Source organism: Callorhinus ursinus, unplaced genomic scaffold (assembly GCF_003265705.2).
Source record: "Callorhinus ursinus isolate GAN/ISIS: 27379988/994484 unplaced genomic scaffold, GSC_fseal_2.0 scaffold1, whole genome shotgun sequence".
NCBI lineage: Eukaryota > Metazoa > Chordata > Mammalia > Carnivora > Otariidae > Callorhinus > Callorhinus ursinus.
Window position 1 is genome coordinate 27,621,973 of NW_027397063.1, and position 72,089 is coordinate 27,694,061.

At 33.4% G+C, this 72,089-nt stretch overlaps 1 long non-coding RNA gene across 1 annotated transcript; it reads left to right on the forward strand.

Moving 5' to 3' along the window:
• Window positions 1-6,485: 6,485 nt before the first annotated feature.
• LOC141373747 (uncharacterized) lies at window positions 6,486-33,795 on the forward strand. The gene is made up of 2 exons (XR_012380067.1): window positions 6,486-6,654; window positions 33,522-33,795. It is a non-coding gene; the product is annotated as an uncharacterized lncRNA (long non-coding RNA).
• Window positions 33,796-72,089: the final 38,294 nt, after the last annotated feature.

The window sequence follows — 72,089 nt, forward strand, 5'->3', positions numbered from 1 at the left end:
GTTCCTTTTGTTATGTCTCTGTATTACTTTCCCTTTAGTTCTTTTTCTTCATGCCTCACTGGCCTTTTTGATCTTCACCAAATACAGGCAGGTAAACTCCTACCTACCTCAGGGCTTTTGCCCTTGCTTGCACAGCCCACTGATACATGGGAGTTTAAAAGAAACTCCCTACTTCCTTAAGGTCTTTACCTATGAGTTTTACAAAAATTAGATTCCTTTGCATGCATGATATTACTCATCTCTGCTTGATATATTTCTTGATTGTCATGAATACTCAACCCTCTAGATATTTACTTGTGTGTCTTCTGTTTATTTTGCTGTAATGTAAACTCCATTAGGGTAGGATTTTTTGCCTATTTATTACTGTAACAATTATTTATTATTGCCTATTTTATACTGTACTGGGTACAAAGTACAAGCTTAGTAAATATTTAATATATAAATAAATGAATGAATGGGTTAAGTGACACGTGGCATGAAGTACAAGGATAGATTTTTAGGAAAAAATATTATTAAGTTTGAGCTACTTGTGAAACATGCAAATAAAGATGTTTAGTACATACCTGCAAATATGTAGACTTAATAGAGACTTTAAATTTAAGTAAGGTATTCATTTAATAAAATACTCAATTTTAAAGTCTCAAACTTGCAAGGAGTATAGAAGTAAATAAACATAGGCAGACCATGCCTTTATCAAACTTATATTAAGACTTTCTTTCTGTGGATAATAAAGTCTTTGTAATAAATGTGATTACCTGGTAGGCAGGATGTGTAATGCAATAATAGCTAAATATCAAAACATATCCATGGGAAATAAAAAACTTTTAGGAGAGGGGAACATGATATTAAAAGTGAGAAAAATTACAGACAAAGAAAAAATTGTAAAAATTAAACTCTCTGTAGTGAAAGAGAAGATTTAAAGAAGAGTGTATCTAACAGTGTCAAATACTGCAGAGGGATTAAGTAGGATGAGAACAAAACCCAGGGATTGGATTTATTGATGTGGAATTCATTAGTAATTGTAGCAAAATCTCTTTCTATGTAGTCATAGAGATATGGACCAAATTTAATGCACTGGGGAATGAGGTAGAAATAGAGACATTGACATTAACTGTTTTAGTCACTGAGTTTTATCATGAAAGTAAAGAAATAGGGCATGATATTGTGGGTAAGATAATTTCAAAGGAAGTATTTTTATCTTTTTTTCTTTACTTTTTTTGTTTATTTTTTTTTTAACATGGGAAAGACTAATATGTGGATTGACTGAGAAAAAAAAAAACACACTGAGGAGGGAGAAAGTGAACAGGCAGGGAGAATAGCACTGGAAGCCAAAAAGGTCATGAACAATATGACAAAGCCTTAAAGAACATCAATCTTCCTCAGAATTAGGAGGAATATCAGGATAACTAATCCTAAAGGAGAGGAAAATTTGTAGGTCAGGAACATGTGTATATTGGAAAGATTGCTTCAAAAATAATCCTTTATCAAAAAAGAATTGAAATGGTATATTTGTGATATGTCCAGTCATTTTATTTTGGGTTATATTTGTGAATACTATTTCCTTTGAATACTTTCTGGACTCTAAAAAGTAGTTGTCACAATATTAATGAAAACAGCCTTTGCTATTTGGGGGGATACAGATTAGACTTCTCTAATTTTATATATTATTCTAAAAGTCTCAATAGAAAGTTATCATCCTCAGTTTTACAATGTTACCACAGAGCAAGTCAATATAAGTTGTATGATGTTACTGCAGAGCAGGTATTGAAAATTACTGCAGTGATGAGAAATTTTGAATAAATGTGTTAACACAAGCAGGATGTGGTGAGAATCAGAGAAGGGCTTCATGGCGATCCTGCGAATCTGGCCCAAATCATGGAAGTTCTAATCAAGGGAATAGGATAGGGCATGCATTTAAAAGAACAGAATGGAAATGGTGACATTTTCAGGTAGACAGAAGTAGAATAGACTAAATTTCTGGATTTTGTTGGGCAGAGGACAGGGATCTGTCTCTAGGATCTCTGGATATAAATACTTTTTGGAAACGACAGTCCTGATTATAAAGAATCAGACTTAAGATACTAAATGTGCACTTTAGTTGTGATTTTATAAGAATATATTGTTCTGAGGAAACACATAATACAAACTGTTATGGCTGAATTTTGTCCCAACACCCAAATTCATTTGTTGAAGCCCTAAATTCCAATATCTCAGAATAGTGGTTTATAATGATACGGACATTAAAGAGTTGGTTAAGTTATAATGAAGACTTTAAAGTATGTTCTAAGCCAATTTGATGGTATCTTTATAAAAAAAGAAAAGAAAATTTGTACACACAAAGTGATTCCAGGGATTTAAGTGTACAAAGGGAAGACCATGTGAAGACATAGAAGATGGCCATCTACAAGTTTAGGACAGAGGTCTCAGAAGCAATCAAACCTGCCAATATCTTTATATTGGACTTCTGGCCTTCTGAATTGTAGGAAAATAAATGTCTGCTGTTTAAGGAACCCAGTCTGTGCTGTTTTCTATGTCAGCCCTAGCAAACTAAAATACAAAACGTCTCCTTAAATTTTCGATGAATACTACAAATCCTTCTGTTTGATAATATTGGTAATGATAAAGCAATAGTAGTTACAAGAATGGTAAGAGTTGTACAGTTAATAAAATCTAACATTTGTCAAGATATTACACTAAAACCTTACATGAACTACTGTTATACTCATTTTATGGACAAAGATTAAATAATTTCCCCAACATCACAAAAAGTAGTGGCAGAACCTGCAACTGTCATCTATAAATTGATTTCCAAGAATCTCACATTTTTTGAAACAGGAGCAGCATAGAGGTAGCTTATTAATAACATACAATATTTTGGAAAAGAGAGAAACTGACAGAAAATTGACATATTGGGGAGAATAAGATGTGAATCAAATAAAAGAACTTTTAAGGGCCATTATACAACATATATGTTCTAACTGAAAAATAAAATAATCTGACAGCTTTTCAGTCTATATCCCCTGGAGAAGATACAGATTAGATGCAAAGTTAGATTCAACCAAAATTCTACTTGTCAACCCAGTAATAATGACATGAGGAAAAAGCCAAGGGAACCAAGTGTATAAACAAAGGATTTTATAATTACTGATCGTGAAATTTAAACTGGAGAACTGTAGACACAGAGGAGGTGAGAAACATTGAAAAAGTGGGACAGTAAGTGCCTTGATGGTCACAGTGAAGTATAAGGATTTTCAGGACATTAATATAAGGAATGAGCTGGAATGATAGAAGGTGGTAGGTTAGGGAGTTGGGTGTATAAAGTTACAATTATAGAGGGCTTGTTATGATAAGTACTGACAATTTATGGGTTACATATCTGCAAGTAAGGGACTGAAAAAGGTGGGAGTCCAAGACCTTTAGAAGAAAGGAATTGGAGGTACTGAAAGGCTAGACCTTAGAAGTGTCATACACATGTGTATTGTACTACATCACACCAAGAATTAAGACAGGAGTACTAGTGGAAAGAATAGAATTATCTAGGAGTGAAAAATCCCAAAAAAGGGGAAATATGCAAGGATGAATGGGTGACTGCAGCAAGAGTTAGTGGGTAATATGATCTAATTATAGGAGATTCAAAGCTAATTTTGTGTGTTTTGAGGGGAATTAGTGTTCCCAGGGGAGTCAGGTTTTTATTAGAGAAAGAAGGTAAAAACAAAAGAAACATATGGAGAAAAATTAAAAATTTATGGGTTTTTGTGGATAATGAGTCATAAATTCCAGTGTATAATACAACTGGGGGGAAGTTATACAAGGGGAAATGATGAGAAAAGAATAGGGTCATATAGTTTATGAGATGGTGGTTGACTTGGACTTGGTGTTCTTGGTGTGGCTGCCATTATCAGGCATAAAAGGGATAATGATACTGATTCCAGTTGACTCAAGACAGAGTATAGCAAAGGTCTAAATAAGAAAGGATTTGAAGGCATGGGTTTTAGTTGATACTGAGAGACAATGACCAGACTTTATATAAAAGCAGAATTCTAACCACCTGCAGTAAACTCCCCAGGATACCAACTCCTCTATCTACAATAAACATCCCAGGAAGCCAGCATAGGAACTTAGACTGTTATCTCAAATAACAATCCAGGAAACCAAACAATAACCCCTGAAATGAATAGCCTCAAATGGCTAGGATATGATTAATAACTGGCAGATTTTCCAATTTTTGTCCCACTTCTACCAAATAAATCAAATATGCACCTAAAACCAAATCACATGGGATGCCCTTCTAGTTTGCCTTCCTACAACTTTTTCATGTCAACCATCTCCAATCAGGGCCATACACAAAGCCTTCCCTTTTTTCTACTATAAAGCTTTCCTATTCTGCCTACTTTTGAGGCTTTGCCAAAACAACTGACTCTTTTGCTCTAGCCTTTGCTTATTCAAAACTAACTATGAGGGTAGAAGCATTAGGGGTGTCATGATCTTAATCTCTGGTCTAGTATAATGTTGAAACATTTTGAGGTCAAGATCTTACTCCATGTGTATGTGCACCATCTTATTCCTGGTTGATGCACTTCAGAATTTTCAGGAAGCTGAATATACTCCCATTTTAGTTGTTTGTTTGTTTGTTTTCCCCCTAAATCTCTGTGCTAACTTCTTTTTATTTTATTTTATTATGTTATGTTAATCACCAGACATTACATCATTAGTTTTTGATGTAGTGTTCCATGATTCATTGGTTGCGTATAACACCCAGTCTGTGCTAACTTCTTATGCTAATTTAAGTCCTTGCTCCAGACATCTCAGGGTAGCCTCTAACTACAAAATTTTATACTGCCATCTATCTCTTGCCCACTTTTCCATTAATTATTCCCTATCTATCTCTTGTATTACTTCTTATGTTAATTTGTGTTGCACCCTTTCCAAGCCAGATGCAACATCTTCAAGGATAGAAGGCATTTTTTTCCTTGAATGAATGAATGAATTTCCTTGGAATGAATAAATTCCAAGGGCCTAGATCGTGCCTGGCAAAAGACACTTGATAAATATTGTTTGAATCAATAAAACAATGATAACATTTATGCAGAGAAATTTTCTCATGATCAAAACCTTCCCAAGCATGAACTCTATCATAATTTTCAGGACCCACTTTGTTGAAATCCAAAACATTAAAGATTTGCTTCTTCATAAACTAGGTTTAGGTAATGTCTCCAATAACTAAGGACTAACACTGAGTTAATTTTTAAATACATAAATATAATCTAAAATCTTATCTGAATAAATGTGATCATTAAATCTACTTCAGCAATTCCTTAGGTTTTACATCTCTGAAATTCACAGTAATAAAATGGCATCTCTCCAACTTCCCCATACAGAATGGGAAAACCACTGTTCTTAACTAGTTTTTTTTTTTCCTGTTTATGTCAACACCCTCTCCTTCTATGATTAACATTTTTATTAATGGTTCACTTACCTCTAATTTTGGTTAAGTTATTTACAAATGTGCTGTCTCTTGCCTTAGCAAGATCCTTAAGATACTTAAGTAAATTTAAAGCTTCTGACAGCAAAATTTTCAAGAATTTTTTTTTGCCTAAAAATCGATACATAGTCTTAAACAGGCAGATAGTATAGATTGTTTTTATTTTTTTAATTTTGTAACTATTTTTTCAAAACAGTGTGCTAAAGTATAATGATAATTATTAATGAGCTGAATTGTATCTCCCCAAAATTTTCATGTAGAAGCCCTAAGCCCCAATACCTTACAATGTGATTATATTTAGAGATAAGGCATTTAAAGAGATAATTTATGATAAATGAGATTGTATGGGTAGGTTCTAGTAAAATGTGACTATATCTATAAGAAGAGGAATTTTGGATACATGAAGAGACACCAGCAGTTCACAGGCACAGAGTACAATCCATGTGAGGGTACATCAAGAAGGCAGTCATCTACAAATCAAGGAGAGTGGTCTTAAAAAAATCAATCCTGCCAACACTGGTCTTGGACTTCTAGTTTCCAGAATTGAGAAAACAGATTTTTGTTGTTTAAGCCCCCAGTCTGTAATATTTTGTTATGGCAGATCTAGCAAATTAATAGTTTTATTTTTTCACCTCAATGGTAGTCAATTGCCAAAGTAAATTATCAAAAAAGCAAGTGAAAATTTCTAGTGATAATTATTTCTAATTCATTGCTTCTCTTTTATTAATAGCATGACACCACCAATATTCACACAGTACCATCAACATCTGCTATTGCTGCCATTTTTGTAACATAACTATAAGCCAAATGCTGTTTTTAATATACTTTATTTGGCTGTTGTGAACTGAATTGTGTCTTCCCAAAATTCATATATTGAAGAACTAACTTCAATGTGACTATTTGGAGACAGGGTCTCTAAGGAGGTAATTAATGTTAAATGAAGTCGTAATGGTGGGGTTCTAGTCAATAGGACTGATACCCTTACAAGAAATGAAAGGACACCAGAGTGCAAGTGTGCTGGCTTGCTCACTCCCCTCTCCCTATGTGTGTACACAAAAAAAAAGGTCATGTGAGGACACAATGAGAAGGCACTGTCTGCAAGATGAGGAGACAGAACTACCAGATATCAACGCTGCTGGCACTCTGAACTTGCATTTCCAGCATTCAGAAATGTGAGAATTTAAACTTGATGTTCAAACCAACCAGTCTGTGCTATTTTGTTTGACAGCTCAGGTTGACAAAACAGATTATGGTATCATAAATGGCTTGCTGCTGTAATAATTATTCAAAATGTAGCAGGGGCTTTGTAATTGTGTGATGGGTTGAGACTGGAAGAGTTTTGAGATGCATGCTAGAAAAGTCTAGATAGCCTTGAAGGGACTGTTGGTAGAAAATATGGGTGTTAAATATGATTCTACTGAAGGTTTAGAAAGAAAAGAGCAGAGTGTAGAAAATGTATCATCTTAGAGGATACATATATCATAATGAACAAAATGGCATAGAAATAGGAACATTAAATGTGCTTCTGATCTCAGACAAAATGAGGAACATATTGGAAACTGGAGGAAAGATAATTCTTGCTATAAAGTGGCAAAAAACCTGGCTGAATTGTGTTCTAGTGCTTTGTGGAAGGTAGAATTTAAGAGTTACTACCTTGGATATTTAGCAGAGGAGATTTCTAAGCAACATATTCAAAATATGACTTGATTTCTCCTTACTATTTAGAGTAAAATGCAACAAAAGAAAGAAAACTTGAATGAATTGTCAAGCAAAAAGTAATCAGAAATGAAGATGTGTAAAATTCTCAGCTTATCCATACTGCTAAAAACAAGAACACATGCTCTGGGGAGAATACAAAGTGTATGGCTGAACAGTAACCCCATAAAAAAAATCCATAAATTTAATCAGCTATCTTGGCTGAAGCCAGGAAAAGAGATGGGGTTATATTAGCAGAAATATTACCTGCTTAGACTAAAGTGAATAAAAGTGGGATAAAATGAAGGAGGCAGTCAGATTTCTGGAATCCTGCAAGATGAGTCAATAGAGCTATGTGGCCAAGAACACATTATTCTTAAAGAAAATGGAAGAATGACCTTAAAAAGCAGTACCAAGGGCTGGGGAACAAGGCAATCTCTTCTTTAGTTTTAGAAAATGTGAACACCTTGTTTTCAGAATAGGCTGCCACAGCCCAGGGCCTGAGGAATAGGTTGACTATTCAGAGATGTTTCAGTAACAGTGCAACCCCAGTGGGAGGAAAGTGGGGTCACCAATAAGGTAGGTCCTTATAACAGAGCATCAAGGCAAGGAGGATTATTTTCAAACTTTAAATTTTGATGGAATCTGACCTGCTAAGTTGTTTACTTGCTTGGGGCCAGCAACTCCTTTCCTCTATCTAATTTCTCCATTTTGGGGTGGAAATATCCTACACTTGATTCAGATGACACTTAGATGAGATTTTGGATTTGGAGTTGATACTGGAATGGGTTAAGACCTTAGGGCTGTTGGGATGGAGGGATGTATTATTCACGAAGAAGAATGTGAATTTGGGGGTTCCAGAGGATGGAATGTTATGAACTAAATTGTGTCCCCACAAAATTCATATGTTGAAATTCCAACACCATTACCTCAGAATGTAACTATATTCAGAGATAAGATCTTTAAAGAGGTTATTAAGTTAAAATGAAGCCATTAGAGTAGTGTCCTAATCTAAAATGACCAATGTCCTTAGAAGAGAATAAACACCAGAGATATGTATACACAGAGGAATGACCATTTGAAGAGGCAGAAGAGTATGATAAACTGAAAGCCAAGGAGAGAGGCCTCAGAGAACGCCAACTCTGCCAAGAGCTTGACCTCAGGCTTCCAGTCTCCAGAACTATCAGAACATAAATTTATGTTTTTTAAGCCACCCAGCTTGTGGTATTTTGTTATAGCAACCTTGGAAAATGAATATCATTAACATCAAAATTGAGTTGTAGTAGAATGACTTGGGATGAAAATGGAACAGATGCAAAAAGAGGCATACATAGTTTTAAACAAGTAAAGATAATACATAATATTAATATACAATTTAAAAATCTGCTAAACACTTTTACACCCAGACTGTTTTTGGCAAATTATTTAAATTCTCAATTAAGATGCATTCTGTGTCTTTCTTAGAAAACAAATTTATCCTTCAGAGGTTAAGCCATTTTAACAATTATAAAATAATAAGCAAATTATTGGAAATAAAAAGCAAAAAAAACCCACATTTTTCCTACTTATATTTTTCCAACATATTCTTACTCCTATTTGTACTTTTTAATTTTAAAATATTTACACAGGGCAATTTATTTTTAGTGAATATTTTCATAGTAATAGTATCCTTGAAAAAAAATAAGATAATTCATAACATTGCAATTAGTAATACATTAATCATCCTATAAAGGTAATCTGATATATGTATGTGTAGCCACTGGCTACTAAACGAGGTTCCCAGGCCCATCTTACCAAAGGGGTTAGCAAGAACACCTGGAACCTGTATAACCCAGTAACACTGAAGCTGAGAAACATGCAGGCAGTGCTGATGGTCCCAGAGCACAGTCAGTACCAGGCCTGATGGTTCCCCTACAATGCCCAGACAAAGGAGTTAATTAATAACCTACATACTGCTTAGTGTAGCACCCAGCTACAGGAGGTACCTGGAGAGGGCCTTCCCATACTACCCAGGCAGGGAGGCTGAGTCACAGCCCTCTTTACTTCTGTGTGTGGCTCCTGGTCTATTTGGCCAGAAAAGCTGTAGAAATGCCTGGACACTGGGGCACCTGGGTGGCTCAGTCAGTTGTGTCTGCCCTCGGCTCAGGTCATGATCCCAGGGTTCTGGGGTGGAGACCTGTATTGGGCTCCCTGCTCAGTGGGGAGCCTGCTTCTCCCTCTTCCTCTCCTGCTCCCCCTGTTTGTGTTCACTTGCTCGCTCTCTCTCTCCATCAAATAAATAAATAAAATATTAAAAAAAGAAAGAAAGAAAGAAAGAAATTCCTGGATATTGTGTAAGCTCAAGCAGATAAGTGTGAAAAACAGAGCTGATAGATAGCAAAGCAAAGCCAGAGACCCTGTCCAGCCAGGGAACTTGTGGCATTGGTCAGCTTGAGTCAAGACCACAAAGAAACTTATCTGTTTTGCAGCTGATTCTTCCACTGAGCTCGGGCAGGAAAAATAATTCATAGCTCTATTCATTGATGAATATAGTCTTCAGCCCACTTAACTTGGGAATGTTACCAGGCCACACAGGAAATTGTGATGGTTTAGAGCCAATAGACCTGTTTACAGTGGCACTTGAACAGCACAGCATAGCTTGTGGCTTTTCCCATGTGCAGAGAAAACTGGGACTTCACCTGGAAAGAAAATTTTGTGCAACCTCTTGCCTGATTTGGGTCACCAAACTGAGCTGCACAGGCCCTGAGTCTCATCATTCTGTCCCTCCAGGGAACCTAATTGATAGCTTAGCTATCTAGCTTTGCTATACTCACCTACTGCTGAGTATAGTACCCAGTCCCAGCTGTCTAGTGCCTGGGCCAGAGAACCCAGGCAACTGTGGAGCCCAACCTATGGTCTCATTTGGATAGGGAATCAAACCAACAGTCCCATCCAAGTGTTTTCAGCCAGCAGCACAACCTCAACTTCTAATATCAGAGATTGGGCAGTTGCCTTGCCCAAAAATAGATCTTAATAATAAACTCCACCTATCCTACCTTACCAGCAGACACACACAGAAATCCAAACAGTTAACTGGTGAAGAATTGTATCTTCCTAAGCAAACCTGTAAAGATACAATTCTTCATGAACAATGAATACATGAATTCATGAACAGTGAATACGATTCTTCATGAACAATGAATCCACAAAAGAAACAGAAAACAATGAACAAAATGGCAAAAATAAGTCCTCACCTAACAATAATTAGTTTAAATGTAAATAGATTAAATTACTTAATCTAAAAACATAGAATAACTGAATAGATTTTTTTTAATCCAATGATATGCTACCAACTTTCATCTTAAAGATACACACAGACTGAGAGTAAAGGGATGAAAAAAGATCATTCAAGCATACGGTGGTAACAACAACAACAACAACAACACAAAAGCAGAGCTAGCTATACTTACATCAAGTGAAATAGACATTAAACTCAAAATGGTAAAAAGGAAAAAAAAAAGATTATATAATGATAAAAAGGTCAGTCATATTAGTTTGCAACATCCTTGAAAACTTCCAGGTATAATCTGAAACAGGCCCCCATATATGGAGGGGAGGGACAGACCAAAAAAAAAGATTGGTAGGTGGAAATTTTAGTAAGGAAGGAAACTTACATATGAGGCTTGTCTTGGGTGGCCACAAGACAAGTAGATTTCTACATATTACCACCAGATCTTAAAAGATTATATAATGGCCTTAACTGGGTTCTGTCATATATACCATGCCAATAGCCTCAACCTTCTACATCAAGGCTACATCCTTGGGATGGCTTCTGGAAATGGGGAAGGCAAGGTGAATGTACACTCCAAGGATAATAGGGAGGGTGGGGACTCTCCAATTACCCAGGTAAGGCTCATGGGTCAACCAGTAGTCATGTTTTCTCAATGACCTCCCCCAACAAATATATCAAAAAGTTATAAAAATTATAAATATTTATATGCCCCACATCAGAGCACCTAAATACATGAAGTAAAAACTAACAGAGCTAAAATAAGAAAATAATAGCAATACGATAATAGTTAATATCCCACTATCAGCAACTGACACATCATCCCAGACAAGGAATCAATAAGAGCAGATTTGAACAACACTATAGACCAAATAGAACTACCAGACATAAACAGAACATTCTATCCAACAATAGAATACACATTCTTCTCAAGCATACATGGAACATTTTTTGTTTTTAAAGCTAGACCGTATGTTAGGCTACAAAACAAGTCTTAGCAAAGTCAAGAGGGTTTAAATCATATCACAATTGTATAAAACTAGAAATCACTAAAAGGAAGAAAACTTGAAAATTCAGGAATATGTGGAAATTTCCTGAATAATCGAAGGATCAAAGAAATTAAAGGGGAATGACAACAGAACATACCAAAACTTATGGGATGTCACAAAAGCAATTCTAAGAGGAAAGTCTTAGCAACAAACATCTACATTAAGAAGAAAGATTCCAAATGAACAACCTAATTCAATGCTTTAAGAAACTTGAAAAATAACAAACTTAGCCCATTAGCAGGAGGAAGGATATAATTATGATTAGAGCAAAAGTAAATAAAGAACAGGAAAACAATAGTTACCGAAGAGTTGGTTCTTGGAAAAGATAAACAAAACTGACAAAACTTTAGCTAGACTAACAAAGAAAAAAAAAAAAAAGAAAAAAAATTTCAACTAATTATAAGTGAAAAACGGAACATATTATATGAACAACTATAAGCCAACAAACTGAAAGACCTAGAAGAGAAACATTCTTAGAAACATAGAATCTACCAAAATTTAATCAGGATGAAATTAAAAAGCTGAGCACAGTAATTGTTAGTAAAGAGATTCAATTAATAATCAAAAATCTCCCCATAAAATAAAGTTCAGGACCAGATGCCTTCACTGGTGAATTTTGCCAAATATTTAAAGGAGAATTCATACCAATCCTTCTTAAACTATTCTAAAAAATTTGAAGAGGAGGAAACACTCCTAAAATCATTTTATGAAGTCAGCATTACCCTAATACTAAATCAGAAAATGACACTACTAGAAAACTGCAGAACAATATCACTAATGACTCTAGATGCAAAAACTTCCAATAAAATACTAGCAAACCAAATTCAACAGGATATTACAAAGATCATTCACCATGATCAAACTGGATTTATTTCAAGGATGCAAGGGTGATTCAACATACACCAATCAATCAACATGAAACATCACATTAACTGAATAAAAGAAAAAAAAAAGATCATCTTGAGAGAGTCAGAAAAAGGAACTGACATAATGCAATATCTGTTCATGATAAAAACTCCTGAAAAATTGACTAATTTTTAATAGAGGAAACATTCCTCAGTAAAGGCTAAATACAATAATCCATCAGCTAAAATTGTATTCAATGGTAAAACATTTAAAGCTTTTCCTCTAATGTCTGAAATAAGACAAGGGTCCCCATTCTTACCACTTCAAGATAGTACTGGAAGTCCTAGCTAGGAAGACAGGCAAGAAAAATAAAGGCATCAGAATTGGAAGGAAAAAAGTAAAAATGTCTCTATTTTCAGAGAGGACATAGTCTTACAAAAATAGAAAATCCTAAAGACTCCACCAAAAAACTGTTAGATTTAATCAACATATTCAGGATAGTTTCATGATACAAAATTAACACAAAAATCAGTAGTGTTTTTATATACTACAACAGATTATTACAAAAAGAAATAAAACTATCCTGTTTACAATATCATCAAAACACTAAATTATTTAGTAATAAATTTAACTAAGGAGGTGAAAGATCTCCACTCTGAAAACTATAAGATATTGATGAAAGAAATCTAAGAAGACACAAATAAATGGAAAGCTATCCTGTGTCCATGGTATGAAAGGATTAACATTGTTAAAATATCCATACTACCAAAGCCATCCAGAGACTCAATGCAATCCCTATGAAGATTCCAAAGGCATTTTCTTTTTGCAGAAGTATAAAAACAATCCTAAAATTTATAGAAACACAAAAGACCCTGAATAGCCAAAGAAATCCTAAGGACAAAGCTAGAAACATCACACTTCTTTATTTCAAGCTATATTATAGAGCTATAGGAATCAAGACAATGTGATACTGGCATAAGAACAGGTAAATAGACCAACAGAACAGAACCAAGATCTCAGAAATAAATCCAAGCATATATGGTTACCTAATATTTGACAAGGGAGCCAAGAATACTCGTAGAGGAAAGACAGTTACTTCAACAAATTGTGCTTTGAAAATTGGTTACTCAAATATAAAAGAATGAAACTAAATCTCTATCCTTCACTACTAACAAAAATTAGACCAAAATGGATTAAAGACTTAAATGCAAGACCTAAAACCATAAAACTCCTAAAATAAAACCTAGGGGGTAAAAGACCCTGGCTCTGTGTTTTGGCAATGATTTTTTGGATAGGATACCTAAAGCAAAAGCAACAAAAGCAAAAATGAACAAGTGGGACTACATCAAATGAAGAATCTTCTTCAGAGCAAAATAAATAATCAAAAAAGTGAAAAGACAACTTACAGAATGAAAAAATATATACTTTGTAAATTATATATCTGATAAAAAGTTAATATCCAAAATATATAAAGAACTCCTATAATTCAATAAGAAAAAAAATAATCCAATTTAAAGAAGAGCAAAGGACAGAAATAGGCATTTTTCCAAGGGAGATATATGAATAGCCAACAGGTACATGAAAAGATGTTAATTACCACTAATCATGAAGGAAATCCATATGAAAAACACAAATGAGTTTTTACCTAACAATATGGCCATTATCAAAAAGACAAGATAAAAAATGCTGGTGAGGATATGGAGAAAAGAAAACCAGGGTGCACTGTTGGTGGGATTGTTAACTGGTACATCCCCAGTGGAAAATAGTATGGAAAATCCTCAAAAGAAATTAAAAATAAAATTATCATACTACTCAGCAATTCCACTTCTGGGAATATATTTCAAGGAAAAGAAAACACTATGTCAAAGAGATATCTGCACCCCCATGCTTTGAGTGGCATTGTTTACAATAGCCAAGACACACAGGAAACAAACTGTGTTCCTATATATACACACATGACAGAGTATTATTCAACCATAAAAAAAAAATAAGGAAACACTGTCATTTATGACAACATGGATCAACCTTTAGGTCATTATACTAAGTGAAATAAGTCAGAGAAAAACAAATACTTTATCATCTCACTTATATGTAGAACCTAAAATAAAAAAAAATACCCAAACTCATTGAAAAAGAGATTATTTTTGTGGTTACCAGAGATGGGGGATTGGGGAATTGGAGGAAAGTTGTTAAAAGTTACAAACTACCAGTTATAACATAAATAAGTACTGAGAATGTAATGTACAACATGATGATTATGGTTAACACTCACGTATAGCATATTTGAAAGGTGCTAAATAAACCATATTTCTAATTACAAGAAAAAATTGTAAGTATATGAGGTGATAAATGCTAACTGAAATTATCGTGGTAATCATTTCACTATAAATATGTCAAGTCATTATGATGTATACTTTAAACTTATAAGTGCTATATGTCAATTGTATCTCAATAAAACTAAATTCTTTATTTCATTTAAAAAACTTTTACAGTATGCTGGAGTAAATAATATGAAGATTAATGAATGTCAGTATGACATTTATACATATAAACTTTATGAAGCATGACAAGGAAATGGAAGATTTATGATTTAAGATTTTATATCATATGGCCATTAATTGTACTTCCATGGCCTTTGAAAAACATAAACCTCTAACAACCCATCTCAGTAATGTTTCTTTCCGGGGAACTATTGATATTCTAGTGAAACAACTCTTCACTATTTTTCAATAAAATAATTCCCCTCAATTTTTATGACCACCAAAAATGCACATACATATTTTCAATTGCCTTTTGAGTGGGGCTCAGAGATATAGGGACAGTGTGAGAATAAAAGCAATAAAGTATATAGCACTGACCAGAGTCTTCATGAAGGGATACGGGCCTGCTCTCTTATGTATAATTGATACCTTTCTCTACGGACTAATCAGTTTAACCTTTGCTGTGCTTTCTCAAAGAATAAGGAAGAAGTAAGTTTCTATAATGGTAATGAATTCATGTTCCCTTTATAACAACCTGTGAAAATCAGAGACTGGTTTCAGACCTTCCAAATATCCCCAGTGTAGATATGCTTTTGTGGAGATCAGGCAACAAAGCTCAGGTAATGTTGCAAGCCCTTTAAATATATGAAAAAGCTAGGGAGTTGGAAGATGTAGGGATTAAAATTTCTTGCTTGGTCCTTATAGAGCAGTTCTATGTTTAAGAAGTGCAAGTGACACACTTACAACATTGTGGAAGTGTATGGAAGGATCTAAGACTAACATTTCAACCTTGCTTTATGAAAGGACTTTGAGACCCATCTCTTCTAGAATGGAAAGAAAGTGATTGGTCTCAGAATAGCAACAAATAGTGGGGCACCTGAGTGGCTCAGTTGGTTAAGCATCCAACTCTTGATTTCAGTTCGGGTCATGATCTCAGGGTTGTGAGATCAAACCCCAAGTCAGGCTCTGCACTCACCAGGGAGTCTGCTTGAGGTTCTCTCTCCCTCTTCCTCTGCTCGTCCCCCAGCTCACACTCTAAAAATAAATAAAATATTTTTTTAAGAAAAGCAATAAATTGTTAAAAACATCATTTCCCTGATAGAGTAGGATTCAAAGGTCTTTAAAAGCTGGTGTTATTTCCTGTTATGTTTAAGTAGCAGGTTTTCTTGTCTATAGGTTTGTTTTTTTTTAATTTCCCTCTCCAGAACCACATCCCCTCATCTCAAGAAATGCACAATAAAGGAATGTATACAATAGAAATGTTACATAGTGAAAAGGGAACTACAGAAACCTCACTTTTCCATTTTAAGTCCCTCAAATGCAATGTGATTAGTTGAACTAATGAATAAAACTATAATACATGAAGTATTTCCATAATTTACCATTTCCAAAATGTCAGTGATTTAAGAATCAAATTTACAATTGTGGCCATCCTTAGATCACTGGTAATTATTGATTTAATATATTTTAATTGCATTATTTTTAAAAAAATATTTGACTTTTTTAGAGTAGTTTTAAGTTCATAGCAAAACTGCTGAAAAAATATAGTGATTTCCCATATATCCTTTGCCCCACACATGCACAGTCTCCCCCACTGTTAACATCTCCTAACAGAGTTGTACATTTGTTATAATTGATGAACTTACATTAACATATCATAGTCACCTGAAGTCTTAGTTTACATTATGACTCACTATTTGTATTGTACATTCTATGGGTTTGGATAAATAAGTATCTATGATTATGGTATCATACAGGGTATTTTTGCTGCCCTAAAATTTTTCTGTGTTCTACCTTTTCTTTTACCCCCTAACCCTTGGAAACCACTTGATCTTTCTACTGTCCTCACAGTTTTGCCTTTTCTATAATGTCATTTAGTTGGAATTATACAGCATGTGGTCTTTTCAGACTGGCTTCTTTTTTACTAAGCAAGAGGCATTTAAAGTTACTCCATATCTTCTCAAGGTTTGAAAGCTCATTTACTTTTAATGCTGAATAATATTCCATTGTTTGGATGTATCACAATTTATTCATTTGCCTACTGAAGGACATGTTGGTTGCTTCCAAGTTCTAGCAATTATGCATAAAGCTGATAAACACATCCACATTTAGGTTTTTGTGTGGACATGAGTATTTTCAATACCTTTGGGTAAATGCCAAGAGTGCGATTGTTGGATTCTATGATTAGATTATATTTAGTTTTATAAGTAACCACCAAACCATCTTCCAAAGTGGCTATACCATTTTACCTTTATACCAGCAACATGTAAGAGTTTCTGTTGCTCCATATCTTATCAGCATTTGGTGTTGTCAATGTTCTGTATTTGGGCCATTCTAACAGGTGTGTAGTGATATCTCACTGTTGTTTTAATTTGCATTTCCCTGATGGCATAAGATATGTAGTGTTTTTTCATATACTTATTTGCCATCTATATTTCTTCTTTGGTGAGGATCCTATTACGTTCTTAGGCTCATTCATTAATCAAGTTGCAGGTCTTCCTATTGTTGAGATTAAGAATTATTTGTGTATTTTGAGTAATGGTCCTTTTATTAAGATTTTATTAATTTGAGAGAGAGAGAGAAGGAGAGACAGTGAGAGAGTACAAGTGGGAAGGAGAGGGAGCAGGCTCCCCGCAGAGCAAGGAACCCAATGTGGGGCTTGAATCCAGGATCCTAAAATCATGACCTGAGCTGAAGGCAGATGCTTAACTGACTGAGACACCCAGGCACCCTTTGAGTAATGGCCCTTTTCAGAGGGATCATTTGCAACATTTTCCCCCAGTCTGGGATTTGTTTTGTTCTCTTGACATTGTCTTTTGCCGAACAGAAATTTGTTAATTTTAATGAAATCTCTTTTTTTGTATTATATCTAAAAAGTTATTACCATGCTCAAGGTCACCTAGGTTTTCTCTTTTATCTTCTAGGAGTTTTATAGTTTTGTATTTTACATTTAGATTGGTGATCCATTTTGACATTTTATGAAGGGTGTTAAGGTCTGTATCTAGATTCATATTTTTGTATGTGGATGCTGAGTTGATCCAGCACCATTTGTTGAAAAGACCATTTTTTTAAAGATTTTACTTATTTATTTGATAGAGAGAGAGAGACAGTGAGAGAGTGAACACAAGCAGGGGAAGTGGGAGAGGGAGAAGCAGGCTTCCCGCTAAGCAGGGAGCCCCGTGCAGGGCTCCATCTCAGGACCCTGGGATCATGACCTGAGCCAAAGGCAGAGGCTTAATGACTGAGCCACCCAGATGCCCCAGAAAAGACCATTTTTGCTCCATTATATTATCTTTGCTTCTTTGCTAAGGACTAGTGGACTATATTTACATGGGTGCATTTCTAGGCTCTGTATTCTGTTCCATTAATTTTTGTTTACTCTTTCAGTAAGATGATGTCTTGATTACTGTAGTTTTATATTAAATCTTAAAGTTAGGTAGTGTCAGTCCTCCTACTTCATTCTTTCCCTCAATATTGTTTTGGCTATTTTGTATCTTTTGCCTCTTCATACAAACTTTAGAATCCACTTGTTGATATTCTAAAAATAACTTTCTAGAATTATGATGGGGACTACATTAAATCTTTATATCAATTTGGAAAGAACTAATATCTTGACAATTTTGAGATTTCCTATCCATTAACATGGAATATTTCATTATCTTATTTCTTTGCTTTTCTTCATCAGTTTTATAGCTTTCTTCATATTTACTTATACATATTTTGTGAAATTTATATGTAATTCATTTTGTGGGTACTAATGCAAATCTTATTTTAAACTCAAATTTCACTTGCCCCTTGATTCATAGTAAAGTGATTAACTTTTCTATACTAACCTTGTATCCTGAAAACTTACTATATAGAAGCTTATTAGCTCAAGAAAAATTTGTCTATTTTGTTGGATTTTCTACATAGATGATCATGTCATCTGTGAAGTTTCTGTATCCCTTCTCAATCTGTATACCTTTAATTACCTTTTCTTGTCTAATTTCATTAGCTAGAAACTCCAGTAGGATGTTGAAAAGGAATTGTGAGAGAGGACATCTTTTTTGTACCTGATCTTAGTAGGAAAACTTCAAGTCTCTCACCATTAACTATGAAGTTAACTATAGGGTTTTTTGCAGATTTTTTTAATTAAGAAAATTCCCCTCTATTCCTACTTTATTAATAGTTTTTATCATGAGTATTTTTCTGCTTCCATCAATATGATTATATGATTTTTTCTTTTTAATCCTGTTGATGTGATGGATTACATTAATTGATTTTTTGAATGCTGAACCAGCCCTGCACACTGGGATAAATTCCTCTTGGTCATGGTATACAATTGTCTTGTGTATTGTTGAATTTGATTTAATATTTTGTTCAGGATTTTTACATCTATGTTCTTAAGAGATATTGGTTGGTAGTATTTTTTTTTCCTCGTAATGTCTTTGTCTGATTTTATTACAGTGTCATCCTAGAATCAGAAGTATCTCTCTGCTATATAGTTCTAGAAGAGACTGTGAAGGATTAGTATAATTTCTTCCTTAAATGTTTAGAATTCCCCAGCTTACCCAACTGGACCTCATTTTTTGTTGATTTGAAAAGGTAATTATTATTCAAATTTTACAGTTATAGGACTATTCAGATTGTCTATTTCTTCTTGTGTGAATTTTGGCAAATTGTTTCTCTCAAGGAATTGATCCATTTCATCTCTACTAAATTTGTAGGCATAGAGTAGTTCAAAGTATTCCTTGATTATTCTTTTTTTTTAAGATTTTATTTATTTATTTATTTATTTGACAGAGAGAGAGAGAGAGAGAGAGAGACAGTAAGAGAGGGAACACAAGCAGGGGGAGCAGGAGAGGGAAAAGCAGGCTTCCCACCAAGCAGGGAGCCCGATGTGGGGCTCGATCCCAGGACCCTGGGACCATGACCTGAGCCAAAGACAGACGCTTAACAACTGAGCCACCCAGGCGCCCCATTCCTTGATTATTCTTATAATGTCCATAAAATCTGCAGTGGTGCCCCAGCTTTCATTTCTGATATTAGCAATGTGTGTCCTCTTAGTAAATCTGTCTAGACCTTATCAATTTCATGATCTTTCAAGTAACAAGATCTTTTAAAGAACAAGCTTTTTGTTTGATTTTTCTCTATTGATCTCCTATTTTCCATTTTATTTCTGTTTTAATTTCTATTTTTTTCTTCTACTTTGAATTTGTTCTTCTTACAGTTTCCTGAGGCAAAAATTTAGATTAATGATTTTAGATCTTTAATATTTTCTAATATATGTATTCAATATTATAATTTTCCCTATAAGCATGACTTTTGATTCATTCCACAAATTTTGATAAGATGTATTTTTATTTCCATTTACTTCAAAATATTTCTCTTGAGGTATCTTCTTTGAACTATATGTTGTTTAGAGGTATGTCATTTAATCTCCATGTATTTTGAAGTTTTATATTTATTTTTCTGTTACTGATGTTTTAATTTTATAGTGGTTTAAGAGCCAACATTGCAAGATTTCTATTATTTTCAGTTTGTTGAGTTTGGCCCAGAATATTGTCAGATTATCTTGGTGAATGTTTTCATGTGAGCTTCAGAAGAAAGTATATTGTTTTTGTTGGATGAAGTAGTCTATAGATGTCAATTATAGCTAGCTAACTGAAGATTTTATTGAATTCAACTCTGTCCTTACTGAATTCCTCTGATGGAACTATCCATTCCTGATAGAGGGGTGAAATATTTGGGTTAAGATCAACCGTATTTATTTCTGTTTTCTATTTGTTCCCTTCAGTCTTTGTTCCTATTTTGTCTTCCACTCTTTTTCTGCCTTTTGTTGTTTTAACTGAGCACTATATGCAATTCAATTTTATCTTCTTTCTTACTTTTTAAATATTTTTATTAGTTTCCCTAGAATTAATGTCATTTATAACTAACCCAAGTTCATTTTCAAATAACACTATACATCTTCATGGATAGTGGGAATACCTTATGATAAAAAATAAATCCTGATTCTTTCTTTCCATCCTTTGTATTATTTCTGTCATTTATTTCACAAATATATAAGCATATATAACATACATATAGAAGACAATCATGTATTATACATATTATATATCTAATATAAATACATATTATATATAAAACAAATATATACATAAGAAAATCAAATACATTATTTGTACATACCTGTTAAATCCATTAAGAATAAGAATAATGAATGTTATTTTATCTTTACTTATTCCTTCTCCAGTGTTTTTCCTTTCTTCATGTAGATCCAAGTTTCTGAATTATATTTCCCTTCTCTATAAAAATCTTCTTTTATCATTTTTTTGCAAGGCATGTCTACTACCAACAAATGCCCTCAGTTCCTGTTTATCTGAGACAGTCTTTAGCCTTTATTTGGGGGATAAATTTGCTCGTTAAAAAATTTCAAGGTTTATGTTTTTTTCTCAACACTTTTAATATTTTATTCCATCTCTTGTATACATGGTTTCTGAGATGTTGGATATAAGCCTTATCTTTCTTCCTATACAGTAGGTGGAGTGATTTTTTCTCTACTTACTTTCAGGACTTTTTCTGTATCTTTGATTTTCTAGAGTCTAAAAATGACAAGTCTAGGTGTAGTTTTCTTGGCATTTTTCCAGTTTCATATTCTCTAAGCTTCCCATATCTGTGATTTGATGTCTGACATCAATTTGGTGGAAATTCTCAGCCATTATTGTTTCAAATATTACTTCTTTTTTTTTTTTTTTCTCTTTTTCTTCTTCTGTTATTCCCATCAAATGTATATCTTTTGTAGTTGTCCCACAATCCTTGGACAGTCTCTTCTGGGTTTGTTTCAGTCTTTCTTCTCTTTGCCTTTCAGTTTTCAAGGATTCAATTGATATACTCTCTAGTTCATGAATTTTTTCCTCAGCCTCTTCCAGTCCACTAATAAGCCCAAAGGCAGCAATCTTTATTTCTGTTGATTTCTAGGATTTACTCTTTGTTCTTAGGATTTGCATGCCTCTGTTTACATTGCCCATCTGTTTTACAGTCTGTCTACTTTATCCATTAGGTCTCTTAGCCAATTAATCATAGCTGTTTTAAATTCCTGGTCCAATATTTCCAACATCCCTGCTATATCTGGTTCTGATGCCTGCTCTGTCTCTTCAAATTGTATCTTTTGCTTTTGGGATGCCTTACAAGATTTTCTAAATAACCGTATATGATGTACTAAGGTAAAAGGAACTACTATAAATAAATATACTTTTAGTAATGTAATAGTGATGTGTGAGGTCAACTGAAGTGTTCTATAGTTCTATGATTAGGTCTGGGTCATTTAGTAAGCTTATACCTCCGGACTATGAGCTTTGCAATAGTCTCTGAACTTGTTTTTTTCTCCCTTCTTGGGTGTTACAGGATGAGAAGAGTGGTTGCATTTGGATATTTTCCTTTCCCCAGCTCTGATAATAAGAGCCTAACTTGCTGAGATATTAACTAGTTTTCCTTGAGGCAGACCTTGTGAAAAAGAACAGAGTTCTCTGGCATATTTCAAAATGGTTCCTTTGCCTTCTCCTGTCAGAAGCCTGATGGGATTTTTCTTTGATATTTTCTCTGTGGGAGCCTTGTAGAACTCCTGTAGCCAAAATCTCACAATATTGTGGGGAGCCTATGACTGGGACTCCTTGGAATTCTTAACTCTCACACTTGTCTAAACCTTCAGCAATTCATCAGTTACAACTCAGGGTTTCCTACCCTGACATTTGTTTCCACAGAGATTTTTGTTCATGATTTTATGCTCAGGTAAGCTGTGACTCCCAATATTCAGTCTCTCCCATCTTGGAAGAAGCAATTTGCATTATGTCCTCCCCTCTCTTACAGGTCCGAGAAGAGTTATTGAACTTTTAGTCTGTTTAACTTTTCACTTGTTAGAATGGCATGGCAACTTCCAACCTCCTGCCATGTTGAAATGAAACAGGAACACTTCTTTTAATTTTGAAATAATTTGCATATAGAGAAAAAATAATTACATAGTAAAGAGTAATGTATCTTCCCATTAATTTAAGAATATTTCATTCTATTTACTTTACATCTTTAGTTTGGTTTGTTTTAATAAAGATTCATATTTATTCTTGGCAATTGTGTAAAACCCATCCATTGACGTAAGCTCTATGAAACCATTATTTAATCTTGGATACTCTGAAATAAATCTTGCAGGCAAAGATCACTCTAAAATGAATGCAATGATATTCTGAGGGCAGGATCAAATGATATTCTTTTTGACTCAGGGGAGAGAGTTCACTATTAAATAGGAGAATAGATTACTATGATGTTGTAGAATATGCCTCCAGTTGTATTTGACTACTGGACTGACTAGCTACTTTTGCCTCATCTGTGAAGACAGCATAACTATTAAGATCTTTTATCCAACCCTACACACTTTCATCATCAGTGGAATATGTAAGAAATATATTTCTTATATATATTATGCTAAAATAAAAGCTTTTGGGAGGATATATGGATAACAATAATTGAAGGATTTGTAATGCAACTAACCACCCAAAAAGGTGTATGCTTTGATTTTAGAATAGCCATGTAGATCAATGAAATTGAAAGAATTCAAAAACAGATCAACATTTATTGCTGAATTAATGTTGGAAATCACCAATTCAATGGATTAAAGTATAATCTTTTTAACAGGAGGTGCTAGAACAACTAGATAGCTGTATTTTTTTAATACTGAACTAACAGCATACAATATAGATCAAAACATAAGAACTTAAGTTATAATATTTCCATAAGAGAAAATATGTGTTACCCTGTATTAGGCAAAGATTAATTAAAGAGGGCACAAAAAGCATGTATAAAAGAACAAAAGTTTGTAACAGACTATTAAAATTAATAATTCTTGCTCTCCCAAAGACCCAAATAAACAAATGAAAATATAAGCAAAGTATTAGGAAAAAAATTTTGTATTCATATATCTGAGGAAGAATTTGTATACAGAATATATAAAGAACTTTAAAAATTAAGTAAAAAATAAAAATAATCTTTGAAAAATGGAGAAAAATTGAACTGAAACTTCAACAAAGATCTATGGATGGACAATAAACACATGAAAAATCATTTGCCAAAATCATTAGTGTTAAGGAAATGAAAATTTAAATCACAACCAGATACCACTACATTTGCACCAAAATAGCTAAAATTAGGAAGCCTGAAATATTGCTGATGGGGATGAAAAATGCACACTTTGGAAAATGGTGGATACTTTCTAATAAAGCAAAACATGAATATAACTCAATAATATAACTCAGTAATCACAATCCCATACCACTAATCGAGAGAAATAAACTATATATTACACTAGAAGCACAAAGTTTTTCTTAACACCTTTCTTCATAATAAAAACTGGAAATAACCCGAATTTCCATCACTTGGTCAATAGATAAGCAAATTGTGGTATATTTGTAGTTTGGAATATTATTCATAATACAAAAATTAATAAATTATGAATAGATGCAAAAGCACAGGCAAATATCACAAGCATTATGCTATGTTAAAGGAATAAAGATCAAAAGCATATATATGTATTTTATGGTTCTATTTGTTTAAATTCAAGAAAACACAAATTTATAGAGACAGAAAATGTATCAGTGCTTTCCAAACCTGGAAAGAGTTGGGGAGGGGCTGACTGCAAAGCAGCATAAAGGAGATTTTTTGGAAAGATCTAAATGCTTATATCTTGATTTGAAAGATGCGTACAAAGCTGTCTCTGAATATAAAAATCCATAATCTGTACACATAAATTGGTTGACTTTTATTGCCTGATAATTACATCAATTATATCAGTAAACCTGGGATAAAAATCAAATTAAAGGAAACATATTTGCAATGAAATATTAAAAAAAACATAAAATAAATGCCCATACTAAGGTAGAAACAATGTTTGAATGCCTGTCTCAGAGTTTGTTTTATTTTTCAGTTATCTCAATATGTAAGAAAAGAACATATTAAAGTAATCTTAGTCAAGTCAAATATGGAATGTATTCTTTCTATAGTATACCAAGTAAAATTCTCAGGCTACTGCATCACAAGCCTAAAACTTAGACTTATTTCCTGGGGTCTTTGCATAGTATCAGTTAAGCAACTAGTTTGCTAAATTTGGTACAGATTTAATTTGGTTACTGAATGCCTAATCTAGATTTCTTTTCCCATGTGCACTGATCCCTATAGCAATAAATGAATAAAGGATATTTCACTATTTGAACACCTCTAATTTAAAGCAACTTAATCAACCCTCTTCATTGAAAGATTCTGAAATACAATTACAGCACTAATGTCTAGCTGTCGGTTCTTTTCAAGCCTGGTACTAAAGAATAATTGCATTCCATGTATTTTCTTGGGGAAATTGCTTCATGCCCAGAGGTTATATTTTTTTTCCCTTAATCATTTCTTTTCTATGATGTAACTGCTAGTCACATAGAGGGCTTTTTAGTTATGATATTCAAATGTGACCCACCCCTTCTGGACACCACAGAAGTACAAAAGTACAAAAGTACAAAAGTTAATTAATTTGTAAGGATTTAGCAATGCCAAAAGTACGTTTAATAGTAAGAAGTTTACGCATTCTTTGCAACGCTCTTGCTATTCGTAGGATGCTCTAATTTTTAAGGTTTACTGAATGCTGGGAAGATTTTATTTTTGAAATTTTAAGAGACAGTTCTTTGACAATTATTTTTTCAATTTATGCTCTAAAGACTTTGTTTCAATACTCAAAATAGTTTAACAGTTGACTAAAACATTTATTAGACTTTTTAAAATATTGCCATCAAAGGACTTCAAGTAGCTCTAAAAAATACCTATGGGACTTTTAAAGAAAATTTAAAACAATGGCAGAAAATTATAGACATCATAAAATTTGATTGTGTATTTATATATTCCAAGTATATTTCAATGTGAGTTCATGATCCAAAATATATAATCATTCATCTAATATTTTGAGCTTTAATATTTTTGACTGATCCCTTATAAAGGTCATTAACCTAATTATATTAAATGTAATCTAATGTTATCCCAATTATCCTCTAGTGCAAAGTTACATATTCCTCGCCTAGCTTTTCTAAAGTGTTACTTGTAATCCTTTTATCTTCCACTAATGCAGTAAGTCCCTCCAGTTCATCTAATTTCTTCTGTAAATTCCAATGAAAATTTATTTGAAAGTGCCATAATTTTTTTCCTAACGAAGAGCATCTGAGAGCAGTATGAAGATGTCACCAAAAGTACTAACATTTATCTGCTTCATTGTTGCCTTAATTGGTTAAAGCTACTTCATGGATCTGTAGGACCCTGTTTCTCCTGTCTCTAGAATGGATGTCCTAATAATCCTATTTGAGTTTTTTCTCTCCAGTGGTGGAATGTTGGAGTTCTCTTGGTCACAGGTCCTCCATGCCCTTGATAACATGAGTGTCCAATATCAAAGGCCTGTATAGTTACAAACATAACTGCTACTGAGCAGTGGATCATAAATATGAAATTATTTTGTGCTATTTTCAATTGTACTCTATAAACTTTTCTTTTTAATCCTTAATATTTATGGAAGATTCCATACATTTCTATTTACTTCAGATTAATAAAATACCTACTCACTCCATGGTATAAAGTTAGGAGATATTTAATCAGTCTCTGAGATACTTTTTTTTTTTTCTTCTGGATATGGTTCTTCCAGTGCTTTAGGACTAAGTAGAAAGAAAATTAAAAAAGGACAATTATTTCTCTGCTTAAGTTTGTGGTGATTTACCCTCTGTCACAGTTTTCACAGCCACCAGTTAGTGCTGTACGTGACAGTCCAAAGGAACTACCTTCTCATGTGGATCAAAATACACATATTCTGACAAAGAGGTCTGGCTCCAGTTCACCGTTCACAATCCTTTTCAATCGATGATTCCCTATTGCAAGGGATTCCTTTTCTACTTTTGTTGGAGTAAAAGGAAGAGAGTTTAAGTCACACTGTTGTCTGAAATAATATTACAATTCTTGGAAAAATCACTTCTTTTTACCATCCTATAGGGTAATTGTGCAGTCTTCTCCACTGCTATGTTCTCAATTTCCATCCTGCCATCTCCCCAAGTTTGCCTTTCACCTGCTCAATAAGTACAGAAAAAGATCAGCAAATTTAATGATTGAAACATCCAAATGAGTCTAGTGTCTTTTTAGGCAAGTGCTCCAAGTATTTTACATTGATTCTTTGGAATATCCTTTCATTAGATTTCAGGCACTAAAATTGTAGAACATCTTCCCTACCTGTGGTAGACTCAACCAATTACTCTCATACATCCAGATATGCCTACTTTAATGACAATTATTTTCTTATTCTATACTTAGAATTTGACAGTAATAAAAATGTGTATGTGTACATGAACCCAAATGTGTCTGCTTTCTTGGTGCATGAGAGGCTACAATTTCTTTATTTCCCTCCCAAAACTTTGGCCACTTAATATCTTTCAAGTCTCCTTCTCCCTGTTCCCATTTTCTCATTTCTTACTCTCACTTAGGGATCTCTTCTAGGTTCTCTTTCCCTTTACTCTACATACCATTTATCCTTGGGCAAACTTATCTACAGCCATATTTTCTGTTACCACATCTGCTAGATGGTGCATTTTGCCCAATTAATCTTTTTAACCTGTAGAAAAATTATATATCCTCACTTACTATCATATAATTTGAAGGGTATTTCTAGGGAAGAATAATTTCTTACTTATTACACTTATGCTTGGTCATAGATTTGCTCTGGACAATACAATGTGAATGTAAGTAATCAACTGGAGCCTTCAAGAATATCACAAATGCCACCAACAATATTGTACTTTTCCTTCTTCTACAAATTGGCTATCTTACATGTGGGCTGCAACTTCAGACTAAATCTCACATTGAAGAAAACACATAGACCTGCTGTTGATTGTAGCCTGATACTAAGCCATAATTCAGACTAGATCCATAACCAGCTTAAAAAAGGTAAATGTAAAAGTGAGGTTTATATATATATATACCTTTATTGCTGTAAACCATAAGGATGTTCTTGTGTGGTACTGTAGCAGAATTAACTTCAGTCCATGTGTGTATTTCAGATATCTAAATTTATAATCTGTGTCCAGGATTGAACTGAATGCCTTTAATTTATTCAATATATCATTACAGAGGATTGTTCTAAAAATACAATTTCAACATTGTGTTTTCTAGGTTGACATAAACAGCAGACAAGCAAACATATTATGCATTCTTATGAACATGAAATTAAAGGGCAAATTCATTTACATGTGCTAAAAACATGATCAAATTACTTCTGCAATATCATCTTTGATTCTTAAACTTTATGAACTAGCATGAACTTATATAAGTGCTTCTAATGTTTTTTTTCTTGACAAAGACCTTTGCATGGATCATTCCTTTTAGGTTTTTTTTTTTTTGGCTACTTAATTCACATTCATATTCCAAGTTTTAGTTTTTATTATGCTTTATCTCATGTGCCTTCTATACCTATTTCCCCTCAAGTCCATGGGTACCTCTTTTAAAACTCTAACAGATCTCTTTTTCACCTTTTTTGTACTTAACTTTTATCTATATACTACCTCAGAAACACAATTACTAAAAGTGAAAATATCTGGAGTGTGTCAAGCAAACTGCTTTGAAAACAACTCCATTAATTTAGTGCACTTTGACTTTTTAATAACCCAAGAATTACAATGACTCCCTTTCAAAGTGGCTGAGAAGAAACATTTCTATAATATGATAAATTCCTCTGTAAATTTTGTTTAAAATATCTTTAAGCAAACTTTTCTAAATTATGTGCTTTATTTTGTAAGACAACAGTTTCTATTTAATGAAACTATGTTCTTTTTAAATTAAGCTTTAAGAAACTGAATCAAATTTAATTTTCATAAAGTTCATTGGTATGAAATCTATTCTGTTTGAAAGAAAATTATTTTAAGTCATTCGTTTTTGGATGTTGTCTTGTATCCTTCTGTGAGTATGTGGCATATTCATGTATTACAACCAAATATGAGTGCTTGGTTGGATGGAAAGTTTTGATATGAAATTACTGGCAACAAGGATATATTACATGTTCTTGAGCTGAATAATAATAATGTAAATGTCTATTTAGTATTTGCATAAAATAAGTTTTGCATTTATGTGAAGAAACTTTTGCAACAAGAACTTAGTGGCAAAGACCACTGCCACATGCATAAAAGAAACAACATAAACCTGCTTTAATAATTTAACATTAGTTATAGTCATTCAATGGCCTTTAAAAGAAAAAAATTAAAAAAGGAAAATAATCAAAAATATGACTTGGCAATCAGAGAAATCAAGGAGTTAGTGCTAATAGTGAAAAGAGGTAAAAGATAAATGACTTAAAGATTGCAGACTCAGCCATAAAAAAGAATGAAAACTTTCCATTTGCAACAACATGGTTGGAGGTAAAGAGTATAATGCTAAGTGAAATAAGGTGGTCAGAGAAAGAGAAATACCATATGATTTAACTCACATGTGGAATTTAAGAAACAAGACGACAAGCAAAGGGGAAAAAACAAACAAACAAACAAAACAAATAAACCAAGAAACAGACTCTGGACTATGGGGAACAAACTGACAGTTACCAGAAGAGAGGTAGGTGGGGGGATGGGTGAAATAGGTGATGTGATGGGGATTAAGGAACGCACTTGCGATGAGCACAGAGTGTTGTATGGATGTGGTGAAGCACTATATTGTACACCTAAACTAATATTATACACTGTATGTTAACTAACTGGAATTTAAATAAAACCTTTAAAAACAATAACAAATGGGGTTTTCAGGAAGACAGACTTAAATAATAAGTAAAAAAAAAATTGCAGATCTGTGGGGCTGGAGTGGATCTGAAAAGATCTCTGTAAATGGAAGGAAGACCTATTTGTCAAAGTTATTCTGTAATCCTTTCACTGGGTCTTATCTAAGATTAAGAGAATTACTCTCAGCTATTTCTTTGCTTTTCTAATAGAAACTATAATCCACTCAAGAAAAAGAATTTGCTCTTTTGGAGTTGGAATGCTAAGAGGTGGTCTTAGAAAATTGGAAAGAAAAACTGGAATACTGTTAATAATACTACAATTACCTTACTAATAGTGAAGTTTTAAAATATTGGTCAAAATGTTAAAATTATATTGAAGTATTATATAATTTAGTAAATATTCTCATCTGTGTATTTGTGTTGGAAGTTTGGAATCCATTTGATTATAGTTTATTACTTTAAGCCTATTCACAGAAATATTATAAGGTATAATAACCATGTAGATTCCATTAATAGTATATTCACATAATTTTGTCTCCATATGGTTAGGCACTTTTTAAAATTTAGGAATGGAGAGGCTAAAAGTAGAACTCTGTATTTCACCTTCAACCAACATGAAAACAATGGTAAATTATTTCTCCCACTTCCTTTGTAATGTATAAATACAGTTCCTTACAAAATCTTTAGAGAAATAAGATAATTGCTTCCTTGAAGATCACCAAAATGAATTTATATGTTAGGGAAGACCTTTTATTTATTGGAGAAATTTCATGAGCTACAGACTTGTGATATTAAGCTATTTCCATATTCTTTTAATAGTTTCTCGGATAAGACTTTGTACAGTAAATATTGTACTTCTCACATCTTTATGATCTAGTTAAAAAAATAAAATAAAAATTGTCTTATATGTTCTTTTCAAGCATTTAAAACATTTCTTTAATTTTTTTCCCACAAGTCTTCTGGGAGGTACAAGCAGCTTATTCAAGGCTTTGAAATTATTCATACAAGTCATTTACTGCTTTCTTTTCAAAATGATGCTAAAATTCTTCCCCTTTCTCTTTTGATTGTTTTTTTCCCTCTTTTTTGATTATTCCCCTGTTGGACAATTTTTCATGCTGATAAGAAATATAAGGCTATTTTTATCACAGAATAATATGCATAATGATATAAAACATTTCAATTTTTTTAGCCTTTCCTGGGACAAAGTCCAATTACACCTTTTAAAGTATGCCCTAGTTGATACTACGCCTGTATTGAACTTTCAAGATATGTTTTATGATAAAGAGCCATTTAAGGAGTGTATCTTTGTATGTGCTAATTTTAAAGTACTGTTTTAGTTACTATTTTCTTTTGCCAATTAGTCTTCACTGTATTTTCTGTGTGTACATATAAACAACATACATTTAAAAATCATATTAGGCAAATGAGCACTTTGAAAATACAATTTTTTTCCTCAGTTGCTTGTATTTGTTGTAATTGCTCACTATATTTAAATGACAAAATAAACTGACTACTGAAGTAAACTATTTTTCTAATTTGCATATGGAATTAATCATTTATTTGCCTTATTAAAAAACATTTTTATACTGTATAGATGCCTAAATTCAGTAAAGTGTAGATGTAACACATTTCAAACTTTAATAATAAAACATGGATACTTTATGCTAACCACATATATACTAAACCAATATTCACAAGGGCAGGTCTTCAAAACAAGTAAATGGTAGTTCAGGAATTTATAAGCATTCTCTTTTTGTTCTAAATGTTTCTCTTCCAGGCTGGATTAAATAGAATTTATGGGCCTTACCTTTACTTTAAGGCAATCACTCTCCTTCATTTATCTCTTTTTAAAACATTTTTATATGATAAAGTAGTTGCATTCTTTATGTTCTTAGTGGATCATTTTTAGTAATACATAGTTAATCTTATATTCATAGGACCTTAAAAATGGGATTCAGAGTAAAGAAATCTCTGGATATTTACCCCAAAGACACAGATGTAGTGAAAAAGAAGGGCCATATGCACCTCAATGTTCATAGCAGCAATGTCCATAATAGCCAAATTGTGGAAAGAGCCAAGATGCTCTTCAACAGATGAATGGATAAAGAAGATGTGGTCCATACATACAATGGAATATTACTCAGCCATAAGAAAGGATGAATACCAAACGTTCGTATCAACATGGATGGGACTGGAGGAGATGATGCTAAGTGAAATAAGTCAAGCAGAGAAAGTCAATTATCATATGGTTTCACTTATTTGTGGAACATAAAGAATAGCATGGAGGATATTAGGAGAAGGAAGGGAAAAATGAAGGGGGGAATCGGAGAAGGAGGTGAACCATGAGAGACTATGGACTCTGAGAAACAAACCCCGAGGGTTTTAGAGGGGAGGAGGTTGGGGGGATGGGTTAGCCTGGTGTTGGGTATTAAGGAAGGCACGTATTGCAGGGAGCACTGGGAGTTATATGAAAACAATGAATCATGGAACACTCCATCAAAAACTAATGATGTACTGTATGGTGATTAACAGTAAAATAAAATAAAAAAAAGAGAGATCTCATTGATTAAAGCAGAATGACAGGAATTTAGTTATTTCTATAACTGGGAAAATAAAATGCATTTTTATTTGTAACTAAATAATTCAGAGTTCTTTAACGTTATTTGAAGTTTGGAATTCAGAAAAAAATCTATGTACATTTATGTGTTCTTCATTTAATTAGGATGATAAATTTTGTGAATATTTGTAACTAGAAGAAACTTTTCATTGATCATTTTTTTAAAGATTTATTTATTTATTTACTTGAAAGAGAGAGAATGAGAAAGAGAGAACACATGAGGGGGGGAGGGTCAGAGGGAGAAGCAGATTCCCTGCTGAGCAGGGAACCCGATGCGGGACTCGATCCTGGGACTCCAGGATCATGACCTGAGCCGAAGGCAGTCGCTTAACCAACTGAGCCACCCAGGTGCCCCCATTGATCATTTTGAAAATACATGCATAGCCAGTTAACAGCTTGTGGAGAGGAGGAAAAGGGGAGAATTGGGAAGGTACTCTTTTGGTAACAGTCTATTGCATTTCTAAATTAAGGCTATTAAATAGTTTAACACATCTCTTGACTTAAAGTCCTAATAGTTAATGCAATTGTAGTCTTATCCATTTTAAAACTTATGCTGCCTCCTCTACAAATTAAGTAACTGTCCTGCAAGAAGAGAGCTCTTTTCCTCGTGATTCTGCTCTTATTTCATTGCTTAGATATAAGATCTAAAGAAAGATTTCTCTAGATGCTAATGTACATCATTTGTAGTAGCTATTTAAGTCCAGATATATTTTATACCTGATTTATCCTTTGGATTTAAAGTTGCTTACAAACAATATGACTACTCTGTCAAAAACTCACTTAAAAAAATTCTGAAATATTATTATTAGATCACCTATATTACAGGATTATTTGACATCAGACAAAGATAAAAACAGAATGTAAGATTCCAGGCTATGATTTTGTAGTACCTCCATTTTCCTTTGACCCCATATAATGATAGCCCAGAGTTGTACATGGTCCATACTTTACATGGCAGCAGCCCAAACATTACCTTATTTGATGCTCAGAGCCAACCAATGAGATAGCTTAGATTTTCAGATTAAGACTTCCAATAGTAATAGAGTGAAATCTATGGGGCCTACTTCTTAAGATTATTGTTTATTGGGGATGCATCATATTGTAGGTCATTTTTTTTAAAACTTAGTCAAGCAAATTCAAGTATGCTGAGGGATGTTAACCTTACTCTTCATCACAAAAAGTATCAGAAAACCAGAATCTTATTTGTCTTGGTTTGTTTTTGTTGTTATTGCTATTCATTTGTCCTTGGTATTTCTTTTATTTTAATATTTTTTTTATTTATTTTGACAGAGAGAGACACAGCAGAGAGAGGAAACATAAGCAGAAGGAGTGGGAGAGGGAGAAGCAGGCTCTGCACTGAGCAGGGAGCCCGATGTGTGCCTCGATCCCAGGACCCTGGTATCATGACCTGAGCTGAAGGCAGACGTTTAACACTTGAGCCACCCAGGTGCCCCTGTTCTTGGTATTTTCTTAACCATTCTTCACAATTTCTTTCTCCTACCCTGGCCGGTCATATTGGAAATCACTGATATTAAATAAACAAAACAAAGTCAATTTCTTAAAATTTCACTGACCATTGATCTTTTTTAAAAGAGTAAGAACCCAGTTTTCTAAAAGCCCAATTACCTGTTTGTGGAAGAGAGAGAGAGATCATAAATCTACTTTACACATCTTATTGTAGATATTTTGTTATCTAAGAGAATACATGTATACATTTCAATCTCTAATCTCTATTAACTCAGTCTGAAGTACTTTTGCTAATTAATTTACTCAGCCTATAATTATTGTGTGCTTGCTTTATTACAAATATTTTAATAGTTACCTCCAGGTAGCTAACAAACAATATCAACACCTGTAATAAAAGAGAGAGAGAGAAGAGAGACAGACGCCAAACACAAATATTCATTTCAACATAAAACAAAACCAGATATAACTCTGTCATTACTAAACTTTAAATTGGGAGTCTTGCCACTCAAAGCGATGTCCACAGACCAGATTTTCAGCATCACTTGGGAATTAGCTATAAATACAGAATCTCTACTCTAGCTTTAGTACATATAATAAAGTTTACAAAATATTGGTAGACACATAATTTTACATAATCATATTCACAAAAAAATGTTTACCATTTTTTTTAATTTTAACTAATTCTCCTTCTACACAGATGCATAGGTTACCAAATAGAGGAATGTACCAACACCAAAGAAATACAAACAATTGTAAGAACATATTATGAGCAACTATATGCCAGCAAATTAGATAACCTGGAAGAAATGGATGCACTCCTAGAGATGTATCAACTACCAAAACTGAACCAGGAAGAAATAGAAAATGTGAACAGACCTATAACCACTAAGGAAATTGAAGCAGTCATCAAAAATCTTCCAACAAACAAAAGCCCAGGGCCAGATGGCTTCCCAGGGTAATTCTATCAAACATTTAAAGAAGAATTAATACCTATTCTTCTGAAACTGTTCCAAAAAATAGAAGTGGAAGGAAAATTTCCAAACTCACTTTATGAGGCCACCATTACCTTGATCCCAAAACAGACAAAGACCCCATCAAAAAGGAGAATTATGGACCAATATCCTTGATGAACATGGATGCAAAAATTCTCACCAAAATACTAGCCAATAGGATCCAACAGCACATTAAAAGGATTATTCACCACGACAAAGTGGGATTTATCCTTGGGCTGCAAGGTGGGTTCAACATCCACAAATCAATCAATGTGATACAATACATTGATAAAAGAAAGAACAAGAACCATACGATCCTCTCAATTGATGCAGAAAAAAGCATTTTACAAAGTACAGCATCCTTTCTTGATCAAAACTCTTCAGAGTATAGGGATAGAGGGTACATACCTCAATATCATAAAAGCCATCTATGAAAAACCCACAGCAAATATCATTCTCAATGGGGAAAAAATGAGAGCTTTCTCCCTAAGGTCAGGAACGCGGCAGGGATGTCCACTATCACCACTGCTATTCAACATAGTATTAGAAGTCCTGGCCACAGCAAACAGACAACAAAAAGAAATAAAAGGCATCCAAATCGGCAAAGAAGAAGTCATACTCTCACTGTTTGCAGATAATATGATACTTTAGTGGAAAACCCAAAAGACTCCACCCCAAAACTGCTAGAACTCATACAGGAATTCAGTAAAGTGGTAGGATATAAAAATCAATGCACAGAAATTGGTGGCATTCCTATACACCAACAACAAGACAGAAGAAAGAGAAATTAAGGAGTCGATCCCATTTACAATTGCACCCAAAACCATAAGATACCTAGGAATAAATCTAATCAAAGAAGGATCTGTACTCAGAAAACTATAAAATACTCATGAAAGAAATTGAGGAAAACACAAAGAAATGGAAAAACTTTCCATGCTCATGGATTGGAAGAACAAACATTGTGAAGATGTCAATGCTACCTAGAGCAATCTACACATTCAATGCAATCCCCATCAAAATACCATCAATTTTCAAAGAAATGGAACAAATAATCCTTAAATTTGTTTGGAACAGAAAAGACCCCAAATAGCCCGAGGAATGTTGAAAAAGAAAAGCAAAGCTGGTGGCATCACAATTCCGGACTTCCAGCTCTATTACAAAGCTGTCATCATCAAGACAGTATGGTACTGGCACAAAAACAGACACATAGATCAATGGAACAGAATCGAGAGCCCAGAAATGGACCCTCAACTCTATGGTCAACTAATCTTCGACAAAGCAGGAAAGAATGTCCAGTGGAAAAAAGACAGTCTCTTCAATAAATGGTGTTGGGAAAATTGGACAGCCACATGCAGAAGAATGAAACTGGACCATTTCCTTACACCACACACAAAAACAGACTCCAAATGGTTGAAAGACCTAAATGTGAGACAGGAGTCCATCAAAATCCTAAAGGAAAACAGAGGCAGCAACTTCTTTGACCTTGGTCGAGGCAACTTCTTCCTAGAAACATCACCAAAGGCAAGGGAAGCAAGGGCAAAAATGAACTATTGGGACTTATCAAGAAAAAAAGCTTTTGCACAGCAAAGGAAATAGTCAATAAAACTAAAAGACAACCGACAGAATGGGAGAAGATATTTGCAAATGACATATCAGATAAGGGGCTAGTATCCAAAATCTATAAAGAACTTATCAAACTCAACATCCAAAGAACAAATAATCCAATCAAGAAATGGGCAGAAGAGGGCGCCTGGGTGGCTCAGATGGTTAAGCGTCTGCCTTCGGCTCAGGTCATGATCCCGGGGTCCTGGGATCGAGTCTCGCATCGGGCTCCCTGCTCCTTGGGAGCCTGCTTCTCCCTCTGCCTCTCTCTCTCTCTCTCTCTGTCTGTCTCTCATGAATAAATAAATAAAATCTTAAAAAAAAAAAAAGAAATGGGCAGAAGACATGAACAGACATTTTTCCAAAGAAGACATCCAAATGGCCAACAGACACATGAAAAAGTGCTCAACATCGCTCGGCATCAGGGAAAGCCAAATCAAAACCTCAATGAGATACCACCTCACACCAGTCAGAGTGGCTAAAATTAACAAGTTAGGAAATGACAGTTGTTGGCGGGGATGCGGAGAAAGGGGAACCCTCTTACACTGTTGGTGGGAATGCAAGCTGTTGCAACCACTCTGGAAAACAGTATGGAGGTTCCTCAAAAAGTTGAAAATAGAGCTACCATATGATCCACCAATTGCACTACTGGGTATTTACCACAAAGATACAAATGTAGTGATCGGAAGTGGTACGTGCACCCCCATGTTTATAGCAGCAATGTCCACAATAGCCAAACTATGGAAAAAGCCAAGATGTCCATCGACAGATGAATGGGTAAAGAAGATGTGGTGAATATATATACAATAGAATATTATGCAGCCATCAAAAGGAATGAGATCGTGCCATTTTCAACGACGTGGATAGAACTGGAGGGTGTTATGCTGATCGAAATAAGTCAATCAGAGAAAGACATGTATCATATGACCTCACCGATATGAGGAATTCTTAATCTTAGGAAACAAACTGAGGGTTGCTGGAGTAGGAGATGGTGGGAGGGATGGGGTGGCTGGGTGATAGACTTTCGGGCGGGTATGTGCTATGGTGAGCGCTGTGAATTGTACAAGACTGTTGAATCACAGATCTGTACCTCTGAAACAAATAATGCAATATATGTTAAGAAAAAAAGAGAAGAAGAAGATAGCAGGAGGGGAAGAATGAAGGGGGGGAAAATGGAGGGGGAGATGAACCATGAGAGAAGATGGACTCTCATAATCAAACTGAGGGTTCTAGAGGGGAGGGGGTTGGGGGGATGGGTTAGCCTAGTGATGGGTATTAAAGAGGGCACGTTCTGCATGGAGCACTGGGTGTTATGCACAAACAATGAATCATGGAACACTACATCACAACTAATGATGTAATATATGGGGATTAACATAATAAAAGATTTTAAAAAAATAGAGGAATGTACATTTTCAAAGCATGCTATCCTCTCAGCTCAAGCTTCCAAAGTTGAGGTGCAGCGTACAAGACAAACAGTATTAGAAAATCCTAAATAAATTGGTGACTATCATAAGAAAAAAAAAAAGAAAATGGAACTTTTTGCAGTTGCTTTGGGAAGAAAAAATTTTAAGCCACCAACGTTCATAATATCAAAGGAAATTTCTAAAGAGCATAAGGATCTTCTTGTCACTCAGGCTCTGGTATAATTCAGCTGGTGATTCTTAACAAGGACTTCACCCACAAGAGTCTCAGTTACCTCATTAGTAAAATGTAGGTAACAAGGATTTTGTTTAGGAGCATCAAGGGGATTATGAATCGTGCATAAATCATGTGATCTATAAAAGGGGCTTGATTATTGAAAATCATACACTGTGGAATACATATTGATTGAATAATACAAAATCCTGTGTCATGTTTTGTATATTACTCAGCAAATACATTTACAAAACTTAGAGACTAATATTATTCTTAGATGAAAAAAGTGTAATTTACTTAAAATCCTTTTTTGTCTAATTTCTTCCTCTAATTGTTTTTGCAACACACCCACATGTCTTCCAGTCACAGAATGAGAAATGAGTATTAACAATCAATGTCAAAGTTTAACTCCATTACAATATAAACTCCATAAGGACAGGGAGTTGGATAATCTTTCCCATGGCATGAAAAGTTATTTGTTTAGCTCATGCATTTGGAAGAAGAAACAGTTTGCTTGGATCAACTTATTTTGAGTCCTCTTAACTCTTTCTGTCTGCAAATAAGACTTGTAGTAACAGGGAGGTTGAGAGAAGTTTAGGGGGAAGAAATGGTATTAAATTTATCTCAGAAATCATAATAGTAATGACCTCTTTACCTGCAGATCTAAACTATGTTTTCTATAATAATTTTCATCAACAACAAAGAATAGCTTATGTTTTTCATATACCCATGTTTCCTGTCTTTTTTTTTTCCCCTCCCAATCAATCATTGCTGAACTTAGAGGGGATATTTATGAGTTCTATAAGCCTTAACCGAAGCATGCCATATTACCAACAAAGTGATCAAACTACTGGGGTTTATTCTCATGTAATGAAGTATGTTGTTTTCTGTAAATTGTTCAATTATATTAGAGTTCTGACTTGAAATAATGACAGGGACAAGCCCAAATAAGGTTATAAAATATTTGAGATGAAATGTTGGAATTATAATCAAAGCTCTTATTCAGAGTGATCACACTTCCCCAGGTATGTTGTTAAAATATTGAAATATACTTGTACTTGTTGAAAATTTTTGCTTTCTCAACTCTCTGCACCCAAGTATTATTGACACCTTCCCCATTCCCCTCTCTTTCTATAATCTGGCAATTCAAAAGTAAATGCTTGCCTCTGTGTGGGACTTCCCAGTCTCTGTCTCTTGTGCTTCTGAATAGGTTATAACTATATTTTAGTCCAACCCCCACCCCACCAGGACAGTTCTCAGTGTAAGTAGAAAATTTCTGCTTGGGTTCCTACTAGGTCATCTAGTGGAAGAAAGAAGTTGCTTTGCGTTTCCATTCAAAGAAGCGAAATTTACTCAAGGTGTGTGGAGTTGAACTGTTTCTACTATGCTGGAGAAGCAAGAACGTATTTAAACATAGCATTTTATTGAAATGATCTAGTTTTTGTTTGTTTTGTGTGTGTGACACAATGATCTAAACTGAGAAGGAGAAATTTTATGAAGAACATAATAAAATTTCCTGTCTCTCCCACTCTCTCTGTATAAGTTTACAAAGAGAACAAGTATATATTAATTATATTCTTATCCCATTATCTCTGCTACCAGAAGATTATATTTTAGCCTGAAATGACCACATAGTTATTTCCATTAGGATCAAGATAAGAATACAAAAGATTCTAGTTATCATCCTCACCGTATTTCTATTACCAATTGGTTGGTAAGGCCAAAAATGCAAACCCTATGATTCTCTTGAAATAGTGACAATATCAGAAGACACAAAGTCAGAAACAGTGGGAGAAAAAAAAAATCAATAGATGAAGAACCAGAAAGACTATTACTAAAGCACTGAAGAAAGAACAATAAAATCCTTGATTTATTCTTTTATTCACCTAGTTGAGTCTAGTAATCATATATCCTATTGTTAGTTTGATATTGATATTGCAATCCTGTTTTTGTTTAAAGATCATTTGAACTGCGGAAGATCTCTACTCAACTTAAACTTGGTACTATTACATCTCTTAATTAGGAAATGCCTTATCCTCTTAGCTCTAAGTGTTCAAAAAATAATGAAAAATATGGTTCCATACAAATTAATTTACATTTAGCTCTATGTTCATAATGATAGTTATGAACCAATTCTGTTAAGATACGGAATATCTTATCAGAAGGTGAATAAGATTTCCCCCATAAATCTGCCTTCTTCTATTTGGGGAGCATTTATCAGAGAGTAAAGAATTACCTTGTGCTTTTTCAATATCTTCCTTCTTTATGTATTGGTCCTGGCAAAACTGAGAGTGTCAACTTTGGAAAAAGGCAAGCGTTGCTTATTAATCTAATGTCTTTTTTTTAATATTTTATTTATTTGAGAGAGAGTAAGAGAACAGGAGCTGTGGGGGCAGGAGGGAGGGGTACAGGGAGAGGGAGAAGCAGGCTCCTCACTGAGCAGGGAGCCAGATTTGGGGCTCAATCTCAGGACCCTGGGATCATGACCCAAACCAAAGACAGATGCTTAAGTGACTGAGCCACCCAGACACCCCAGTCTAATGCCATTTTAAGTGAGAATTCTGTTTGTAGTTTGGAATGTAACAATGGTAAATTGAAATACTTTGTGTAACATTCAAACAAGATGAAATTCCGATCACATGAAATATCACCTAAAGAAATGTAAAGTCAAGCCATATTCATTGAATGATATCACTTATAGAATAAATTAACGTAAGTTAAATGACATTTTAAAACTACATTTATAATTGTAATTTTTTTCTGTCCTTATATAAGGACAAATTTTCTCTAGATAATAAAATTTCTCACTCACTGCCAAAAAGAGCATAAGGGTGGAGATTGAAGAATATGCAAATTAGTATCTTGCTGATTTGATCATGGTAACTTTATCATGTACTCTGATATTGGTTTTCTTCAGTGTCTTCTCTTTTCTCATACTATTCCTAGAAAATATATCAATTGAACAGAATGGATAATCCAGAAAGTGCAAAGTGCTTTTAATGTATGACCTAATTTTTATTTTATATTATAAACCACTTTTTAAAAATATAATTAAATACTATAATTGGTAAGTAGAATTTATATTAGAAGAAAATTAAACTACATGTAAAACCTGGGAGAAGGGCAAATCTTTAAAATAAAAAAGGGAAGAAAGAGCAATAGATTCTTAAAATTTCCTATTTGTGATATTGTGATTTATAAGAAATATGTATTTGGTCAAATATACACACCCCATATACCTTACTAATTCTATTTCTCTGGAGAACTCTAATACCAGTTTTCTGATATATACATTGTTGTGTAAAGCTTTCTGGTAAAGAGATGGGTAAATCCATACAAAAAGAGAGAGAGAACTCGTGAGAGAAAGAAGACCAATACCATGACCTGGTCTCTGAAATTTAAAGAGAATGAAGTACATTTAATATACTGGCAAGGCCCTATCTAATGCCATGTGACAAAAAATAAAGTCAACCAGGCCCCTGAGATGACTTTTCTCAAGGATGTCAGAAGAATAAGGACCAGTGGAGTTATAATTATACCCCAAGTAAAGGTTGCAGAAAACTTTCCTCTTTAAGATGTGCACTGTGAGTGAAGGCCATTTGCTATAATATGAAGATGGTGTGACAATTTTCCTATGGCATAATTTAGATATAAAGTTCCCCTAAGAGAAGTTATTTTCTTCCTAAGAATGCTTTTTATTTTTTTTATTGACGTCTAACTAGAATAACATTACATTAATTTGAGGTGTACAATGTGATTAGATATTTGGGTATGCTGCAAAATGATCACCAATAACTCTAGTTAACATCCGTCACCATGCTTAAGAAGTTATACTCTTTACTCCTTGAGAAACCATTACAGCAAACATACACTAGCAGGAGTGGCAGTGGTCAGAAAAAAATAGCCAAAGTAACATATTTTTAAGTTTTTCAGCTTTCTCTATTGACACTAATGTGGCTTTAGTAGTAACATGGCAACTTGTTTAAAGCAAACAGCATTCAGATCCTTGATTGTACAATCTGTCTTCAAGGAAATGAATCTGAATTCAAACACCATTCACTAGTTAAAAAGAAAGCACAATTGGACATTAACACCAAGTTATCACACTTTGGTAATTATTGAGTATTAAAGGAGGGATCTTGGAAGGAATTAGACCAGAAATTCTTTAAGTTTGGATTGTGCTATGTGCCAGTCATTTACTGCTGCATAGCAAGTCACCCTCAAACTTACTTTCTTTAGATAATGATTCTGTGGGTCCTAAGGGGGTAATCCTTCTTTTCTGGATCAGGTTTATCTATTCTCAGATTGTCTCACCACATGTCAATGGCTTCACCTGAGAGGACTGAGATGGCCAAGAAAGATGGGAAAACTGTAGCAACTGGGACCTCTCTCTGTGTGGTTTCTCATTTTGCTGAAAATTATGCCAGACTTCTCCATTGGTCAATGACAGGGTTTCAAGATCATCCAGAGTGAAAGCATCCAAGTCCTGGACTCTGATGTTAAACTTCTATGTCACTGACCAGCTGAGTCATAAAGACAGTCCAGATTCAATGGGTACATAAATAACTCCATGTTTTAATGGAAAGAAACACAAATTATTTTGGTTTTTTCCAATGTAGCACATGGGGGCTTGAATTTCAACACTTAAGAAATGCCATTTTAATTTGGTTCTGTTAATGTCAACCTGGTCAAATATGATGTTACATTTGTTTAATGGTAACAATACCCCATTTTGAAATGTTTGTTAATGCATTTTCCTAGAGAAAGCTAGTTGAAACTTTATAGTCTGCTATTATCAAACTTACTGCTGCATTTCAAAATTATCTACTGAGAAATGGACTTGTTAGAAAAAAGATACCTTGTCACAAATTCTATAAAGTTAGCCAAAAAAAAAGGTACTTATATCAAGTTCTAATTTCAGTTGAGATTTGAATTAGTTCTACCTAAAATGGTTGAATAATTATGCATATCTTCAGAAACACTATCTGTGATTAAGTACCACTCATTTATTGCTCTCTAGGTAAAAATATTTTTTAAGAAAAGCAAAAAGTTGGTACTCAAATGACTTTTCCCCTAATGAACTGAATATGTAGTAGCCCTATTATCTCCTCTTTGCTCAGCCCCTGTTATTATATTGCTGTTTTGGAAAGAAGAAAATAGGTCACAGGAGTTCTATTGGCTTCCTGCTCATGGTGATGGGGTAGTCCTTGAGAGAGACTTTCCCTAACTGATCTCACGTCAGGGTCTTGAATTCATCCACAGGCTACAGGACATGGTTGTAAAGTCTTCAGACTCTCTTCAGTTTTATGGAAGAAATCTTTTTACTGTAGCCCTTTAAACAAACTCTTCTCTATTTCCCCATCCCATTATCTCTCAGTATTCTGTGTCTACTTTGACTACTTCTATAAATGGGAAGCCACATTGATTATGCTTACTTTTCCCTGAAAATAATTTATTTAATTCTATATTCTCCCACCATTTCCCTCTTGGAGTATAGCACATTGTAGTAGTTGCATCACAGGATTGTTAGAAAATAACATATTTGTTGAGATCTAAATATTCAACAATTGGGTACTGGTTACAAAATAACAACATGAATTTATCTATAAGTGTGTTATGCATATTTTTATAAATATGCATATTATAAGGTTATATTATAAAATAATAATGATAATTATGTCTAAATTTGTACATAAAATATCAAAATATATTTTAAGTAATGAACTTACATTCTGATTCTGGTTTTCCTAAGCCTTAGTTCCTTTACTGAAACGTGAAAATAATTGTTCTTCAAAGTTTTTAAAAAATGTTGAGGGAAGGGGCACCTGGATGGCTTAGTGGGTTAAGCCTCCAACTCTTGATTTCAGTTCAGGTCATGATGTCAGGGTCCTGGGATTGAGCCCCATGTGGAGGCCCATGTTGGGCTCTGCACTCAGGATGAGCCTGCTGGAGGAGTCTCTCCTTCAGCTCCTTCCCCCACTTATGCATAAGTGCTCTCTCTCTCTCATGCACGCGCTCTCAAATAAATAAATCTTTTTTAAAAAATGTTGAGGGAAACAAAAACTGTCATCCTAAGACCTTACAGTGGATTGAGCTTTTTTGCTTTATTTCTTGAAATATATAAAGTAAAATATAGATATTTTTAAGTCACCACCTCATTTGAAAATGAGAAAGGGAAAAAAAAAAAAAACATAGACCAGAAATATAGAGTTGTCCCTTAAAACACATATAAACAATCACATCAATCAATGAGAGCCAAGACATGGCATGGTTTGTGGACTGCTGAAATGTGATGTCAATGCTTGCCCAGAGAAAGGAGCAACAACTGCATGGTAGAAGGCCTGAACCAAGTTTGCTGAACAACTAGATTTGAGAATGCTTATCTCCATTCTCCAGAGTTTATGGGTAGAAACCAGTCAGTTGCCCATGACTGGCAGCAAAAAATAGTTACTCTGGAACCAGACCTCCAATATTTTTGAGAATAATTTGCCCATAGTCATAAAAATTGAAAATCTTAATGATGGTTGGCCTTTTTCTTTCTCTCCGGTAAAATCATATGTGAATTCCATATACTCTACCTTCAAAATATATTTAGAATCCAACTAATTATTACTATTGCACATTACCATCCTAGACCAAGCCATGATAAGATCTCATCTAGAAACTTGGATAGACTCCTAGATGATCTCTCTACTTACATCTTCACTCCAAACAGACTGTCTCCATGTTATATAATCATTGTTTTATTTTCATTTTTTTTAAATATTTTATTTATTTGATAGAGACACAGCGAGAGAGAGAACACAAGCAGGGGGAGTGGGAGAAGGAGAAGCAGGCTTCCCGCGGAGCAGGGAGCCCAATGCAGGGCTCGATCCCAGGACTCCGGGATCATGACCTGAGCCAAAGGCAGACGCTTAATGACTAAGCCACCCAGGTGCCCCATAATCATCGTTTTAAAATACATCATCTCACTAAACACTATAGAATTGACCAGCTTTCTAGTCTCTACCGAGTAAAGGGTAAATTTGTTTCAATTACCTTAAAAAGGAAAAAAAAAACCTAAATGATCTGCCTCTCCTATTCAACCACCTTTCCAAATATATTTTCTCCCATTCTCGCATCACTCACTATGCTCTGGCTAGACTGGGATTGTCATTTCATGAAGCATGTTTATCATTCCAAGGTGAGAACATGAAAATATGTATATAATGAACTTTTCAGTGAACATTGGCAAATGATTTCCAGCGCCTTATGATGTAACCATGTTTTCGGGTCTATGATAAAAGCTATCCTATGAGAAAGGCCTTTCTTGAATACCCTAAGGAAACTTTCTCAATATTTTAATCACTTAACTTCAGATTTAAAAGCCCTAATTTGCTGAATATAAGAAAGATTATCCAGAATAACCTGGTTGGGCCTGACTTAATCAGTTGAAAGTCCTTTAAAGTATACCTAAGCCTTCCCTAAGAGACAAATTCCTCATGTGCACAGCAACTTCAACACATGACTGGAGTTTGAGCCTATTAGTCCCTTTCTCACTGCCTGACCTACATTTTTCAGACTTGCTTAGCCAGTCCATAAAATTGGGTAAGCCAATCCTTGTAATTATTAAATTATATATATGCTTATATATAATATCCATATATAACTATATATTCATATGTATAGTTAAATATATGGCTCGATTTTTTGGCCAGATTTTGACTGATATAGGCCAAGACTAAGTTGAACGCTTTTTTAGGATGTTTTGTGATTACTGTCTTTTTTCTATAATGGATAATGAGATCCATGTGGTAAGAACCTGTATCAGTCTTATCCCTTACCAAATAAGACCCATATAGCTTCTTAACACATTTTTCACTTAATGTGTTAGTTGATATGCTACAGTATCAAACTGACTGTGAGATCCCAATGGTAAAATATAACCAATGTATTTTATACTCATAAAAGTCTTCTGAGGATCAGGAAGCTCTTTAGAACAATGTTGTTCTAATCAGTTACTCAAGAATCTAGTTTGTTTTCATTTTGTGGCCCTGTAATATCAATGGTCGCTTTTAGATCTCTCAGAGGGAATATAAAGAACAAGTTTTCAGGTTGTACACTCTAAGTAATTTCACTAAGAAGTAGTACATGGCTTCCCCAAACTACAAAAAGCCTGGATCTATGAGAAAACATGGCTATTTCTTGAGCACTAGATATGTCTGCGACATCTAGTAAATGACAGAAACTTATCAGGCACTAGATAATTATTTATATGACAAAATGAGTTAATAAAATCTCCACAGAAATATGCCAATTTCCTGATAATTTGACTAATAGTTGCTGATGATATATTTTAATATAAAAATTCTTTAAAATATGACTTTAAATATGTTAGTTGCAAAACAAGTTAATTTAATATGCTAATTACAAAAATATACTTTATAATATATAGTGTTCTTATTTACACACTATATTTGGTACCTAGTTCATATGTAGTATTTAAATATTTATACCATAACCCTAAATTGTGCCCCAACTTTGTAGAAAAATCCTTGGGGTATTTTCTTTGGGAAACATAGTGACAGGCACTCTCTTCATACTTATAATAGGCCTTCTAAATATCCAGGTTTTTGCTGGTACACACATAAAGTAGATCTTGAGGTTTATAAATACCTTTCTCACTTTGACCTGACAGGGAGACAGGATTTGGAAAAGAATAAAAACAAGATAATTGTATGTTCTCCTGTAGCACATACAAAACACAAAAAAATAGTCTTGAATTTAGTTTTGACATTTTGTATATGTGGGTATGTATAAAGAAGTCATGTATGGATATATAGAAAGACAAATGATATCATTAGTGCCTAATATTAAGATTTTAAAATAATTAAATACATCAAAGTCCTGGTGCATTTATTTACATATTGACTATCACATGTATAGGTTATAACTTAATGCCTGTAAAAATAAATATATGAATTGTAATTACATAGTCTTCAATAGTAGTGGTTGAAAATGAAGACAGTGAAGACTGAAATTCTAGTTCTGTTGTTTTCTACTTGAGATACTGGCCAAGATATCTTTAGTAATATTGGTACAGGTTGAAGGAATATATTGAAATATTTTTAACAGTAGTTGTCACCAGTTAAGGATTTTTAAAAATATTAACATATTAAAATAAAAAAAGCCAATCTTTATAATTAATGTGATTGAAATTAAATTGTTCATCTTGGACTTAGAGATAGATTGCAAAATTTTGATCAGGTATGAATTACTGTTTAATTTTCTTAAAATAATGATTATAAACTGGCCAACTAATTATAATTACATCAATTTATTTTTTAATGTTAATTATTTTTAGGATTGATTCTACTATTAAGTCACTTTACTTTATGAAACCATCATTCTATTAGCTGTATAATCCAATCAATCTTCCTCTATTAAAGAAGTAAATCTCATATTTCTAGTAGTAACATCAAAATGATCTCTGTAAACACACATATATGTGTGTGGGGAACATAGCATTACATAATACAGGGAAGAATTCAATAAAACCCTGTTAATTATTTCTAATGCAATGTAAATTAATTTTGTTATAAAATTACATAATGGAATTTGACTAACAATCTCTTCATGATGTAATGTGTGATACTTTAATGTGTTTAAAATTGGCTTTAACCTCTGAGCTTGAGCCACTCATATCGGGAGGCAAGGAGCAACTACTGGCTAAATCAAATATGTATTTTAAATAAGGACATTTCACATTGCAGTCAGGGAAACATAGCTTTTATGATAATGCTTCCATTTTTATCAAACTTCGTCCCCTTTCTAAAATGATTCCATTCAACTCACCCTACTTATTAACATGAAGTATGTGAAGGACATGTGTCTCTCAGGAAACCAATAATACCTCTGTCCCTAGAGAAAACTCCATCTGAATACCAAGATTTGATGGGCTCGGTGGTCTAAAAAAATGGGGTGCAGGTGGGAAGGTCTCATTTTAATTATTCAGAAATAACTCCATCTAAAAGTTTGAAGTGGAATTTTTACAACTTATTGAGGTCACCTTCACCTCTTACATATTAATTGAAATTATTTTTTTTCATACTCATCTTTAAGCATATAGAAGAAGATCATTTGAAGGATCTTGTTGGGCACACTCTAGTACTTAACTATAATATAATTTCACAGTGTTCTGAAGAATGTGCTAGTGAAATAATGGTTAATAAAAATGTTACATCATAGAAGTTATAAAGATTTAAATCAAACAAAAATCATAATATTCCACTCAATCCTTCCTTAATGATAGTAGATAATTGAGACCTGCTCATTCTAAAGTTAAAAATATCATTTCCTAAAGAATAGTTTAGAATGGGTTCAGAGAAAGATTAGATAAGCAATGCACTCCATACTTTACCTCCATAAATCAATAAGACCATTAACAATCAAATGCATTAAAATATGCCAAATTGGCTATCAAGTAACAGTTATCAAGCTTTCAATTGCCAAAGTTCTAATTTGTTAAATATATACAAAAGTTCTCATCATTTTTCTATATTAACTTTCTTTACTTCCTTTTATCTCACTATCAAGATTTTACAAGTAGGCAAACATCTGTCCATCTGCCAACATGCCACTAAAAAACAACAAAACAACCATTTTAACTGGGGCAAGAAAATGGTCCCACATGTTGCATTTGCCAGTATATAAAAATAAATCACATTAAAAATTCTATAATAAAAATTAACATATTCTGACATGTGAAGATCTGCTTTTTTACTCAATGTGTGTTTTGATGTTCCAGGCCATCCAAACCCAAAAGGGTCACAAATTGGCTCCATAAGAGACCAAGATGTATAGCAACAAGTTAATACTACCATGAAAATGAATACCCTATTAAAAACATATTTGTAGTGGGATATTATAAAATCAACTTGGAAATACAATGTGAATATAAATGAGAATATTTTCTTCTATAGTTCACCATTATGAATTTGCTTATATAATGTTTACAACTATAACTAAATCATTTTTCCATATAACCATTCCTTGATAATGACATACAAAAATACTACAAATGAAAACACAATTATTTAGGAAACAGATGCTTTGTTTTTGACCTGTCACCCTTAATTAAGTATAATTAAAAGAGTACTTAATTTTAATGCTATAATCTAGGAGTTGAAAAATGGATGAAAATTCAAGATAATTTTTAACTTTATAAAAAACATTCTGAGATATAGTTAATAAGGAAATTATATTTAAATTATATACAATTAAAGTAATTATGAAAAAAGTGTAACATTTCTGTTTATAATCTCTTCCCTTTAAAACCATATCTTGCTAATATAGGCATATGAAATAGCCATTTCTCTTTGAGTTGACCTTAAAAAACATTTTTAGTGTATTATTTACTATTAAGATACAGAAGGAACTTAGAAGAAGTTTCCAATTCCTTTATCCATATCATATTGGGTTTAATAGGATAACACCTACACAGACACCAGCACTAATATCTATTTCTCAGTAGTATGTATTTGCATAAATATTGATGTTATACTGATAACTCATCATTCTTTTATTAATTTATGCATTGTGAATTATCTTTGTTAATAGCCAACATTTATAATTAAAATATACCCTAGTAATTTAGCAATGACATGGTAGAGAGCTCACAATATTCTTTTGTACATTTTTTATGCTATTTTGGGCTTCAAAAAATGCTTCCTGAAGAGAACACAAAGCTCTGTAAAATTACATTATAGTAAATTGTTAAATTTTCACTAATCACCAAAGATAGAAGAATATCAACATTTTCTATTCCTTGAGAACTTTTTATTGTATAAACCATTTTGAGCACCAGCTGACTGCAAATCAGAAAACAACTTTATATTTATGATCCACATTGTCATAGACTGTAGGGAACAGAAAATATTTTTTTGCTGTGGAATCAGAAATAATTAAAACCTAAAAAAGGGAGAAGGAGAGAATCTCAAGCAGACGCCCTACTGAACACGGAGCCCTGGATCCCAAGACCCTGAGATCATGACCTGAGCCGAAACCGAGTCAGAAGCTAAACCAACTGAGCCACCAGGTGCCCCCAAATGATCATTCTTTTACTAGAACTGAAGATTAGAAGACTTCCTACTTCATTGAGACGCAATTTGAAGTCTCCCATTTCTACATGGAAATAGACATACCCTAGAACTCACTCAGATATTGCTCTAGCTATCAATACCTATTGATCTATCACTGTACTTGATGGGTCTCTTAATGGATTTTTCTTTTCCACAGTAGGAAAGAAAAAGCATACTGAAAGATAGCATGAAAGATGCTATGCTAGAATTGTGTTCCATATGAGAACTTCTCTATTTTCTCTTGAAACAAAGGGGACACATTGCATTTGAGTGAATGTATTCAGTCTAACAATACCAGTACCATGGATTCTATTTCATAAAAGCAAAATGTCACTCGGTGATAGTCTAAATAACAAAAAGGCAAAAGAAATAGCAGTACACATACTGTGCCTTCACTTATTTATAAGATTTAATAATTTTCCTCAAATGATTTCTAAAAATATTTGAGGAAATTGCACTTAATAGTTGGTTGATCATCACAAAAAGAAGTATCCCATTGTCTTTCTTTAACAGTTCATCTTGTGAAGTAAAGTTTTCAATTTTCTCGGTAAAACATGAAAAACAATTTGAATAGGCCAACAGTCTAAACCTGATGATTACTGAAAAAGTCATCAAAACACTTATGCAAATATGATGTGCACATGTAATTATTGAGAAAGTAAGAAATGCCATTCAAGATAACAGGTGCCATATCCTGGGGTGCTTTTTCTACACGGAGTAGTGAATAGATGCTGTGAGTTTATCACTAATGATGGATAAAAAAGGCATTTTAATAAGTCATATAATGGTACTCAACCCAAGAATCCAAATACAATTAAATCAAGTAACATGATATTTTATATTATGCTACAAATTCTTAAAATAAATAAAACTTTTACAAGTTGCTATCAAAGGCCCTCTATCATGCTTGCAAATGCCTCCCAATGTTGATAATGCATTTTTTAATTCTAAAATCACATTGTTATCCTTCCTATAACATTTTTATACAGGGTTATGAACATGGCACTAGCCTATTCTGAAAAATAGTTTAGCAGATACATTACTTTAACACTATTCCAGAAATGCAATACTACTTAAAAGATAGGAACCTAAAAAAATACTAGAAGTTCTATGTACTATTTATAAGTTGGTTTTGGTTTTGGTAAATAATTTAGATTCTAGAAGTTAACATGTAGAAATTTTTATGAGGTAAACACGTTTTTAGCATACAAAGCAGAAAATATATATTCCAGTGCTTCTCATTTCAAGAAAAAAAATAAAATAAATATTTTCTACATTTCAGGTAGTTTGTTATATAAAGTGTTCAAGGTCTTCAGATTATGTTATAGTGCTGTATACCTTGGGTATAGAAGCATTTATATTTTCACTGGCTTTTTAAATTTGATAAGTAATTTAGGCTTTCCACTGTCTTCTGGTTTCCATTTTTATTGAAACTGTTAATATTTTATAACTAACCACCCAAGGACATTAAGGGTGAGATCAGTAAAAATGACAGAACTGACTTATTGGAAGGAAGCATAGGTTTAGCTAAAATTGTGAGTGGTTTTGTCTTCTGTACTCTAAGGTAGTGGTTTCTAGCACTAAAGCCCTATAATAAAATTTAATAGATGGCTGTTATCAAAATTAAAAGTGTTTTGGTAAATATGCTTTCATCCACACAGAAGTTTAACTAAACTAATGTAAATATAGAAGCACAATGATCTACAATTGTCTTTTTTTGGTAATAAGACAATTCCAAATATATTTTATGAAACCTGGAGCATATCAGATGATTGGTGCTTATCACAGATTTATGTACTACCTGACTAAAAACTCTTATAATTTTACATTATTTTCTGAGTCATCTTTAACATTTTAAAAATTTATTTCCCACTGTGAAAAGAAGGAAAAATTTAATATTGCATCTTATAATAAAAGATTTGCTCAAACTTCTTCAGATTTTGTTATTTTGATACAATTGAACTGTTTGCATTCTGGTGGTCATCTTTTTCTATAAAAATTATCATTGAGCTATTATAAACAAGAAGCTCACATAACAAAAATGCTTTTAAAAGAAAATGGAAAATGTTTCTCTTTCAGTCTTAAAAATGGAAAATATTCCTCTTTCAGTCATTCATACATTCACAGATATTTGTCCCATGCCATGAAAACTTCCACACACCTGGGACACAGTAGTGACAGACAAAAAGCTATCCTACTTAGGTACAATTTTCATGAAAGGAGTTTTCTGTTAGATTTGATCCTGCCTGTTTCATGAATCACTGAACAAAGCCAATACGATCTTTAAAATTTATTCAGTTGAATTTTGTTATTTGACAATTTAATAATATTTTAGAGGATGATATATATTACTGAGAAAATTAAACAGAATAAAGAAAAGTACTACAATTATGGGTTATTATTTTAAAGATAGGGAAGGCCTCAAGGATAAACTCACATTTGATAAGACATCTAAAGGAGGTGAGAAATTTAACATGGGGTATGAGGGGAAAGAATATTCCAGGCTCAGGAATGGCATGTACCTAGTACTGAAGCTATAATGTATATTTGTCATGCTTCAGGAACAGAAAGGAGGCTCATGTGTCTGGATCAGAGTGAGCAAAAGGAGAAGCAGTAGGAAATAAAGTCAGACTGGAGAGGGAGGTCAGACCACTTGAAAAACTTTGTGAACATTTTAATTTCAAACTGAAGAAAATAGTAAGTCATTTGAGACATATGGTTAGAACAATGACTTTCTGTAAAGGATATCCCTAACTGCTATGTTCGGGATAGATTGGGAGAAAAATCAAAAGAATAGCAGTTTACAGACTATAGGACAATTTGAGCAAGAGTTAATGGTAGCCTGGACCAGTATTTTTGAGACAGCCGTGTTGAGAAGTATTGGATTCTGATATGTTTTGAAGATAAAGTACACAGGATTTGATGTTGAATTTGCTATGATGGTCAAAAGAAAATGAGTCCAAGGTCATTGCCCTGAGCAACTGGAAGAGTAGAGTTGCTATTTTTTGAGGAAGAGAAGAATGAAGAAAGCAAAATAGCCAGTTTGGGAGGGAAAATTAGGAGATTAAATTTGGCTTATAAATTTAATATACCCATTAGAAATTTAAAAACGTGTTGTATGTCATTTTAGATATATTAGTCTACACTTTGGAAGATCTGTTCCAGATATATAAATTAGGAAAATTTCATTTGATGGCATTTACATGATATGTAAACCATGAAACTAGAAGAGAAAAATCTACAGAATTGGTTCAGACAGAGAATAGCAGAACCCTGAATCAAATCAAATTTAAAATGTGAAAGGATAAAGAAATAGGGAATTAAAAGGTAGCAGCTTGTAAGGAAGAAATAAAATTAAAAATTGTGTAATATTATAGAAGCCAAAGGAGGAAAAGTGTCTAACAGATTTAATCACTACAAACAGGTCAAGTAAAAGATCTGAGTTTTAACCATTAGAATTAGGGGAATGGGTTTCATGGGTTATCTTGATGAAAAGTTTCAGTGGAGTGTTGTGGGGGGAAAGATTATTGTGGTAAGTTAAATAAAGGTTGGGATTCTATGATTGAGAACAAAGCAAGAATGCCCTCTCTTACCACTTCTATGCAACAGTGGACTAGGGATTCTAGTCAATACAATAAATTAACCAAAAGAAAGAATAATAAACTAAATAAAAATAAAACTGCCTTTGTTAGGGTATAAAATCATTGTCTGGGTAAGGAATCCAAAATAAAAAAAAAAATCACTGTCCTAAATTTTTCTAAATAAAAAATCATAGAATATATAAGTTTATCAAGGTTTTTTTTTTTTTAAAGATTTTATTTATTTATTTGACAGAGAGAGAGACACAGTGAGAGGGAGCGAGAGAGGGAGAAGCAGGCTTCCCAGAGCAGGGAGCCCAATGTGGGGCTCAATCCCAGGACTCTGGGATCATGACCTGAGCCAAAAGCAGACACTTAACCAACTGAGCCACCCTGGCGCCCCAGTTTATTAAGGTCTTTAAGAAAATGAGAAAATATAGGATTATCAGGCAGCATTAAGGGCCCACCAGTTATTGGTAGTAATAAATGTAAAGATCAGTTAATGTATTGTTGGCTCCTTTTTCTGGGCACGTTTAATGGCACAGATTCAGCCACTGAAGAGGTAGAAAGATTTAATAAGGGTGATATTTTTCCAGACATGTACTTTAGAAGGAGAGAGAAAGGGAATTGAGCATGTGAGTCAGGTTTAAAAAAGAAGAAAGAAAAAAAAAAAAAAGCAGTACCAAGTTGGTTAAGATCAATAGATTTTTTAGATGTAGTAAATTCTAAAAAAAATTGGCATCATGGTAGTTGTGGGAGAGAAATGGGAAGTTAGTTACTTGGGAAGTGGGATCCTGACACTGAGACTAGGATATGGATATAATTCTTGGTAATGAGGCAGTGTAGAGGAAAAACCTCCCCCCAAAAATTCAAGGACTGAGAAAATTTGATACAGAGGTTCATCAACATAAACACTGAAATTATCAAGTATTAGGGATATTACAATAAAAAGGTTGACATCTGTAGATGATTATAAAAAGTCGGAGAAAAGAGTATATAATCTGTTTGCAAAAGACTAACAGCTATATATTTAAAGGAAAAAATAAGTAAAAGTAGAGCAAGAGAGAAGGTGCTGATATTTGAACTGGAAAACAAAGCAGAAATTCAGAGCGCAACCATGAAAAACCTAAAATCACACCATTCAAGAGCACTATTACCTCATCTGACCTGATTTCCTTAGTGTCCTTGAGTGAATGGGATTCATACAAACTTTAAGAGACAATTATATAAAGTCAATTAGTTTACACTGAAAAATATTACTTTCAAGTGTTCCAGATCCTTTAAAAAGCTGAGACAATGCACTTTCTTAATTTACTCTATTTAAATTGTATGTTCACAAAAGATAAAAGTATTTTCAGTTGCAATTATTTGTTTGTATGAGAATACTTCTAACTATGCATATTGTCTGCTGAGATCTCAGAGGATAAAATGTTTTAATCTTGTTCTTATTTCTTCCCTGGTTTGCCTAGCTATATCTGAATAAATATGTTCCATAATCCTAAGGATACATAGTCATGTATATGAAAACTAAATTTCTCCAACTAAGGATAAAACAGTATTGTTATTTTAAATATTTTCATTTCATAAAGTAAAATCAAACATATATGCATATAATTTAATTCCTTAAGTATATTACATTCAATATAGAACCAATATGGACCTACTGATGCATTATACACAATCATATTAGTTGAATCAGTTGACCTGATAATAGCATCGAAAATTAATAGCTATCCATTATTGAGTCAGGTATTATGAAAAGGAATTTTTCATACATAAATTCTCTAAAGGTTTTAGTATCCAAAAAACAAAAATCTATGAGAGAGTCCATTTTGATCTCCACTTTACAAATGAGAGATTGAAGCATAGAAAGTTTAAGCCACATGCCCATTATCAAGGATTAAGTGACACAGCCAGACTTGAATGTGAGCAATTTGATTCCAAATCCCATATGACTAACCACTAACCAATTTGTATGATAGGTCAATCAATGCCTCAAATGGCACATTTTAAAGTGATTACAAAAGAATTGTTCTCCTTTCAAAAGTCTTGTTTTTAGTTAAAAATAATGTGATTAATTACATTAGCAAAATATTTTCTTTTCCAATGCATAGATTATGGGGGTGGGGGTGAAACAATTCAATTTTTCACCGTTATTTTCCTGCTACACCATTCCTGGTAATTTTGTTTCAGACAATATACATGGAGATAAAGGCCAGTCATTTAATTTTTTAGCATAAGCAACAAAATATGAAAGTAAAAACAGCAACAACAACACTAACTTGAAAATCTATTTTTATCATCTGATACTATAGAAAGAGTTTGGAATTTAATGTCCTAAATATCAGGGCCCAAACCCCAATTCATCCACTAACTAGCTATATAGTACTGCTCGGGCAAGTGGCTTAAATTTTCCAGGCTTTAATTTCCTCATCTATACAATAAGAGTAATACTACTTCCGTTACAGCATTATTGGGGATTAAATGAAATTAGGTATTTGAAATACCTAAGCCAAAATCTAGCCCATTGTGAGTATTCAATAAATGTCAGCAACATTATATTCTAATCTATCTCTAAATAAAAACTTTCCTGGGGGTGGGGTAAAACTTTGAATTTATTGGTTACCCTAAGAGATCATCAGAAAAATTAATTGGTTAAAATTTGCATGAAATATTAAACAAAACTACCTGTTATACTATCATTTGATATATATTTTCAAAATAAACCATAAATATAAGTGGTATGATCAGTAAGGTAAACATGGTACAGAAAGAAACCTGAAAAAATATTTCTAATCTAGTTGTTATTCTTACAATTCTGTCATTTGTTTCCTAGATTATATATAGAAAACTTACCAAAACTGAAATTCGAAGAATGTCTTAATATTAAATACCTTTTAAATGAAGGATACCATTTAAAGTTTTTAAAAAGAAAAAGAGACTATACAGCATAAAGCAATATGGTTTAGAGTTCCCTCCCTCTCTCATTGCAAAATGAAAATAAAAGAAGCTTATTTTTTTTTGTTTTATTTAACATAGGGGTTGTTTTTGTTTTGTTTTGTTTTGTTTTGGGATATACTTTTTGACAGCAGATACCCAATTATATTTTCATGGTCCATATCCATGCACAGGGGCAGAAAATTATTATTAGTTCTCAAGCAAACTGATGAAAGGACCAAATGATTAGAGAGAAAACAAATCTTTAACTTCTGCTTTCATAAATCGTTTATAACCTAAAAATCAGTAAGATCTGCTTAGTATCAAGTTTTAAGGTAAATAAAAAAATAATTCAAGCAGATTATTCTTTAAGTTTTCAATAACCTGAAATGCTGCCATCCTACTCTAGACTTTTGGAAATCAATACTAGAAATGAATCAGGCTGCAAGGGATTCATCTACTATAAGCTTCCTTCTGAATCCAGACAAAATAAGAAGAGTTATGTTATATACCACTGGAAAAGTGTCATGTAACATTGATTTACTATGTTAGTGACAGCACTGAGAAAACAAATCAAACTATCCAAGAAAAAGCAAAAAGTGCACTCTACAAATGTCCTTTCGATAACATTATTAGCCCTGGGTAAAACCATGAGGCACAAAGATATACTGAAAGTAGCCACGAATCTTGCTCAATTCATTTGACCTCTTAACATTTATAACTATGAAAATTTTACTTTACTTAAATATATTTATCAGATATACTGTCACTATGGAATGCAATTCTCTTTATAATTATTTATTTAAAAACATGATTGAATCGATGTATGACACAAACTATTAGAAATCATTATTTTGAAACAATGTGGCTCATGTAATTTGAACATTCAATTTTTTTTAAAATATCGAGAGAGAACACACAAGCAGGGGGAGTGACAGAGGGAGAGGGCACAGCAAGGAACCCAACACGGGGCTCTATCCCAGGACCCTGGGATCACGACCTGAGCCAAAGGCAGAGGCTCAATCTACTGAAGCCACCCAAGCGCCCCCGAGCATCCCATTCTTAAGCAATGCTTTGAGAAATCAAAGGTGAATTATCTTATTCCTCTAAGTAATAGGTAAAATATTAAGTACATATGATATTTTCTATTTAGGTAATACAGAACAAATCATGATTTTTTTTATGGTTAAGGGTAACATATTCTGCTAGTCAACAGTGGCAACACAGGATTTTCACTAAAAAGCCAATTTAGTAGACATCCCATTATCATCTTCTCCTTTTATATCAACTTTAATATTACATTGTAATTTATTAACATTCTTCTCCAAATAGCCACCATGACTTTAATTTACTCTATGGTGGTGTTATGGTCTCATATAATATAGGTTCTTCAGTTATCCATGAATTCAAGACACCTGGTATAATTAAAATTTAATTTGATACTAAATTAGTATCAAATAAAAGTATCGGTACAAGTAATTCAAGTAACAAAATTCTTCCCCCCCCAACAAATGAGGTATATTCATGGTACAAATGAAAATCAAATGAAATTTAATTAAACTGCCTCAGATTCAAAGCATATTTTATTATTGTCATTTAAAAAATGGATATGTAGTTCTAAGAAGCTAATATTTGCCTAAAATATATTTAAAAATTAAAAGTCAGAAAGCCTATCCCCCCATTCCATAGTTATATTTGTTATATCTGCCATGCATGAAATATTTATGGCTACTTGAGTCCACACAAAGATGAGTGGATACCACCTCAGATTCAAGATTGTAGTCATTTTTCAGGGAAGAGTCACAACTCCCTAAGAATTTCTGCCTGGATTAAGAATAGTTTGTTTCATGGAACATCGATTTCTAAGCTTTTGAAAGTGCAATTTCACAATCCTGACTGAGAAGGCATGACTATTGGCCCCCTTACAGAGACTAAGACTATGTGAGCAGGTATGGTGCCCAGTGGAAACTGTGATTTATCATGCTACTGTCAATAAACTACAGAAGAGTTTGAGCCAAACAAATAGGAAGCCATGGTGGAGGGACATGGTGCAAGAAAGCCAAGTAACAGGGGAGCCAAGCGTGTGCTGGGCTAATTTAATTTTTTAAAGCTGTAACTCAGCCCACCCCTTAGGGACACAATTTCTTTCTGGCAACATTTTCTGTGAAGCTAAAACAGCTGCTTCACCTATCTCAAATCAGATACTATGCTGTTTCAAGCAAATGTTTACCAAAAATAACAATTTTCTGGCATGCTTTTCCAGAAAATTTAGATTGAACAGATTATCATGCCCCTAAAGTTAGGGTTGATATAATCTATATTTGATAATAAAATTTTAGTTCTGATATTTCTAGTAATGTGGATAAATTAAGCAAAAGTCTAAAGATGCTGCAAAATAATAGAAAACCATATATTTAAAAAACATAATTTTAAAAATTGTTATGAAGGGCAATAGATTTATAAATTATTTAAATCCAATTTGGAATAGTTTTAACCTTTTATAATATAGAAAATCTTTAAAGCATTTAAAAACAATAAAAATTTAAACACCATTATATTTTGCCTGATTTTCATTCTCCTAATAAAAAGAAAATTTCACAAGAATAGCAGATCTGACCTCTTAAACATTGAATATATTTTCTTTTTTCACTTTTGGGTTTTTTGGCACATTGATTGAAGTCAAAACAAACTGTTAAAGGACTAGCACTCATTTGAGAAGAAACTTTTCCCCATAAGATACTGAAAATACAACATATTTACCAATTCACTATAGGACATAGAATTCAGTGCCATTCAGTGCCATCAGGTGGTGAAATAGGACCTCTTTTGTTTTGTTTCCCAGCTTTAAATGCCAGATCCTCATTCATAATCAACACTTTTAATCTTACAAAGTTAGAATGAACATACTAAACAGGAAAAAACATGCATGACTTAGTATTTTTTTATGTATGTCAGTTGGAATCAATACTACGCATGCACAAAGGACATTCGACAGCACAGTGTTAGAGGACTTCTATGCCTCTGGAAAAGAAAGTCTACAAGACCTCAGCAGAAGCTGAAGGTCAGAATGCAAAGAAACTTATATCCAGGTCCAGGAGGTACATTAAAAAAAAAATGCTAGAAGGCAAATTCTCTAGCTTCTGGCTAAATTTAGTGAGATGTCACAGCCCAGATGAATCAAGTTTCAGGAAGCAGGATGAACGTCAAATGGCTTATGCCAAAGAGCAGCTTGTTCTTGAAGCATGCTTAAGGCCATTTTGCTCAGAGATTTCAGGGAGGAAACAACCTGCAATTGTAACTCTGAAAAGCCCACTAAAAATCATTAACATATATATATCTTTTAGACACATTGAATTATATGAAATGACTGACTAGGCCTCCAGCAGCATCCTGAAAAACTTTTTTTTGTTGTTGTTAGTAGAAAATTGTTTCAAGAGCAGTATAACTGAGAATAAGTCCATGTAGCTCTCTGAGCCAAAGTTAGCAGATGTCCTCTTATCTTAAATGTTACATGAAAAACAAGGCAAACAGAATAAAGCATATGGACTTGACAAAATTCAGAGTTGGGTTTAAATAGAAATATACAGTGGCCAGTTTTAAAGTTGTGAATATACCTTCCTTCCAAATAATGATATGACTGACAGCCATGTGCTTGGTTGGCCACAGACAGTCAGCCAGTTATTACAGCACCTATGGAGCTGCCAAGATGACTACTATAGTTCCAAATGCCAATGCCACAACTAACACGTGAGCATCATGCTTGCAATGCTCATATCATCCTACATTAGCTACACTGATGTTCCATCTGTCAGAGACATATCTGGCACTTGAATAATAAATGATACTATATTAGCATGACTTAACAGAACAACAATTAATAGCACCATCTGTTTATTAAAAGCAAGGATATTTGTCTAAACCTTGGCAAAATCTTGCTTTGTAAACAAATATTTTCTCCTGGTGAACTGGGTCCAAAAATATTACAACAATTCCTATCTAAAACAAATCCTTTTAGAAGGACAACATATTAGATATGATGTTGTTCTCCAATATAGTCTGGAAATGTCTAAACAACTTAATTCTATTTGGTGGGAGATTGCAAATCATGTTCATGGAAGCAGAAGGGAGAACAGGATGACTGTAGACACAAAACATAGTTATGATTATCCACACATGGGATATATGCATTAAACACTGTGCTAAAAGTTGTAAGAAATTTGAACTCCTTAGGGACATAAAATATAATCTTCCAATGGAAAATTAAACAACTTAAGTGAACATAAAAATAACTTCTGCCAAAACTCCTTTCCCCAACTACAATCACACCCCCCCAAACCTGTATAATTGTTAAAGAACACACAGAAAGAAACTAGGGGAAAAAAGAAAAAAAAAAAGAACCAGAAACCCAAATCCACAAGTAAATAAATGGGGTAAGTGGGGATGGGAGAAGTCAGATATCGGAAATATAATTTAAGAAACTTAAAAAATTTGACCACTTTTTATGTAGTATATATAAAGCAAATATGCTGATTTATAAGTCTTATTGCAAAGCATCTATGTATTTATTTTCAATGTAGAATGACCTATATGTAATTCCATGGTAATATAAAGTGAACAGCTTCTTCAAGGATATAAACATATAACTGCCATTCCACTTTAAATTTTATAATTCACACTTTTCAGAATGTATGAACTTATTCTTCTTGTGAGCATTAAAATCACCAGCTAAACTGAGCACCAAAGTCAGTCTTCCTCAATTAATAACAGTTGATTACTAAATGAGGGCATTTATAGATTTCTCACCAAATCAGTTAACTTTATAGTTATTCCTCTTGATTTCAAATCTCAAATAAGGACACTGAGATGTTATTATTAATAACAATTACTAAGAATTTAATAAGTATAAGGGATTGGCCTAATTTATTTTATATTTAATTCTCAAAACTATTTGAAATAGCACCATTCCCTGTTTAATTTTGCCTATGAGGATTTGAGAGACAAAGCACAGAAAATGGTCTCAAGTTACAGTTACAAAGAAGCAGGACCAGGTTTCAGCCCCTGGGAATCTGGATACAAAGCCTGTATTCCCCCTCAATGAATAAACCTTTTTCCCCCTTAAATGTTTGAAAACAGCTGTAGATATGGTCTGATAAATTACATGTACAGGGGCATTATTCCCTTTCAGCCGATGCCCACCTAGAGATTCCTATTCCTGTCATCACAATGCACCAAGATTTGGATACACTTAAAATTGAATTTAATTTTATACTAATAATTTTTAAATCATGTCCTTCAGTAGGGAGTGTAGGTTCAAGTATGTATTCAGGTATTTCTGAGACAACAAACTTTTCAAACCTGTTGTTCAGTTTGATAACAATTTAAATGAATTTTGAACTTAAATGTTTTAATTTATGAGTATCACTTTTACTTTTATTTTTACTTTTTTAAATATTTTATTTACTTGAGAGAGAGAGCACAGAGGGAGAGGAAGCAGCAGACTCCCCATTGAGCAGAGAGCCCAATCCATGCAGGGCTTGATCCTAGGACCCCAGGATCAGGACCTGAGCCAAAGGCAGATGCTTAACCTACTGAGGCAACCAGGCACCCCTGTGTATATCACTTTAAACTCCTCTTTCATGAATTGGCTTTTTATAACTTAAAACAATTTGGAATTCTAATTTTAGCAAATGATATATCAGCTATTATACAGATCTTTTGTTCTTTGAAAATTAAATAAGCGCTTTCTTTATATTCTGTTAAGTCATTAATAAACATGTAAAATAGTATAAAATCACTAATGGAATCCAGTATCATAACCTCAGGCTCCTCTCCCCAGGTTTAAAACAATCCATTCGTCAATGCAATAGAAATAATTATTTAATCAACAACTACTACACATAAAATGAACAATCACCTATGTTCCTAGAATGAAATAGTATTAAATGCTTCCTGGATCACACAATCTAATAAAGATATAAATAAAGTCATGTCACCATTATGTGAACTTACATGTGTTTGCCTTCTAGCTGTCATTTTCTTTCCAAAGTGCTACCACATCATTTATTATATCAACTGTTCTAAACTTTTGTCACTAGTAAACATTTACATGATAAATCAGGAAGTTTTAGAATCTACTTTTTCACTGTTTAATATACTAAATATTATCTGTTGTACTTCTACCAATTTCTCATAACCTAAGCACTCCTAGGCCCTGTAGCTTTCTCTGGTTCCTCTTTTATTTAATATCATAAATAATAATGACAAATACTGCATTCAATAGCGGTGTCTAGTAATCTCTTTATTTGGATTACAGAGTAAGGAAAATTAAACATCTTGATCCAAGTCTTTATCCAAATATACAAGCCTAACTGCATAAGTTATCATCTTTCCATTTCTTCTGGAAATCATACAAATTAAACATAAATGGAGAAAAATACAAACTACATGTCCAGCTGACATATTATCTAGATTTCATATTTTAGGCAGTGTTTGCAAAACAAATTGTGCAAAACTGCTTTTTTAATTAAAATTGGGCCAAGAACAAAAACCCCCTCCATGAAGAGAAAACCTATCCTTTATTTACAAGAACACTTGTAGAAAGAGAAGGTCTTGGGTTCTAAGATGTCTACTCCAAAGAGCCTTCTACAAATAGTTGACCAAGGAATTTAACTCCATTCAAAGAGCAGTAATATAAAGCAGAACTGGACAAGAAATAAATAATAAAATATTAAGACATATTATAAAATTATTGAAGACCTCAGGAAAATATTGCACAGGTTTAGATGGAAATTGTGCCCCACATAATTACTGAAAGAAGTATTAATTTTGTGTAGGAGGAACACATGGTAGAAATGGAAGAACACAGAAAGAAATGGAAAGACAATAAGATGATTCACTGATCGTACTGTTTATTCCATCTTCTGTTTTCTATCCTTTTCGTGAATATATATTATCCATATAACAAATTATTAAAGGTGTTATATAAAGTAATTTTCATGAAAGTTAGAGTAGAATATTGAATCTTTCTTAAATATTAAAATAACTAGACAAAACAATTTTTAGAATGCAATAATTTTAATTAAAATACAGAAAATTTTCAATGATTTGAATAAAGTGCAAACATGTCACATCAATGTATTACATTTGCCATATGTATGTACCACATAAAACAGCAAAAATTAGAGAAAATACAGGATGATGTAGAAATACAATAGGGGTGAGTGATATCAGCATCACGGTGGTGTAAGTTCGTCCACTTTTCTATTTTTTTTAAATAGACATCCATAACTGAACAAAAGTGTTTATACACCCTATACCAAGGGACCCCGGAGGATTCTAGCTCACCTGTGCATCCAAAAATAAAGACCTTGGTAAGGACTACAGATCCAAGGAAGTTTGCAACACTGCCCTACCCCCAATTCACTGTGATTGGGGTGGGGAAAACAAAAAATCCAAAAAACCTTGGAGAGTACATAACTGGGCAGATGCTGACAGGTGAGAGAAAACCTGTAGAAGTCCAGCCTGCCTGAGGGATGAATCCAGCATTGCATTGGAAAGAGAGAGAGAGAGAGAGAGAGAGAGAGAGGAGTTTGGATACAGAGAAGAGGGAAGAACTCTCCAGAGACACCCCTCCCCCAAGGCAATACTGCACCAATACTAAGCTGTCTTGTGGTGGCGGAGGGGACAATCTCCTACAGAGAAAATAAAGCACCAACCTCTCAGGCATTAAAGGAATAGATTTCCTGCTATCTGCTTCAGGACTTTGGTAGGAAATCTTCCTACAAGTATCCAGGAATATCCCACTCAAGGATATCTCCACCAAGTTCATGGGCAACCCTAAACCTACACCTCCCCATTTTGCTGCGGGCTCCTTGTGCACACTCCCTAATTTATTCACAAAAGCAGTCACTGCTCTATAGCGGACATGCCCAAAGAATAGGACAAGATGGGTGGGGAAGGGAGAAAACACAAACTTGAACTATAGCACCATCTTCTGAAACTTAAAAGTAAGGCTTCTAATAGCCAGCCTGTTGAATTTTAAGAAACAAAGAACACATAAAAGTTTAATTAAGGGGGTATCTGCTACTTCCAATGTGAAAACAGAAGTGTATACCTACAAACAGTATGAAAACAGTCAAGAAAATATCACAAAAAGAAAATAATTCTCCAGCAACTAAATTCAAAAGCCCTGAAAGTTAAGATCTAACTGACAAAGAATTTAAAATAGCTGTTACAAAGAAATTCAGTGAGGGACAAGAAAACTTGGAAAGACAATTCAATGAAATCAAAGATAAAATTAATAAACAGGAGTTATTCACCTAAGAAATTATAAGAAAGAACCAAACAAATTCTGGAATTGAAGTAGTCAATAAGGAGATGAAGAATGCAATAAAGAGAATTGGTAACAGGACAGACAAATGGAAGAAAGAATAAGCGACTTGGCGAATAGGAATATAGAAATAATGATTAGAAGAGGATTGGGAACTAAGATTTTTAAAAATTGAAGAAAGCCTATGAGAGCTATCAGATTTTATCAGAAAGGCAAATATTAAAATAATTGGTACTCCAGAGTAACAAGAAAGGGAGAAGGGGGACAAACAGTTTAATAAAAATAAATAAATAAAAGAATATTCCAAACCTGGGAAAGGACTTGAAGATATAGCTCCACAAAGCTAATAGCACAACCTATTATCTCAATGCCAAAGACATTCTCCAACACATAGTATAATGAATCTATCAAAAATAAATGATAAAGAATCCCAGGCAGCAGTGGAAAAAATAAAGGAACCTCTCTTAGATTTTGAGATTTCTCAGCAGAAACTTTACATGCCAGGAGAGAATGGAATAATATATTCAAAGTGGTGAAAGATAAAAATTGCCAATCAAGAATGCTTTCTCCAGCAAGGTTATACTTTGGATATGTCATAGGAGAAATAACAGCTTTCCCAGACAAGCAAAAGTTAAGGGTGTTTACTACCATTGGATCAGACTTGCAAGAAATGTTAAGAAGGAGTTTTTCAGACTGAAATGAAAGAACACTAGTTATATGAAAACATATGAAAGTACACAACACACTGTTAGAGGTGAAAAATAGACAATTAGAACTATTAGGCTGGTGTTTAACAATTTAACTGTAACATAAAGGTTAAAGGCATAAAATACTAAAGATAACTATAGCTACTATAATTTGCTAATGAACAGACATCATAAAAGGGGTAAATCGTGACATCAAAAATTAAAAGGGGAGGAGTAAAGGTGGCACCTTTATAGGTAAACAAAGGTAAGTTGCTATTGACATAAAATAGATTGTTGTATCTATGGTATATTTAAGCCACAAAGCAAAGATGGTAACCACAAAGCAAAATTCTAGTGTAGATTCACAAAATCTTAAAAAAAAAAAAAAGAAAAGAAAAAAAAGAAACAGAGCATACCACCATGGAAATCCACTAATTTACAATGACGGGCAGAAACAGAAGGGACAAAAAGCAATGGAAATACAAAACAACCAGAAAGTAATCAATAAGATGGCAGTATTAAGTCCTTACATATAAATAATTACTCTAAATGTAAATGGACTGAATTTAGTGAACAAAAGACACAGAGCAGATAGCTTAAAACAAAACAGAACAAAAATCTATGTGCTGCTTACAAGAGACTCACTCAAACTCTAAAGTCACACAGACTCAAAGTGAAGGGACGGAAGAAGATATTCTATGCAAACGGAAACAAAAAAGGGAGTATAGCCACACTTACATCAGACAAAATAGAATTTAAGACAAAAGCACTAACAAGAGATGAAGAATTTCACTATGCAATGATAAATGGGTCAATACATTAAGACAATATAATAATCATAAAGGTGTACACACTGAGCTTTGGAACACCTAAATGTATTAGGCAAATACTAACAGCTCTAAAGGGAGAATAAACAATAGCAGGGGACTGCAATGGGAAATAGTGCAACAATGTATAGATCACCCAGACAAAAAAATTTTAGTAAGGAAACTTAGAACTGAACCATACTTTAGACCACATGGACTTAGCAGATATATATATAACATTTCATCCAACAGGACACACATTCTTCCCAAGTACACATAGAACATTTTCCAGAATATATCATATGATAAGCACAAAACCATATTTAGCAAATTTATGAAGATCAAAATTATACCAACTATTTTTTTCTGATTATAATGGTGTGAAACTAGAAAACAAGAAAAGCTGGAAAATCCTAAATTTGCACAAACACACTTCTGAATAACCAATAGGTCCAAAAAGAAATCAAATGGGAAATTTAAAAATTTTTCAAACAAATGAGAATGGAAACACAGCATACCAAATCCTATGGAATGTTGCAAAAGCAGTTCTGAAAGGACAGTTTATAGGAATAAATGCATATATTAAGAAATTAGAAAACTCTCAAACAACTTTATACTTCAGTGAACTAGCAAAATAAAGAAAACTCAGCCCAAAGTTAGCAGAAGGCTAGAAATTATTAAAATCAGAGTAGAAATAAATGAAATAGAGAGGAGAAACTATAGAAAGGATCAATAAAACTAAGAGCTGGTTTTTCAGAAAGATACAATTGGCACACCTTTAGCTAGCATAATGAAGAAAGGAGGACTGAAATAAAATTAGAAATGAAAGGAGATATTACAATTCCATTAATACTATAGAAATACATCAGATCATAAGGTAATATTATGGAAAATTATATGCCAATAAATTAGGTAACCTAGAAGACACTAAAAAGTCCCTAGAAATACACAACCTACCAAGATTGAATCAGGAAAAAAAAAATAGAAAATCGGAACATACCAGTAACAAATAAAGAAATTGAATTCATAATCAAAAACTTCCCAACACAGAAAGCCCCAGGACCAGATGGCTTCACTGGCAAATTCTACCAAAGAGATAAAGAAGAATTAACACCAAAGCATCTCAAACTCCTCCAAAAAATTGAAGAGAAGGGAATACTTCTAAACTCACTTTAAGAAGCCAACATTACCCTGATATCAAAGCAACACACACACACAACACAACGCAAAACAACAACAACAAAAAACACTACAGAATGATATCCCTGATAAATATATTATAGCATGGGGACAGGACCAGTGGGGAGAAAGAGCTGCCTTTTAAGTGATTTTTTTTTTTAAGATTTTATTTATTTGAGAGAGAGCATAGAGTGATAGTGGGAGGGAGAAACAGACTCCTCATTGAGCAGAGAGCCCAACACAGGGCTTGATCCTAGGACTCTAAGATTATGACCTGAGCCGAAGGCAGATGCTTAACCAACTAAGCCACTGAGGCACCTCAAGAGCTGCTTTTTATAGATGCAAAAATTAAACAGACTAATAACACTCAATTCAAGAACACATTAAAAGGATTATACACCTTGACCAAGTGGGATTTATTTCAAAGATGCAAGGATGTATTTCTACATCTGCAAATAAATGTAATTCATCAATGACATATTTTAAAAAAATCACATCATTTCAACAGATGCAGATAAAAATATTTGAAAAAACACATCATCTCATGATAAAAGTCCCCTCAACAGATAGGTATAGAAGAAGGATACCTCAGCACAATAAAGGCCAATTTTGACAAACCCACAATTAACATTATCCTCAATAGTGAAAAATTGAAAGCTTTTCTGGTAAGATTGGGACTAAGACAAGGATGTTCACTCTCACCACTCTTACTCAACACAATACTGGATGTCCTAGTCAGAGCAATAGGCAGGAAAAAGAAAAGCCATTCAAATTGAAAAGAAAGTAAAATTGTCATTATTTTCAGATATGATATTATATGTAGAAAATACCAAAGACCCAAGCAAAAAACTGTTAGACCTAATCAAATTTAGTAAAGTTGCAGGATATAAAAATCAATATACAAAAATTGGTCACATTGTATACACTAATAGGGAAACATCTGAGAAAGAAAAATGATTTCATTCACAATAGCATCAGAAACAATAAAATACTTTAGAACCAAGTTAGTAAAAGATCCATATGATAAAAACTAGAAGAATTTGTTGAAGGAAATCCAAGAAGATACAAATGGAAAGACATCCTGTGCTCATAGATCAGAATAATTAATATTGTTAAAATGTCTACACTACTGGACCATGTATAGATTCAACACAATGCCTATCAAATTCCAATGGTATTTTAGACAAGAAAAAGGAAATTCAAAATTTCTGTAGAACCACAAAAGACCCCAAATAGACAAAGCAATCCTGATAAAGAAAAAGCCAGAGGCATTACACTTCTGATTTCAATCTTACAAAGCTATGGTAATTTAAAAAGTATGGTAATGGCATAAAAACAGACATGGAGCAATGGAGCAGAATAGAAAGCCAAGAATTAAACCCTTGCATATATGTTGAAGTCATATTTGACAAAGAAGCCAGAACATCCAATGGGGAAAGAATGGTCGCTTCAACAAATGGCGCTGGCCAAACAGGAGAAACACATGCAGAAACTGGACTCCTATCTTACACTATTCACAAAAGTTAACTTGAAATGGATCAAAGACCTAAAACTTAAAACTCCTTAGAAGTTCCTTGACATTGGTCCTGACAGTGATTTTTTTGGGTATGACACCAAAAGCACAAACAACAAAAGCAAAAAAAAAACAAGTGGGACTATATCAAATGTCAAAATTGCACAGCCGAAAAAAACAATGAAAAGGTAACCTACAGAATGTGACAAAATATTTGCCAACCATCTATAAGACCATGGGTTAATATTCAAAAAAATTTATATATATATATATATATATATATATATATAAATTCCCAAAAAAAAAAAAAAAAAAAAAACAGTCCAATTTAAAAATGGGCAGAGAAGCTAAATAGACATTTTTCCAAAGATCCATCCAAATGGCCAACAGGTATATGAAAAGATGCTCAACATCACTAATAAACAGGGAATTGCCAATCACAGCCACAGAAGTTTATCCCCTCACATCTATTAGAATGGCTAGTATCAGGAAGACAGAAGGTAACAAGTGATGAAGTGAATGTGGAGAAAAGGTAACCCTTGTACATGGTTGGTGGGAATGTAAATTGGTTCAGACTCTATGGAAAACAATATGCAGTTACCTCAAAAAATTAAAAATTGAACTGCCATATGACCCAGCAATTCCACTCTGGATTTATAACCAAAGGAAATGAAAATAGGATATCAAACAGATATATGCAATCCCATGTTTATTGTGGCATTATTCACAATAGACAAGATATGGAAACAACCTAAATGCCCATCAACAGATAAATTGTGATATGATGAATGTGTAAACACACACATACACACACACAGTGGAATATTATTCAATTAGGAGAAAGCACATCCTGCCATTTGTAACAATATGGATCAACCTTGGAAAATTATGCCAAGTAAGATAAGTCAGAGAAAGACAAACCCTCTATGATATTACTCATATGTGTGATCTTAAAAAGCCAAACTCAGAAATAACAGAGTAAAATGGAGGTCACCAGGAATCGGGGGATGGAGAGATAGAATGGATATTGTTTAAGGGTACAAACTTGCAATAAGTAGTAAATAAGTCCTAGAGACCTAATGCGTAGTATAGTGAATATAGATTTCAGTATTGTATTATAAGCATCGAACCTCTTAGGAGACTAGATCTTAATTATTCCGACCACTAGAAAAGATCATAATTATGTGATATAATAGATGTGATGATTATTGTGACTATGGCAATCTTATTACAATATATAAATGTATCAAATCAACATGTTGTACACCTTAAATTTATACAATGTTATATCTTAATTTAAAAACTACAATGGGAATATCCAAGATCTTTTCCATAACACCCCTGAGATATAATTGACATACATAAAAATGACCTATAGTATCCAGTTTAATGGCTTCTTATTTACAAAGTTGTGCATTCATCATCACAATCAGATTTATACATTTTTATTACCTCATAAGAAACTCTGAACCCATTAGCAGTTATTCCCCCTTTGTCTCTCTGAGGAAATAGAGAAACTGCTAATCTACTCTGTCTTTGGATTTGTTTATTTTTGACACTTTACATAAATGAAATCATATGCTATGTGGTCTTTGTGACTGACTTCTTTCACTTAGCATATTGATTTCAAGATTTATTCATATTGTAGCACACACCAGTACATTTTTTTAAAAAATTGAATAATATTGCATCATATAGATATATTTTATTTACCCATTCATCAGTTGATGGACATTTGGATTGTTTCCATTTTAGGGCAAAATACAAGATCTTAATTTACTTTTCTCTATACATAAATAAGTTTAGAAAAATATTTAAATGCACAGAAGACTTAAAATTATTAATTCAGATATAGTTGAATTGCTGTATCTTTAAAACAATGAATGCACTCTTTTAAAATGCCAATAGAGTTTGCACAATGGACTATAAGGTCACAAAGTTACTCTGAGTAACATTAAGTATCAATGAAATACAGAAATACGTGTTTCTACTGCAATGACACTTGAACTTCAAAAATGAAATGTCTTTTTCTTCTATTAAAATATACTGCCAAATATTCTTTGAATTAAAGACAATAAAAGTTGAAAATACAAGTAAAATCACAAACAATATGTACCAAAAACTATATAAGATAAAGCGCTGCTCAGAGGAAGATGGAAACAAAATTATAGAATTATGCTAATATTTATGAATGGGAAAAACTAAGTTAAGCATCTTACTAAAAAATAGGAAAAGTAATATCAAAGCAAACAGTAGGAAGGCCAAACATGGGATTAATTAAGTTAAATAAAGTTAATAAAAAGCACTAGAAATCTAAAGAATTCCAAAGGAACAACAACAAAAAAAACCTCCAGTAATTTTAGCATTTAAAAAATTTTAAATGATAAACTATTTTAATTTAAAAAGTAATGGGAGAAGTGGGGAGAGCTTGGGAAGTTGGCAGAGTAGGAAGACCCTGAGCTCTCCCCATCCAACATTTACAACTAAATACCATCTACATCCAAGTCAATAAATAAGAGAGCCACTCAAAAACTGCCAAAACAAACTCCACAACTCAATATAGAGAAGACACTGTATCTGAAAGTTTAGGAAGGTCAGAAAGGCAGAAGGAGGCTGCCTGCAAGAGGGAGGGAGATACACACACAAAGACAACAGAGAAATGGACCCCTCTCACCAGGGAGCCCACAAGGGCTCTACTAATCCCCATAAAGTTTGGATTTAAAATCCAGAGGTGCTGAATTCCATCAGTTTTTAAAACCAGAGGGGCTTGGAGCCCAGGAGCCTTAAAAGTCAGCCTACTCAGCACTGGGCTAGTGGGGATGGCAAGTGCTGGCTGGCTGGGTTCCCACCCTTAAAAAGACAGCAGCCTGCATGGAGAGGCAACATAAAAACAGTAGTTTACAAAATTCCAGGGGCAAACAGGAGACAGATTTGTTCATATTGATTTTGGAGCATGTTGTAGGATTTAACCAAAAACTAGGGAACTGGCAGGACACTTTTTCTCCCCTGCCC